We start from the raw sequence: 72,089 nt of genomic DNA, 5'->3' as shown, positions 1-72,089 counted from the left end.
GAATTATCAGACTGAATTTTAAAAAACTATGATTAATATGATAAGGACTCTCCTGGGTAAAGTAGACATCATGTAAGAACACATGGCCAGTGTAATCAGAGAGAGGGAAATCCTAAGGAAGAACCAAAAGAAACGCTAGAGACAAAAAATTGTAACAGAAATTTAAAATGGCTTTGATGGGCTTATTAGTAGACTAGACTGAAGAATCTCTGAGCTAGAGGATACGCCAACAGAATCCTTGAAAACTAAAAAGCAAAGAGAATGAAGACAAAAACACAGAACAGAATGTTCAAGGACTGTGAGACAACTAAAGAAGGTGAAACATATATGTAATGGGAAGATGGAGGGACAGAGAGAGGGAGGGAGGAAGAAAGGAAGGAAGGAAAGAAGGGAGGGAGGGAGGGAGGAAGGAAGGAAGAAAAGAGAAGAAATATTTAAAACAATGACGTCTGAGAAGTTCCCCAAATTAATGTCTCACACCAAACCACCAAACCATATGATAAATGCCAAAAAAACTACACCTCAGCATATCGTTTTCAAAATACAGAAAATCAAACATAAAGAAAAAAACCAGAGAGAAGTCAGAGGAAAAAAACACCTTACCTATAAAGGAACAAAGATAAGAATTACATCCAACTTCCAACTTCTCAGAAGCCATGCAAGTGAGAGTGGAGTAAAATATTTAAAGTGTTGAGATAAAAAAACCATCAACCGGGGCCGGCCCGGTGGCGCAAGCGGTTAAGTGCGCACGCTCCGCTGCGGCGGCCCGGGGTTCACTGGTTCGGATCCCGGGCGCGCACCGACGCACTGCTTGGCAAGCCATGCTGTGGCGGCGTCCCATATAAAATGGAGGAAGATGGGCACAGATGTTAGCCCAGGGCCGTCTTCCTCAGCAAAAAAAAAAAAAAAAAAAAAGAGGAGGATTGGCGGATGTTAGCACAGGGCTGATCTCCTCACAAAAAAAAAAAAAAAAAAACCATCAACCTAGAATTCTGTACTCTGTAAAATTATCCTATAAGAGTGAAGGAGAAATAAACACTTTCTCAGGCCCATAAAAATTGACAGAATTTGTTGCCAGTAGACGTGCCCTGCAAGAAATGCTAAAAGTCCTTTAGAGGGAAGGAAAATAATATAAGACAGAAACTCAGATCTACATAAAGAAATGAAGAGCACCAAAGAAGAAATAAGTGAAGGTAAAATAAAAAATTTATTTTTCTTATTTTTTTTTTGCTGGGAAAGATTTGCTCTGAACTAACATCTGTTGCCTATCTTCCTCTCTCTCTTTTTTATTTCTCCCTAAAGCCCTAGTACATAGCTGTATATTCTGGTTGTTAAGTCCTTCTAGTTCTACATGAGCCGCCATAATATGGCTACTGACAGACAGGTGGTGTGTTTCTGCACCTGGAACTGAACTCAGGTCGCCAAAGTAGAGCACACCAAACTTTAACTGTAGGTCATCAGGGCTGGCTCTATTTTTCTTATTCTTAGTGGATCTAATATATAACAGTTTGTTCAAAATAAGAACAGCAACAATGTAATTGATTATGTTTATGAATATACCCTATGTATGCTTATATATACCTGAAATGAATAACAGCAAAGATAAAAGGGAAGGAAAGAAGGAACTAGGGTTATTTTGTTATTATAAGGTATTGACACTATATGTGAAGCAGTATAGTGTTATTTGAAAGTGAACTAGGTTAGTTATAAATGTATATTGCAAACTCCAGGGCAACAAGTAAAAAAGCTAAAAAAAAAAAAAAGAAGTGTAACTGATATGCTAAGAAAAAAGGGAAAATGAAATCATATAAAATACTCAATTAAAAAGACAAAAGGCAGAAAAAGAATGGAAGACAAAAATAGACAAACAATAAGGGCAACAAATAGAAAACAGTAAAAAATATAGTAGATAGTAATCCACCTGTATCAATAATCACTTTGAATGTCAATGGTCTAAATGTACCAAGTAAAAGATAAAGATTATCAAAAAACATGGCCTAATTATATGTTGTCTATAAGAAACCCACTTTATATATAAAGATACATAGATCACAAGTAAATGAATGGAGAAAAACACACCATGCTGACACTAATCAAAAGAAAGCTGGAGTAGCTATTTAATTTCGGAGAGAGAAGAATTCAAAGTAAGGAAAAGTTATCCGGGGTAAAGAAGGGCATTACATAACGATAAAGGAGTTAATTCTCCAAGAAGACATAACAATCCTTAACGTGTATGAAACTAACAACAGAGCATCAAACTAAGTGAGGCAAAAACCAATAGAATTGGGAAGAGAAATAGATGAATATACTATCAGGATTGGAGACTTCAACTCCCCTCCATCAAAAATAAGCAGATCCAGCAGGCAGGAAATCAGTAAGAACATAGTTGAATTCAACAACACCATCCATCAACTGGATATTACTGACTTCTACAGATGATTTCACATAGCAACAGCAGAATACACATTATTCTCAAGCTTACATGAAACATTCACCAAGACAGATCACATTCTGGGCCATAAAACATACCTTAATGAATTTAAAAGAATAAAAATCATACAATGTCTGCTCTCAGACCACAATAGAATTAAAGTAGAAATCAATAAAAGAAAGATAACTGGAAAATCCCAAAATATGTGGAGATTAAACAACATGCTTTTAAATAACACATGGGTCAAACAAAAAAAACCTCAAGAGAAATTAGAACATATTTTGAGGGGCCGGCCAAGTAGCGCAAGCGGTTAAGTACGTGTGGTTTGCTGCAGCGGCCCAGGGTTCGCCAGTTTGGATCCCGGGTGCGCACCAACGCACCGCTTGTTAGGCCATGCTGTGGCAGCGTCCCATATAAAGTAGAGGAAGATGGGCACGCATGTTAGCCCAGGGCCAGTCTTCCTCAGCAAAAAAGAGGAGGACTGGCATCGGATGTTAGCTCAGGGCTGGTCTTCCTCACACACAAAAAAAACATATTTTGAGATAAATGAAAATACAACTATTCAAAATTTGTGAGATACAGCAAAAGCAGTGCATAGCAAGAAATTTATAGCACTGAATGCATATATTAAAAAAGAAGAGGGGTGGGCCCGGTGGTGCAAGCGGTTAAGTGCGCGCACTCCGCTGCGGTGGCCCGGGGTTCACCGGTTCGGATCCCGGGCACGCACCGACGCACCACTTGTCAAGCCATGCTGTGGTGGTGTCCCACATAAAGTGGAGGAAGATGGGCATGGATGTTAGCCCAGGGCCAGCCTTCCTGAGCAACAAAAAAAAAAAAGAGGAAGACCGGCAGATGTTAGCACAGGGCTGATCTCCTCACCAAAAAAAAAAAAAGAAGAAGAGAGATCTAAAATCAACAATCTAAGTTTCCACCCTGGGCAACTACAAAAAGAAGAGCAAATTAAATCCAAAATAAATAGAAGAAAAGAAATAAGAATTAGAGCAGAAATCAATGAAATTGAAAACAGAAAATCAATAGAGAAAAATCAACGCAACCAAAAGCTGGTTCTTTGAAAAGATCAATAAAATTTATAAGCCTCTAGCCAGGCTAAGGAAAAAAAAAAGAGGACACAAATTACTAATACCAGAAATAAAAGAGAGAACATCACTACAGATCCCATGGAAATTAAAAGTAAATAAAGAAATATAATGAACAACTCTATGCCCACAGATTTGATAGGCTAGATAAAATGGAGCAATTTCAAGGAACAATTCCTTGAAAGACACCATCTGCCAAAACTCACACAAGAACCAACAGACAATCTGAATAAACCTGTATCTATTAAAGAAATTGAATCGATAATTAATGAAATTCCAAAACAGAAAACACCAGGTCCAGATGGGTTCACTGGTGAATTCTAACAAACATTTAAGGAAGAAATTATATCAATTCCCTACAATCTCCTTCAGAGGACAGAAGCAGAAGGAATATTTCTTAACTCATTCTACGAGGCCAGCATTACCCTAATATCAAAACCAGACAAAGACATTGTAAGAAAAGAAAACTACAGACCAATATCTCTCATGAACATTGATGCAAAAATGCTCAACAGGGGCTGGCCCCGTGCCATAGTGGTTAATTTCGGCACCTTCTGCTTCAGCAGCCCAGGTTCACAGGTCTGGCTCCTGGGCGTGGACCTATACCACTCGTCAGCCATGCTGTGGCAGCAACTCACATACAAAATGGAAGAAGACTGGCACAGATGTTAGCTCAGGGTGAATCTTCCTCAGCAAAAAAAAAAAAAAAAAAAATCCTCAACAAAATATTAGCAGAATGAATCTGAAAAAGTATAAAAAGAATTACACACCACAACTAAGTGGAACTGATCCCAGGCATGCAAGGCTAGTTCAACATTAGAAAATCAATTAACGTAATCCATCAGATCAACAGAAAAAAAAGAAAAATCACATGATGATATTAACAGATGCAGAAAAGCATTTGGCAAAATCCAACACCTATTCATGATAAAAACTCTCAGTAAACTAAGAATAGAGGGGAACTTTCTCAACTTGAAAAAGACTATCTACATAAAACCTATAGCTAAAATCATACTTATGGTGAGAAATTCAATGCTTTCCCACTAAGTTGGTACAAGGCAAGCATGACCCCCTCACCACTCCTTTTCAACATGGTACTGGAAGTCCTTGCTAATCAAAAAAGGCAAGAAAAAGAAATAAAAGGTATACAGATTGGGAAGGAAGACATAAAACTATTTTTGTTCACAGATTACATGATCATCTCTATAGAAAATCCAAAAAAAATCTACAAAATAACTGGAACTAATAAGTGAATATAGCAAGTTGCACGATATATGTTTAATATACAAAAGTCATTCACTTTCCTATATACCCAAAATGAACAATTTGAAATTAAAAACAGCACCCCTCAAAATGAAATACTTAGGTATAAATCTAACAAAATATATATAAGATCTATATAAGGAAAACTACAAAACTCTGATGAATGAACTCTAAGAAGAACTAAATAAATGCAGAGATATTTCATGTTCATGGATAGGCAGACTCAATATTGTCAAGATGTCAATTCTTCCCAACTTTATCTGTAGATTCAATACAATCCCAATCAAAATACCAGTGAGTTATTTTATAGGTATCTACAAACTGATTTTAAAGTGTTTATGGAGAGGCAAAAGACTCGAATAGCCAACTCAATATTGAAGAAAAAGAACAAAGTTGGAGGACTCACACTACCCAACTTCAACAACTACTATAAAGCTATGCTAATCAAGACAGTGTGGTATTGGCAAAAGGACAGACAGACAAATCAATGGAAGAGAATAGAGAGCCCAGAAATAGACCCCCATAAATATAGTCAACGGATCTTTGACAAAAGAGCAAAGGCAATACAATGGAGTAAAGACAATCTCTGCAATAAACGGTGCTGGAACAACTGGACATCCACATACAAAAAAATGAATCTAGAGAAAGACCTTATACCCTTTAAAAATTAACTCAAAATGGATCATAGACCTAAATCTAAAAGCAAAACTATAAAACTCCTAAAAGATAACATAGGAGAAAACCTAGATGACCCTGGGTTTGACGATGCCTTTTTAGATACAACACCAAAGAGACAATTCATGAAAGAAATAATTGATAAGCTGGACTTCAATAAAATTAAAAACTTCTGCTCTGTAAAAGACAACGTCAAGAGAATGAGAAGACAAGTCACAGATTGGAAGAAAATATTTACACAAAAGATACATCTGATAAAGCACTGTTATCCAAAATATACAAAGAACTTTTAAAACTCAATAAGAAAACAATCAACCCAATTATAAAATGGGCCAAAGATCTTAACAGACACCTAACAAAAGAAGATACACAGATGACAAATAAGCACGTGCCAAAGGATGCTCCAAGTCATGGCATCAGAGAAATGCAAATTAAAACAACATTAAGATACCACTACACACCTATCAGGATGCCCAAAATGTGGAATATTGACCAAACGCTGGCAAGGATGTGGAGCTACAGGGAATCTCATATATTGCTGGTGGGTATGCAAAATGGTACAGACACTTTGGACTATAGTTTGGAGGTTTCTTACAAAACTAAACATACTCTTAACAAACGATCTGGCAATTGCACTCTTTGCTATGGACCCAAAAGAGTTGAAAACTTAGGTACACATAAAAACCTGCATTCAGATGTTTATATCAGCTTTATTCACAAATGCCAAAACATGGAAGCAACCAAGATGTCCTTCAGCAGGTAAGTGGATAAATAAACTTTGGTATATCCAGACGATCCTACTTGGAAAAAACACGATGTCATCTCCCTGAAGAACTTGTCTGGTATCCACCCTTCAGACAATATGAACTCACAATTCTATGGGAGTCCCTGATTATGTGATCACCACAGAATTACATAGGGTGAGGTTTTGGTTCAAAAATGTTTTGAACAGCAGTTTTTGACTCTATGTTTTATGTGCTTTTAAAAGAACCCACCAATTTCATTTCCCCATCAATTCTCATTTCTTGTCAGTTTTCTTTGAAAATTCATTTTGTACTGTGTGCCTGTGTCACTGACTAGGTTCCTCAGAAACTCCAAGGTGGGTTTGGAAACAATTAACTGTTTTTCCAAGCTGTTTCTTTTCCTTTTGTATGTTAAGGAGATGTAACCACCAGCCATCCTGAAACTGACCAAATGAGGCACTCAAGGGAGATGTAACCACCAGCCACCCTGAAACTGACCAAGCCTCACCACAGGAGCTGTGCCCACGACCTTTGCCTTATTTTTAAAGCAAAGATCTCTCCAGGAGGAGCTTAGGCCTCATTATGTGGAAGCATGTTCTCCAACTGAGCCTGTGCAAGTCAATACTCACCTCTCCCTTTTGAATATTCATTACCCAAGGAAATAAAAGTTGCTGCTTCCCCTTGTTCAGGGACGCCATGACTTCAGAAATGATTCCTCGTGGCCTCCTATTTGCTGCAAATACACTTTACTTTGTGAGACAACTTCTACTGGTGTCGAGTCTTATTTAACTCACCAGGAGGCGAGCTCACTTGGTTCAATAACACCTGTTCCTCAATTTATCTCATTTTTAATTCATCACCAGCAATGGTCTTCTCCATCAACTGGCAAAGTTATCACTTTGATGTAGTTTTTATAAAGATATATTATGCTTACATGTTCTAAACATTTCAAAAGTGTGAAGTCATCAAGTCTTTGCAGGCTGCATTCATTTCTACAGCACTTGCACAGCCACCACTGCTCTAAAACTGGGCTGAAGTCCAGGAACCTTGTCACGCATGAACAGGTTTGTTCTAACCCCCGTGTCTAATTCCAAGGACAAATGTTTGTTGTTCTGTTAATTGAGCTATACATACATGCAGCAAAGTACACACAAATCTCAAATTCACAGCTTGATAAATAAACACATGTCCTTGTCCAATGACCACCAGGCTTAGAGTACAAACCTCCCAAAACCCCACTAGTCTTCAGATGGCACCACGTCTCAGAATCAACTCCTGAGATCAGACCCTGCACACAGTGTGGGGCAGTCAACAGACAAGTGCTCAGAGCCTCAGGCTCAACCGCCAACAGGCTGTGTGGCCTCCAGCATATTATTAATCACTCTGAACTTTCATTCTCCTGGCTGTACAACAAAGATGATGTGACCAGTGTCAATGTCACTGTGTGAATTACATGAGACTGTGCACGAAAATCACTTTCTCTGCATCTGACATATCATTGCTAGTTCCCTTCTCCCACCACAATGAGGAAACTAGGTTGGGGGTAGTAGAAACAGACCTGTAGCAAGGTGGCCACAGGCTTGCTCTAGGCATTCAATAATTTTGCTACATTCTTCTGTGTTTGCAGTCACAGAAATCAAATGAATTGGCAGGGGTCACCTCCCACAGCAGGATTTCTCATGGTGCAGGCCTGCTAAGACTGCCCACTTGTGGATGCCTCGGGATGTTCATAAAAATGTAAATCTTTCCACTTTAAACCTAGGAAAACAAATTATAGATGTATGCATGTATATATCTGTGTGCGTACATTTGTATGTATTTGCATGTATGTGTATGTGTGTGAGTGTAAATTAATGTGTGTACACGTGTGCATGTATGTTAATTTGTGCATGTTTAGAACAATTCTTGAAAACATGCATTTTTAAAATGTTGTTTTGTATTCTTTTGGCACATTCACATTTGATAACCACTATTAAATCTTGGTTATTTCATTTGAGATTCTATGAATTACATTTGGTGAGTAATTTGGTGTTTTCTACTAAGTGGAAGTGATGGTAACTTTCCTAGCAACAGATACCTGAGATCTTCAAACTCACCATCTAGTTTGTAGTTTCCCCATGTTCGCTCCTACGCGGGCAGAATAATGTCAAACAATATGAATTTAGTAACTCTCTGGGTGAGAAAGACTGATCCCAAGATACACTTTTAAAGATAAGACTTGTTCATAGAAACTGAGCAGCCAGGACACCTGTAGATGCTGGCAGGTGACCTCAACTCAAGGGAAAAGCATCCTTGACCACTTTCCAAGTGCTGGTCATGGGGCGTAAGGTAAACTTCTTGCCCTCCAATTTTTCAGTTTAGTCTTAATATTTACCTGATTAAGATTCCTCATTTGGCTCCCCTAGCATCTTCTGGTGGTTGTTGGAAAACAGCCCTGCTCTCAGTCTCGCTATGGCCCACCAGATGATGCAGCTTTTAGAGAAGGTTCCTACTAAGTTATTCTAACTGTCTGTCTTATCAGACCCGAGCATGGGGGCCCAATCTCAGTATTCTTTCAAATGGGGAGGCCTTCTCGATTACCCTCAGCTGCCTGACCTAAATTCCTGTACTTGCAGAGGGGAAAAGGCTAAGACTTCCTCAGAGCAAAAGGCATTTTAATTATTAATCCTTGCAGTTTTTGTTCAATGCAGATTGAGTTTTTTAAGTATCCCATTTGGCTGTTTTTCTATTATTTTCTTCTAAGTTCATATTGAAAGACAGCTTTCTGTTAAATCACAAAATCTAGTTTACAATTTACTTTTCAAAGACAGTGTGGTTATTAGGAAAACATAACTTTCAACATGAGGCACCCAGATCTACAATCTTACTCCCATTGATTTACGTAGAAAACAGCTAAGATTGTCTCTTGACCTCTCCTGTTCCAGTTTGAATGGAGAACCCTCCACTGGCCATGTCTGCATCTGCTGTCACAGTTTAGATTTCTGCTGTCCCAACTAGATGAAATCTCTTCAAAGACAGACATTGTGTCTTATTTTTGCCCAATTAACAAATATAATTTGAGAGCCTGCTAGACACCAGACACTTTTCTTGGCACTGGGATAGCGGAGCAAACAGAGAAGAGAAACCCCCACCACGTGGCACTTGCCTTCTCGTGGAGCAGATGGACATTCAGTGTAATAAATAGTCAGTTGTATCGTGTATCTGACAGTGAAGAGTGCTATGGAGAAGAAGCAGAGAAGGGTGGCTGAGATTGCCCCCAGCATCCAATGAAGTGCACGATTCAAACACTATTGAACACAACTATATTTATCTAAAAGGAAATAGAATCTTTTGAAAATATGTTGAGAACGGAAGACAATGTTCAAACAATTCACTACTCTTGTATAAAAATGCCTGAAAGAAAAATAATGAAGGACGTATTAACAGTGTGTGTAGGACAACACAATTTAGTCAGAATGTCCAGGATGTAGAAGGCATTCCATTAGCCTCACTGCATAAGGAATCAACTCCATGTGTAATATTATTCACTATAAACCAGTTCCTGGACTCCTGCTGGCACCTACTGTGTGCTTAATAAATACTTTTAATCCATAAGTGAAGGAGAGCAGAGGATAGAGCAAGGAGGAGGAGATCTCATTTCTAACATATGAGAGCGAGGAGTGAAATCCAGTGCTCTCAGCACTCTAAGGGGAGAATCAAGGGTTAGCGTTGAGGACAAGAGCACTCCAGATTGACCTCTTTATTGGAGAAAATTCTGAGTAATCTATGCAGACTTAGGTTCTCTCTTGGCTCATTTACAGCTGTGAATAGACTGTCATCATCATTTGGGCAAGGATTTTTTATCCTAATTTCTTAAAATACTTTAATAATTTGAGAAACTTGTGTTCAACTGTTTTCATATTTTGATGTGTCTAGAAAGCCTATTTGAAGACCGGAATGGCTATCTGAATCATACACGCACAATGCTATTAATTGCAGCTTAGTATTTTTTACTACTTCTACAGTAAACAAAAATTATTTTGCCTGAAACTGTAACCCTTCTTCCCTTGGTAAATCTCCTGTCTGACCATCTGGTTCTTGAAAAAGAGGAGTGCTGCCCTCATAGTCTCCACACTCTCTGGCTCCAGGTGGGCCCTGACCCTGGGTGAGTCAGCATACTCCATCCCCCAGAACAATGGTTGGTCCAGGAAGACACACCTGACTCTCCAGGCCAGTCGGCACCCTCCAGGAGTTTCCTGTCCAACTCTCTGGGGAACAAATCTCCTTCACATTCTCCCAACTCTTTAAGGATGTGACTCCTGAGCTCCCAGCAGCTGTGTGCTCAGCTGTGTGAAGAAAGCCATCAGACATACAAGAGCATGAAGCTGAGACAGAAAGAAAAACAAAAAGCAAAGACAAAATACAAAGAGATCGAAAGAAAGAGAGATAGAGAGAGAGGAAGAGGGGTGGGTACTGGGAGAGAGATTGCTGACAGTGATGCTAGGAGATGCCTTACTTCCTTTACATTTTTCACTAATTTTGTCTTCTACTTTTGTACTCTTCCAATAAATCCTATTTTCATTACTTTAGTTCAAATTGGATTTCTGTTACAACCTAAAAAATATGCAGTGCCACAGAAATTAGACTCAAGCGTGGTGTCACAGGGAAATACTCCAAAATATAGCTGTGCTGAAGTGAGAGAAGTGGGTCTGGGGAGCAAAGACCCTTGAGTCCTGGCCACTCACAATGAGGAGTCCTCATTCTGGTCGCTCTTCTAAACTGGGCATGTAACACCTCCAATTGTCTCAATGAATTGGAAGAAGGCAACGTTATCCCCATTTTACTAATGAAACCTAAGCTTACATAAGTTTATGTAATAAGTTTATGCAATAGAGTGGAGTTTTGTTTAATTCAAAAAAGGTAATACGTGTTTTTTCATGGATGAAAGATTTTACTAATATTGAAGGCTACTAGTCTGGAGAGGAATAACAGAAAGGCTTGGAGACCAGGTGCAGGAGACAATCCTTCTGGAGCCAACCCCAAGACCACTTACCAAAGGGCTGGAACTCTGTCAGCTGCAAAGCCTCCATTTGTTGGTAACCAAAGCTGGTAGTGTTAGTTGTCTGGAACATCAAGAAACACTTTCCTGTGTGAGAACTCACATCTGGTTCTAGTGTCCCATCATTTTTGGGTTTGGCTCTCCTTTTTTCAACAACGGTATCTGCTGATAGAGATGGGAGAAACCAGCAGCCTTTCATTTTCAATAAAATACATCTTAACCTATTTTTGAAAGGTTCTGGCAAACACATTTTGCACAAAATTGTTTTTCTCCTCAATCACTGGATTTGCAAAGTAATGTTAAACCATGTGTATTTGATTAAGTTACCATTAACTCTTTGAAAAAGCTCTTTAGAAGAAACGTTTAATGAACAGAAATCCTTGGAAATCTTTGTTTTTGGACCAAATCTTACCATTTTGTTGAAATGAAATGAAACTTGAAATCAATGCATTCAATTTGAGTCTACAATTGGCACTCTATATTTGACTAAATGTAAAAAAGACTGAAAACACAATAAGCAACACAAATTATACATATTGAATGTGTTATGTTTTAGAATATTCTCATTATTTTCAAAACAGCATCCTACCATTACTAAATGGCATTTACTTTAAGTGAATAACTATGACTATATGTCTCACAAAAAGTAAATTAAATTTAGCAATAGGTTTACACAATTGTAATCTCATAACATGTTATAGTCTCTCAAGTGTAAAATCACCAGAACTGGTGATTTAAGGAGTCAATAAGACTTTCAAAGAGGTTTAACTTCATCTTGAGTATCAGGAGTAGAGCAGCAATTAAGTGATGCTCTGAGAACATATTGGTTACCGTCTACTGGCTCCACGCAGCCCCTCAGTATCGCTTATATCTGGATATCTCTTCTGAGGCCTCATCTCTCATTTCTGTCACCCAACTGCGCACCTCACACTTAATCTCCTCGCCATAACCTCAAAACCAATTTGTCTAATTAATGCAAAGTTTCCCCTGTTCTCAAACTGGTTTTTCTCTTTCTTCTTCTCTTTATTTTCCTGCTGATAACCGAATTGTAAATTTCTCTACCACTTATTTTTTTAACAGCTTTTTTGAGATATTAACTGCAAAGCACAAATTCACCCAATTTAAGTGTACCATTCGGCATACATTTCCTTTTTGTCTTTACACAAAGGTCATCTTCTCAGTGATTTCTCTCTAACCAGTTATTTAACTTTTCAATACCTTTTCATCAATAACTCCCAGATATTGTCTTTGCTTTACATTTGCCACTTACCGTTTGCTTTTTTATTTTTAACACATCTTAACAAGGTCAGGGTTTTTCATCTGTCTCATTTGTTACTACATCCCCAGTAAGTACAACAGTGGCTGGCACAGAGTAAGCACTCAATATTTAGTAATGAATGAAAACTCGTGAGAAATTATGATAAATAGAGACAGAGTAAGAACTATTGGATTTAGTGGTAGGGAAATAAGTAGCGATCCTGTCAAGAATAGTTTCAATTAAATAGCTGGTGTAAAACAAGATCATAGTGGCTAAAAAAGTGGAAGAAACCCTTGTGCACTGTTGGTGGGAATATAAAATGGTACAATCTCTGTGGAAAACAGTATGGTGGTTTCTCAAAAAATTTAAAAATATAACATATGATCCAGCAATTTCACTTCTGAGTATACATCCAAAGGAATTGAAAGTGGGGTCTTGAAGAGATATGTGTACACCCATTTCCATAGCAGCATTATTCACAATAGCTAAAATGTGGAAGCAAGTCAAGCGTCCATTGACAGATGAATGGATAAACAGAATGTGGCATATTCATACAATGGAATATTATTCAGCCTTAAAAAGGAAGGAAATTCTGACACATGCTACAACATGGATAAACCTTAAGAACATGATGCTGAGTGAAATAAGCCAGTGACAAAAGGACAAATACTGTATGATTCAGTTATATAAGGTCTCTAGAGTAGTCAAATTCACAGAGACAGAAAGTAGAACGGAGGCTGCCAGGGGCTGGGGGAGGGGGGTGGAGAGTTACTGTTTAATGGGTATAGAACTTCAGTTTTACAAGGTGAAAAGTATTCTGGAGATGGATGGTGGTGATGGCTGCACAACAATGTGAATGTACTTAATGCCACTGAACTGTACTCTTAAAAATAGTTAAGATGGTCAATCTTATATGTGTGTATTTTACTACAATGAAAAACAACAACAACAAAAACAAGCAAAAAAGTGGAAAGTGAGGAAAAAATTAACGCATTGAAACCCATTTAAAAGCTTAATATGTGGCATGCAGAAGAGTGATAATTAAAAAAGGATGTGGGATCAGGGGAGGTGTTTTAACATACAGATATGGATTTACATGTTAGGAAATATAAAGAAGTTGAGAGAGAGAAGCGAGAGAGAATAACTGAATAAATCAAATAGTCTGAGGAGGCAAGAGGAGATGAGATCCAGAGAACACACAGGGAAATTAGCCTACAGGAAGGAGGAAAGACAGAAAACACGATATATAAAGATGCAGATAAATGTGTAGCCTTGAAGGTAAATTTTAAGAGAAATTTGTCTCTTACTTCTGTGTTCTTTGTGATGTCTGAGAAATGGAAATCCCTGGAAGTTTGAGGATGCTAGGGCATACTTGAAAGAACTGTTACATAAAACGGCGGAGGAGGAGAAAGAGACGACTCACAAAGTGTAATGACACGGTAGGCAGAAGGGAGGGTCCAGATGAGGTTGCTGACTGTACTGATAGCGGTGTCAGTCTAGACTTGGTACGTAGATTTAAAGTTGCTGCAGTCTTCACGTTTCAATCTGTTATTTATGTTTTCTCAATTTTATGGGTGTGGGGTCATTGCTGTGCTATTCTTATCTCTACTAACTGTTCTTGGAGCCATGGAAAGATGAGCAATGTGAAAGCATTGGGTTTGAGGAAACCCGGCTCCGGGGGTCTGAGGTGGCTGCGTCAGCTCCCATGAATGATTCCACAGGCTGCAGTTGAAACTTAAGCAAATTAGGCTCCAAATAAACACTGTTCTTTCAGCTTTTGACTCAGAGATGAGCAGAATAAGTGGGGAAGGGGCCATATAGTGGGATTTTCTCTGGGTAACAAAATAAGGGAAGATACATTTCGATGAAATTTTTACTTATCTGTGGAGATAAGTAATTCCATAACGGAAAGAGATACCTACTAAATTTTATAAAGTGGCCATGAATTTGGGGTATTTAAGTAACTGATCTTTTTTTTAAGTTATCATTTGTATGTTTATACCACTGTCTTGATAGTTTTGTGGACAACGCACCCAGATATGATTTATAATGTTAGGTGGGATAGGGTGGAGTTCTTGACTGTGGACCTGTTGGAGCAGGAGCTATAATGCATGCCCATCACCATCTTCTCTTCTTGACCCCGAAATGTGAGAAGAACAACAAAAGAGACTGCACAAGACCATGCCCTATTGTCTTACCTTTCCTGGGAATCCAGAATTTTTACGTTTTTCTTGTATACATAAAACAGAAGATCTCCCCCCACCACTTTCCTTCAAAAATTGTAAAAATACACTCTGGACAGAACGGCCCTCTGAGACTCTGACTTGCTCTTTCTTTCTCTTCTTCCACATGATGACACAGTGGAAGTGGACAGAATGGAGAAGGCCAAGGCTGTGGCCCTAAGATTTGGTGCAAAGTGGTGACCCCAGGAAATCTGGCCAAGTTGAACTAAGACAGCTCTAGGCTTCTCTCTGTGTCTGTCCTGGCTTTTGGCAGCCCTGGATTCTTTTTAATCAGTCTTTCTTCTAGTTATATTGACGATGGCTGACACTAAGGCTTAGACGTTAAAGGGAAATATATAGGAGTGATATTTAGTGCTTTCTTTGAATTGAGAATATTCAGACTTTCCTGGAGTAGGAAAAAAAAAAGTAGTGCCCTCTACATGGTCCAGCACATTCGCTAAACATTGGGTTCTGAGGCCATTGGGATCTCTTGCCCAACCCCATTAAAAATAAAGGGATATTTTGATTCATTTTTCCCTCTTGGTTTGTTTTAACTCCCTCTAAGTCTCCTTAGAGGAGAAGAAGTGGCTCAGTTAAATCAGGATTCAGAAATTCAAAAGCCTACTCACAAATTCCATTGTAAGATAATCTTACTGCTACCCCAATCAACATTACTAGCATTTTCGTTGGGTTCAAGAGCATTCAGAGACATTATAAAGGTATTTCTAACAACCTAAGGCTGGAAATGTGGGTAAAGGTAGAGGAATAAAAGCATTAGAAAATAAATATCATAAACAGTTAGGTAGGATTTTATTGCTATTCCACCGAAAGCCACCCTCAAAGAGGAAGGGGGAACAGGAAGACCCTGGACGACCACCCTTCTGACTTGTAAGCACATTCGGTCAACAGGAGAAAGCACCACAGTGGAGCCACATGGATGGCAGAATACGGCTTCTGGGAGGACTCACGATGCCTTCTGCGAAGATGTTACTACAGCAGCTATGTGTGCAAAAACAAAATGTGATTAGGGTGAGAAGAACACAAGTAAAAGAGATAAAGTTAGTGAAATTTTGGTCAAAAAGGAGATTGGTTCCCAGGTCACTTAGAACCTCAGATGTAATGCAAATGAGATCTTTTTACACTAATAATTATAATAGCTAATATGTGTTGAGCACGTGTTATGTGCCAGACACTGCAAGCGTGATGTGTATATTAAACAAATGTACAATATGTAATGTTACAACAAGAGGAGAAACACAAAGAAACTCAAACCTGGGCACATCATGGTTAATTCCATCAAGTTAAAGATAAAAAGAAAACCCTAAAGGTTTCTTGGAGAGATGGCTGTTTCTAGGGATGGAGTAGGAAACATACAAGATGAGGCTGGTGCATCTTGTAATGACAGAAGTAAGGAAGCAATTATTAAAATGCACAAAGATGCAGTCTGTCAAAGGGACACAGGAGCCATCCTAAAGAGCTCCCAATGGCCAAAACTGGACCAACTGGAGGAACAAAATAGAGTTATTTGGTCATAACCCAAAGTATAAATAGATATCTTTGAGCCCGTACTTATATAAACAAATGATAGAATGAATTAAAAATGGGGGAGAATGGATGTCTCCCATGTTCAGAACTTCAAATAATTCACGCAGATATTCTGCCCTGCAAGTGGTGGAGCATAACTCTTCACTCCTTAGGTGTGGGCTGCACACAGTAAATTCCTCCCACAGAGCACAGCATGGAAAGGGGGTGAGAGTCACTTTACAGTGGAGACACTCGACAACCCCACCTCAGCCAGGTGATTGGGGTCAACATCAACAGTGATAATCCATGTTGAGATGTACCTTAGATACAGTGTGATGGAAAAGGCACCCTGCCTCTGTGTCTCTCCTCCCAAGAACACATAACCCCAGTCTCATCATTAGGAAAACAACAGACAAATCCAAACTGAGACACATTCTACAAGATTCCTGACCAATCTGTCAGGAATCCTCCAAACTGTCAAGGTCACCAAAACAGGGAAAGTCTGAGAAACTACCGTAGCCCAAAGGAGGCTGAGGAGACATGGCTACATGTAATGTTGTGTCCTGGATGGGATCCGTGAACTGAATTAGGATGTTAGGTAAAAAACAAGACAATCTGAATAACATACAGACTTCAGTTAATAATGATATATCAATATTGGTTCATTAGTTGTGACAAATGGAATATCCTATAGTAAAATGTTAGTAATAGGGTAACCTGGGGTGTGGGGGCTATGGGAACTCCCTGTATTATCCCTGTAATTTTACTGTAAATCTAAAACTGTTCTAAAATAAAACGTTTATTTAAAAAAGGAATTCTTCAAGCAGATTAAAAAACACATTTTATAGAGAGGAATAATGATAAGAATGAGTCTGTTCCATCAGAAACAATGTAGGCCTCAAGAAATGGTTACCTCTTTAAAGTGATAAAGATGAAAAGCATCAATCTAGACTTCTATGTCCAATTAAAATATCTCTCAGAAGCGAAAGCAGAATAAATATATTTTCAGATGATCAAAAGCTGAAAGAATGTATTGCCAGCAGGTTCACACCATAATTGCTAAAGAAAGTCTTTCAGGCTAAAGGAAAATGGAAACTTGTATTTATAAGAGTGTTAGAAATTGTAAAAATGTGAGTAGGTCTAAAGGATTTTTTTTAACTAATAATCTTTAAAAGTTAATTGATTCTTTAGAGTAATATAATAATGCACTGTAGAACCTACAATATACGTTGAATCGAAATACGTAACCTACAAAGCACAAAGGATAGGAGAATTTAAATGGAATTATACTGTTGTAAGGATTTTACATTATATACTAAGTGGTGTCATATTAATTCAAGGTAGATTGTATTAAATTAAGGATGTGTATTTATAAACCCTATAGTAACAATAAAATATAACATGAAGAGTTACAGCAAAAAAAACCAATAGAGAAGATAAAATGCAATGTAAAGAAATACTTAGTTAACCCAAAGTACAGCAGGAAAGGAGGAAGCAAGAATAAAAGAACAGAAAGGATGAACGGAAGGTAAATACCAAGATGACGGACAGAGACGGGGAGATGGAGTGCGATGGAACACAGCAGGCAGAGAAGGCGGTGTTGCTTCCTAGGGCAACAGTGATGTGTAAGAAATATGGACATAAAGAAAACATTTAAAGTTTTCTTTGTTAGCAGATTATCGACATGTCAGAGCCATCACTGATGTCCACTCTCCCTTTCTGGAGATCTCAAGTGGGTACAGCATCTTCAGTTATAAATCAGCCAGTTGTGTGAAAGGACAGCCCTTATTTCCATGGAAGATTTTCTAGTTAAGAAACTGGAAGCTATTTTTAGTAATTGCTTGTTTTCAGTTGGCTCCAGTTTACTAAGTTGATACAAGATGTAATCTTTTAGATCACATATTGAAATATTATTTGTGAGTAAGAGAAGTATACGACTTCAGGTCCCTAACCAAATATAAAAATTCTCAGGCAAGCCACTCAACATGGAAACAATGACCATTCCAAGAGGCTATTCCTGTATGCTGTAAGAAATCTGTGACTAAGCTATGTGTGAAAAGATTCAAACTGTATTGCAGAGTCACAGGAATGTGCTATTTCTATGAACATATTTTAAGCTGGAGTAACATTTAACTTAATTCTTTGAACATCTTTGGTGGCTTCCTGGGTACTCTACCAGTTCACTGGACTATCTTCTGCATTCACATGCTCAGGCTAAAAGTAATGGTGTATTTTTCTTCAAACAAGCAGAGTTAAAAACAAAATTTGTCGAAGATTTACAGATGATACACCGCCTTTTGGAGGTGATTGCTTTTCTGTGGCTTGAAGGTGCGTTGGGTCCAAGGAGTTCCTCCTGAACCCAGAGGAACCTGGTTCCTCTGTGGAACCCAGAGATTTATAGTGAGCTATTCAGCTTCTCTTCCACTACCTTTAACTGTAATTAGTACCACTCAGAAATTTGGGGACAAGGTTTGATCCCAGAAAGGGCAAGCGTAAGGAATCCCATGGCAGATGGTCTTGCTGTGTGTCCCCGATGACCATGTGATATCATGGATAAACCAAGATTTCTGGAATCAGAGGGATCTGAGTTTCAACCTATGTGGCCTCTGGGTAAAGTGGGATAACGGCCTTCTCAGCGGAACTCGAGGATTAAATCATGGCAGCAGAGCTCTCGCACAGCCCCTGCTACTGGCGGGTAGCAATGAATAGTGGTCCCACCTCACTCCCTCTCTTTCTTTCTTCACTGACCTTGGCCACACCTAGATTAACTGAAAATATTCAGTTATTAGTCTTTTAAATTTAAGACAATATGTTCTTATATGTCTGCAATGGTCATTGTGACTCTAATTTTCATTCATTGTTGACTGTTGATGTTAAACATCTTTTCACATGCTTATTGGCAATTTGTCCCATTTGAAAGTATTTATTCAAATATTTTGCTCACTTTTTAATTGTCTTGTTCATCTCTTTACTGAGTTGTGAGTGTTCTCTTTGTATCCTGGAGACAAGCTCTTCCTTTGTCATATATTTTCTCCCAAGATGTGGCTTGCCTTTTCTTCTTTTTCATTTTTTAAGAGCAGGATTTTTTATTTTGATAAAGTCAAATTTACAAAATTTTTCTTCTGCTATACATACCTTTTGTTTCCTGTGTAAGAAGTAACCACAAAGTCTCAAATATTTTCTCCTATAATTCCTTTAGGAAGTTTTATAGTTTTAGCTTTTATGCTTAGGTCTACGATCCATTTTTAATTCATTTTTGTCTATAGTATGAAGTAGTTGTCAGGGTGTTTTCCCTTATATTTCTATTGGTTGTCCCAGCACCATTGGTTGAATGACTGTCATGTCTCTCATTGATTTGCATTGCCAAACTGGTCAAAGATCAAATGACCATTTGGGTGTGGTTCTGGACTCTCTCTTTGTTCCTTTGATCAATGTGTCTATTCTCTCTCTCATACCCCCTCTCTTGATTATGGCATCTTTATAGTCTGTTGTAGGATCTGAAATCTTTGTAGTTTGATACATGATTCGAAACCAGATCGATTAAGATATACAGATTTTTTTCTTTTAGGTTTGCTTGACTCTTTAGATTCTTTTTATTCCCATCTAAATTTTAAAATCAACTTACTGTTTTCTAGATGAAATTTACACTTTTGGAATTTGACTAGGATTGCTTTGAGTCTATAGACCAAATTGGGTAAAGTGAACACTATAACAATATTGAGTCTTTTGATACTTAAAACAACATATATCTCCCCATTTTTTCAGGTCTTCCTTAATTTCTCTCGGAAGTCCTATTTACTTTTCATTGTACAGATCTTTTTCATATTTTGAGTTCATCCCTAAGTATGTCATATTTTTTTACATTGTTGTAGATAGTACTTCAATTTCAAATTCCCATTTTTCTTGTTTTTGACAAAGATTCATGCTGAGCTAACATCTGTTGCTAATTTTCCTCCTTTTTATTCCCCTTCTCAAAGCCCCAGTACATAGTTGTATATTCTAGTTGTATGTCTCAAATTCCCATTTTTTTTTTGATGAGGAAGATTGGCCCTGAGCTAATATCTGTTGCCAATCTTCCTCTTTTTGCTTGAGGAAGATTGTCGCTGAGCTAACATCTGTGCCAGTCTTCCTCTATTTTGTATGTGGGATGCTACTGCAGCACGGCTTGATGAGCAGCGAGTAGGTCCACGTCTGGGATCCAAACCCACGAACTCTGTGCCACCAAAGCAGAGTACACAAACTTAACCACTACGCCACTAGGCTGGCCTCTCAAATTCCAATTTTTGATAGTAGTATATAGAAATACAAAAATACAATTGATCTTTGCATTTCTATATTGTGTGCTGTGACCTTGTTCAACACATTTATAAGAGCTAGTTGCTGTTTTGTGGATTCTTTAGGATTTCCTATGTGCATGATCATATCATTTACACATAAAGATAGTTTTACTTCTTATTTTCCAATTTATATGTCCTTTATTTCTTAATTACCTTATTACCTGGGGTAGGATATGTCCTTTTTGGTGGAAAGTTTTCAATATGTTTTTTTTCTTTTTGCTGAGAAAGATTCACCTTGAGCTAATATGCATTGCCAATCCTCCACTTTTATTGCTTGAGGAAGATTAGCCCTGAGATAAGATCTGGGCCAATCTTCCTCTATTTTGTATGTGGGACACCACCACAGCATGGCTGATGAGTGGAGTAAGTCCTTGCCTGGGATCTGAACCTCTGAACCCAGGCCGCCAAAGTGGAGCGCAGAGAACTGTAACCAGTCGGCCATGGGGTCGGACCCTAAATATTTTTTTTTTAATGTATATAGGACTTTGCAGATTTTGTATTTCTGCTTAAGTCAGTTTTGGTAATTTGTGGCTTTCCAGGAATGTGTCCATTTCATCTCATTTTTCAAATTTATTGGTGTAAAGTTGTACATAAAATAACTTTATTATTCTTTTAATGTCTGTAGGATCTTAGAAATGTTCCATCTTTCACTCCTCGTATTAGTAAGTAATATCTTCTCTCATTGTTTTCTTATTCAGCCTGATTAGAGTTTCATAGATTTTATTGATCTTTTCAGAGATCCAGTTTTGGGTTACATTGATTTTCTCTATTCTTTGTCTATTGAATTGATTTTCCACTCTTCTTTTTATTTTTCCTTCATTCTACTTACTGTGAGTTTACTTTGATCTACTTTTTTTCATTTCTTGAGGAAAGCATTGATTTTATCATAATCATTTCAAATTCTACATTTCCCTCTAAGCATTTCTTTAGCAATACCTCAAAATTTTTGAAATTTTGTGTTTTATTTTATTTGTTTGAAAGTATATTCCAGCTGCTCTCATAATTTCTTTGACTCATGGATTATTTAAAAGCATGTTGGATTATTTCCAAATATTTAGATATTTTTCATATATCTTTCTGTGATTGATTTCTTATCAGTACTGTTATGGTGAGAGAATGTACTCTGTACAATTTTAAGCATTTTTAACATTCTGAGATTTGTTTTATGGTCTGGAATATGGCCATAATACCTGGTGAGTGTTTTATATATAACAGAAATGAATATATATTCTGTAGTTTTGGACTAGAATGTGCCATAAATGTCAATTATGTGATTAAGAGTATTATTTCAGTGTTGCATAATCTTCCAAAGACATGTGTCTAAGATTTAATTTAGTCTGATAATATTTGTATGTAAATCTCCTGGGGGAGAGGTCCTAGGGTAACACTGAGCTCTGTTTCCTTTGGTGATGGCCCTTGACTGTGTAACGGGAGGACACTAGAGAAGGAATTTGGTCTTTAGGCACAATCAGCAGCAGCAGGAGATTTTCATCATCATCAACTTAATCTTCAAGTATTTATTAAGAATCCATTAGGTTACATTCCCCCAAAGACCTAGTTTCCAGTCTGTCCTGTTGTAAGTCACTAAAAAAATATAAAGTCACAAAAACATTAAGGTTTTAGTATTTTTAAAATGGAAATATGTTGAGTTTTGCACGTAGCAATTTCTCCAGTGATTTCTGCTCAATCTACACCATTTTTTACTTTCCTCCAGTTTATGTATTTGTAGCTTAACTCAGCCTCAGCTAATCAGATCCCCATGATTCTCTGATATATGTCCCTGTTAGAATCCACTGAGGACTCCCCATGAGGCTGTTAAGAGAGAGGGGTTTGCTCTTTCCCTTTGGTCTTGAATCTGGGATGATCCAGGGGGAGCTGCCCACAGGTGAATTGCATCAAAGGGATCTGAAGAGACCAGAGACAAAGATAGGTGAGACCAGATCCCAGTGAACGTGAACTCCTGAGTCCAGCTCCCCCTGCAGCTGCAAATGTGTCCCGAGCGCTTTTTGATGGCACAAGCCAATGCAGTTAATCCTTTCTTCCCTAAGCACTGCGAGCTACTTATTCTTCCTGTTGCTTGAATCTGTAAGACTTCTAAATGATGTAGGTATTATCAAAGTTTTCAGTTGTATAAAAAATATGTTAATATGTGTTTTCTGGTCTGAGCTTCTATAAGACAGTGTGGATACTTTGCTCTGATCATCTCTGCATCTTCACTGGTGAAACAAGTATCTGTTCCTGAGACAGTGGTTAATAAATGGCTAATGAGTGACTGAAATATTGAAACGTGTTCAGTGTACAGTAATACAGAGGATGAAGTAGTTGCTTGAGTCTTGCAATTGTGAATGGTTTAGGAGGGCTCCCTAAATTTTCTTCGTAGAAATTTCTGGTTGAATGCAGCCAATCGTCAACCTCCAGTTTTTGTATCCTTGTCATGCACATTACCTGACGACCTTCTTCTCAAACACTTAGTGTTGGTGGCACCTTGCAGGACCAGTCTTAGACCATAGGGTCCATGAAGTAGGGACTCTTGGTGTTCCCCTTACGCCTGGCCTGTGATGGTGGAGCATCATGAAGAGGTGCTTCAGTGCCTCTATGTAGGCTCTCTCCTGCAAATCCTCCTCCCAGAACCCTCCTCTGCTTGAGTTCTGGCCAATGTCTTTCTCTCTGGAGGGTACGAATGGATAAACATCGTCTTCCATGGAACTCATCCCATTTTCACTGTGGGGTGAAGACAGGGAACAGGCAAATATGAACTCTCCTTCCTGCTCCTGCCTTGCTCCCCAGGGTTATAGCTCATCCTTTTCCTCACTAATATCCTGCACTTGGAAGACTATCCTACATTAAGATTCAAATAAGTCACACTTTGCAATGTGTTCCTGACCCCAGAATTTCTTGGCTAAATTCAACCCTTGTTCCACTGTCTACAAATCTTGCTCGAAAAAGGAGTCAAGCCAAGGGGTCTGTCTTCTGCTCACTCACCAGTTCAAGCCCACTTGTCACCCAGCAAAGAAGACCAGTGGCCCTGCCTGATTCTCTCTCAGCTCCAGAACAACCACAAAACCCTAAAGGTTATAGTTTGAATTATGCTCTTTCTTTTCTTTCTAAATTGAAATGAAAAGCAACTCACAGGAACCACAGACTGTGTCAGGAAAAGTAACAAAGTGGCAAATTGGAGGAGGAAGGAGGGCAGAATAATTTGCAGCAGTTTTAAGTGCACTTGTCATCTCATAGATAGAGATGGTTAGTTAGCATCTTAACGTTTTGCTGGCAGAGACTGTGTATGATCCAGAGCATTATGTAACACAATTTTTTGATAACAATGGAAGGCTTCCATATTTTTATGTATTTGTCTAAGTCAAAATGTGAAGAAAAGATATTGGAAAGGCTCTGGCCTCCAGCCATTAATCTCATATTATCACATTTTACAGCCTGTACTGATTATGATTAGAAAATTAATGTAGTAGGGGGAAAACAAAATTATAGCCATTGGAATGAAAAGCTACTTACAGTCGAGCCAATGGAGATAAAATCCAATAAGATGTCTGCACACGTTCTCCACTCTCACCCTCCACTAAATTGCTGACGTATTTGTTATGCTCGAACTCAACAATATCAAATACCAATATCAAAATGTAAAAAACATTTCTATCCCATACTAATTGCAAAGAGGGCAGTAGCTTTATTATTATTTCTTTACTTTTGTAAAAAAAAAAAAGAACAAATAAACAAAAACGTGATACAAATTTGGAGCATTGGTTGACACTCAGTAAATGGGCCAGAATCCACATGGATGCTGACACAGCAGCCACCACTCACTGGAAGAGTGAACCCACATTATGCATGATGAAGCGAGAACCTCAGAAGTCCCTCAGCTTCTTGGTGAGTGAAGTTATATGGTTCATGTTCTTGGAAGAGTTATTTTCCTTTTTATTTGTGTTTCCTCAAGATTTATGGCTTGGCCCCTTAGAAACCATTTTCATTTTTGCAAATAGAATTTATCTTCAGTTTATTTTATTTTACTTTTACTGGTTCCTCACTCACCATGCTTTTAGGTTTCATGCGAGGATTTGCAAGTCTCTAAGCTGTTGAGACTCTTGGCTGCTGCAAATGTCTCTGAATAACTAGAGACGGCCTGATTGTGGGGAAGTTGGAACATTGGCCAAATCACCCATGGCCATTTTCTGGGATTCCTTCTAACATTATGTTTTGTATCAATGGTGATAACCATTAGCACTAAAGTGTGGATGCTGACTTCAAACCACATCAGCAATAAAAAGTAGCCAGTGAGTAGGTGGAGTCGCTTTATTCAAAATATTTTAAACTAGGTCTTCAAATAGCATGACGAAAACTTATTCTTACTTGGCAGTTATATAGCAACCCACAACTCCTGCTTTCAATAATATTTGAATCCTTAGCTTGAGTAAATAAAGGAAAATGTCAGTGTGATAAAATGACATGCTAGGCTCACTGAAAGGAAAGTCTCAGAAATAATTATGTCCACAACATTGGTGAAAGATAAAAATCAGAAAATGCAGCTTGTTTCAAAATATTCCTCTTTCAACACATACTACTTTCATTGGATTGTGTCTTAGTTTTTACATTTTTAGATTGACTGAAAAAGCTAATTCTCATTCAAGATTAAAAGGTGACTGGTGGTGAGTGAAATTTGGTAAAGACCAGCAGATATAGCATTAGAAAGGTCCAGTATTCCATTGGATTTGCCAGAAAATCAGTCTGGGTGTGAGATCTGGCTCTTCAATACTGCTATTTTGCCCATATCTCTGCCAAAGAGTCGCCATCTCCCTGACGCCTAACCCACCGAGGCCGCGCCTATCTGGATGCAGGTGGAGGCGGCTCATAATTTCAGTTTAGAGGTCATTTTCCTTGAGTCTCATCCAAACGCATGAACCCAAACATGAGAAAAGCCGAGAGTTGAAAGCCGAGGTGGGAGGTGATCAGACACAGTTCTCCAAAGACCAGGGCAAAGCAGCTGCCAAGTGGATGGAGAGGGAGAAGTGGAAGGATGAGGGCATGTTTCTGTCTGTTGCAGGGCTGGGAGGGTAAGAGGAGGCGGGGGAAGCTGCGAAGAACTGGGAACATGAAAATCGAATCTTGATCATGTTTCAGACAACACACAATGAACTTTTTGTTCTTCATTTTATTTTTTCCTCAAACAACTTTCTGAAGTGGACATTATTCTCCCCACTTTATAGGCGCAGTGGCGTTCACTGTTCTGCCAAGTACACACAGGGAGTGAATCCTGATCTAGGATTGTTGGGCACAAGAGCCAATTAGTGTTTCTTAGGACCACTTTTGTCCACCAAGGAGACTGAAACGATAGAAATGACTCAGTCTTCAGTTTCAAGTGGGAGATAAACCATGAAAACAATGACTAAATACTATTAAGGTGAGTAATATGGAAATGCCTTTTTTTTTTTTTTTTTGCAAGTCAGGTCAAAGGCAGGTGAATATTTGCAAATTCATATGGTTCAGCCTAATTAAAATAGATACATTGTTTGATTCCTTTGGGGAAATATGGAGGTCAGCAAGGCCAGCCCTGGTTAGATGGTCCATGATGCCGAGTCTAGGTGACATCTCTGCTCTCCTTGGCTTCTCCTCAGGGTCCCAAGACCCATTTTCCATTGCTCCCAGGACTTTTGGTTCTTATACTGTCATATTCTTCAATTTCCTTTTCTGCAATATTCGATCTACTACACATTGGCATCAGTTTTTCTTTGTTTTTATGTTGGAGACATTCATTATCTGCAATAACTGTTTATTGTGAACAGATTGGGTCTTTTCATGACAGTTTGATGTAGAACAAATATCATTGAAAAGATTATTTGTGTGTGTGTGTGTAAATTATTTTTTCTTCCCTTCCTATTTCCTACAATAACTCTGTTCATTTTGAGACCATTTGTTCTAAGTACTCATATGTGCCTGCTACCTCTCAAGTCTAGTTTTTCTATTTTTAAGCTTCTGAGACGTTTTTTTCCCCTTCATTTTTTTTTTTTTGTGAGGAAGATCGGCCCTGAGCTAACATCCCCCAATCCTCCTCTTTTTGCTGAGGAAGACTGGCCCTGGGCTAACATTCATGCCCATCTTCCTCCACTTTATATGGGACGCCACCACAGCATGACTTAACAAGCGGTTCGTGGGTGGATGACGGGGATCCGACCCAGTGAACCCCAGGCCACCACAGCGGAGTGCACTCAACCACTTGCACCACTGGGCCGGCCCCAAGCTTCTGAGACTTTTTATGTAACTGTTAATTTTTCTATGCTTATTCATGCTTAGAGATGGATATCTCTTTGGTCAGAGCCAGTAGCCCATAAAGACTCCATCAGAGGTTGTACAGTTTTCTGCACTCCTTAAAACATCTTAAAATTTTGTATGTGCATCTAAACGTCCTCCCTAGATACCAGCCATTTCATAGAAGTTTACCAGTCGTATTGATGGTGTTGCAGAGATTTTGGGTGGCCCCACATTCCTGACACTGGAATCATTCTCATTAGCAATCCTACACTGATAACTCACAAAATAATGATCCATCTATGGTATTCATATGCTAGCTGTGATGCCATCTATGGTGTGACAACTCGAGATGTAACAGTTCCTGTCAGAAACAAGCAATATTAAAATGATGTACACAAATACCTCGACTTTGTTGGTTCCAGTTGAGGATCATAACTGCGCTGATGTTTTTTCATCTAAATAAAAAAAATTACTGAATTTTATATGTGAAGTAAAGATGGTGTTTCATAGAATTGTTGCTTTGTTGCCTTCTTTCTCTAACATGAATATTTCACCTTAACACTACATTAAAAATCTGTTATTCTTTGATATTCTCCATCTGAGCTACTGCTTGCTTGAAATTAAGCCTCATTGTTGTGCTCATTAACTCTCAAAGCTTCTAAAAATGCCAAACTTACTCTCGGAAAAAGTGTGGTTCAAATGTTGCACCTTGATGTTTTACTGGCCCTCATACATTTCAAACCCTCAACTGCCACAATAAAATTAAATGAATATAATTTATCGAAGATTTGTTGACATAATTATAGCTTTTTGAAAGAGAGGAATATTTTGTCTGGAAAGTAGCAGTCCAAAACAAAAGAAACCTAGAGCATTCACCTGACTGCAAAACCGTAACGAAATCTGCTAGAGAAACCTGCAAATAGCACAAATGCTATTTTTGTACTGAGTTCAAACAGACATTGGCTTTCCCCAACTTAAACATCTCTGGTGAAAAGCTGAGTTCAGAGTCCAAGGCCTGGCAGATGTCGAGATGTCTTCTCCATGCCCGCGTGGAGAACCAGCAGCCATGTTGAGGAAAATGGCTCTTCTGCAGGTAAGGAGGTTTATTTCTCCTTTAGCATCTCTTAGAAAATGGCTGGCCGAGTCTGGAGAGCACTGCGGGAGGGCAGGCCATGAACAGCACCTACTGTAGGTAAATGTAGTGGATTCAGAGGGCCCACATTCCTCCTACTCTTCCCACTTTCTCTCACCGTGGGCCGTGCTTCACCCAGGAAAGCCTCCCAGTTTCTGCTTGGGCCTCAGAGAATGACTGCACTGGGCAGAGCTGTACTCTATGGAGATGTCTGATTTTGAGAGGACAGCATGCTGGGAAAGGCCACATGGGGAGACGGCAGGGAGAAGCCCAGTCAGGGGGAGAGATGTCACTAACTCCCAGCCATGAGTCAGCTGAGACCCCAGCTGAGACCCTGATCAGCAGGATGAGCTGACGCCCCGGAGCCCTAAAAAACTGCTGATTTGAGAACAATGTGATTTAGTATTATTTTTTTAAGCCACTGAGTTTTGGAGGGGTTAATTACGTAGTGATAGTTGATCGCAAGAGTCAAGTCTACTGCTCACCCAGACTTGATGTGCTCATCCTCCAAGATTGGGTCTGGGGCCACTGCTCTGGTAGGCAACCTCAGCTAAAGCCAGAGGTTCAGGGTAACAGCATAAGCTAAAACCAGAGAATAAAACAAGGCATTTCAAAGCCAGGGAAGGGAACGCCCCCCAGAATAGGAGACATACAGACACCTCCAGGATAAAATAAGATTTATTGACATTCCCTGCGCCGCCCAGGGCTGGCCACTCATGTGTGTTCACAATAACTGATGATACCTCTGCAAATAAAAATGAGCCCATTTAATATGCTGTGGTCAATAACTAATTAAATTTGTTTTTAAGAAGCCATCCCACTGCTCCCAAATGGTTTGTAGTTGGAAACCAAGGATCACAGAGCAAAATAACCATAATGGTCAACTAACTACATGTTATTTAATTAAAGTAGCCGTGAAAATCCATCTTCTTGATAAGACACAAGCATTTTATGGTTACAAAATGCTTTAGTAATCCTTCCTAACACAATACTTGGGGGACCTCCTGCCATTAAGGTTTCCTTTCTGAAGGGTCACTAGCAATAAATGTTCTATATTCATTTTTATGTCAGTTTCAGCTGTAAGGCCATATAAAAGCCCAGAGCTGAACAGTGCAAAAGCATCAGTTGCTTGAATTTGTGAAGAATTCTGGGCAGTGGGACCAGATATCTGCCTTCTTCAGACAATGTCATAGTGTGGAAAAATTGGCTGTCCTCTGCTGCTGGAAGGGGTCATTAGCTGTTGCTGGATCTCCCTGCGTTGTGTGAACCCTTAACAGACACACAACAGCTGTCATGTGGAGGTCTACACATGTGCCCACAACTGGAGTGCAAAGACTCCGCTCTGTGGGAGACACAGAATCGCACATGGGCTGTCTGAGCAACGTTCTTGTGGCTGCCTCTGCTGGGCCTCCTTCACTGTGATCAGTGGCAGGTTTTTCTTTCGTGGATGATCTCCTGTCATACATAGCATGTTAAAGATGGAGACGATGACCGTAACCCAAGCGCATTTTTCCAGGGCAACTGTTTATTCCTGACTCAAGGACCAGAGACGCAGATGTCCCCACTGGGGTCCGTGCTATGTGTCTCCAAGGTCCCTGCAGATCCCTCACCCAAGGACAGGCAGCCTTCACCAGTGGTTTTATGATTCAATGGCAAACAGACAGAAAGGATCATGCTGAGAGGAGGAGCTCTGGGGACCTTGATTATCTCCCACCTTTGGGAGGAGAGAGACGAATTTGTAAGGCCCAGGTGGGCATCTGGATATGTGGAAGCAAGACAAGGGAGGAGGGCCTGGGAGGAAGAGTGGCTCTAAACAGAAAAGCAGAGCCCATCACGCCTTCCTCTGGCTGGGTCTGGGCAGTGGCCAAGCGGGGCAGGGCCAAGTGCCCAGAGCCGGGCCGAGTCTACACTCCTCTTGCCTAGCATAAGGAATGTGTGCACAGAGAAAGCCCATCCTTGCTTACAGAAGTGAATCTGGAGAGCATCCTCGTCTGCTGGTGAAAGTGTCCCATTTTCTCCAGCGTGGGTTCCTCCCTCAGGCTTAGCTACAATGGCAGATGGAATTGGCAGGAAAGCCCTCACCCTATAGGAGGATTTTCTTGATTTTGTGCCCATACCAATGGAATTACTGGATTCACGAGACAGGCTTTTATAAGTACCACAGGCATGTCTGGTTTTTCAAGCTTCAGCAAAGAAGTTTTTTCAGTGAAGAATACGAAACAGACAATAAAAATATAACAAAGCAGCATTCTCTTGATTCGTTGGTGAGGGGATTTTGCCTTTCCCCAAACTCGCATCAATTTTTAAGTATAGTTCATTTTTAAGCATTTAATGAGTAATTAATTGAACAGAAATGGAGTCTAATGTTTTTACTTACAATTGGGAGAAATTTTGCTTGTGTCACTTTTGTTAAAATGGGAGTTCAGAGTACTTTGACTTTTCATAGCCATACGAGAAAAAAAATATAAATAAAATGTAAGTAAAAAAACCCCACGGTGTCAGATGTCAGTCTCTAACTGCACTGGGTATAAAAATCTAAACACAATATAAAACAAACCAACAGAGGAACACATTCCCAAGTCTGTGCTAGCTTTCTTCTGATGAACTGCAAATAAGAGATAAACGAAAAGTTGAAATAAAAGCTATCATTTGTTACTATCATCCCATTAATGAAATCTGGCTCTGGCAGCCTGTGGACGTGGAGGCAGATAACGCTGTCAATGCGGGTGGACAGATCCACGCAGACAAGCCCATACCAGCACTCTGGAGAGCAAGTTCATATAATCCTATTCTATACTTCAGCTAGTATTTTTATTTTTTTTCAGATTATAAAATAAAACCTCCCCAAATTGGAAAACATAAATATTTTATGCATCTGTAGAGAGCAGACATATGTTTTCATTGGTTTACAGAGTGTTCTTCATATCTGAGGTTAAATTGTTACTCTTCCAAGATGAGGATTATTACTGATGACAACAGACACCTGGCTCTTGTGGATCTAAGAGTGCACAGCATGTCAAGGGCAACTAGTCCTGTGCAGCTGAATTGAAATGGTGTCAGTAAAAATGGAAAATGGGAACAGAGATATTCAAAACGAACGTTATTTTATGAAAAAAACTAATCCACTAAAAATGTAGCAAAAAGGATGTGCCAAAATGCAATGACATACTTGAATCTACGTTTTTAAGTAATGCAGACAGTAAATCTGTCTTTCCTGACACAAACATGCAGATAGATAGAAGTATCTGGAAACAAATATAGCAAAATGTGGTTGATTTTATTGTGCATGATTTTTTTTTATTTTAACATTTCTTTCTTTAAATTTGCATTTTCCAAATTTCCTGTAAAGGATATTTATTCCTTTATTTTTTTAAGATAACATTTTTTAGAGTGCATAGAATTAATAAGGCTAGATACAGGAAAAGACTTATGTAAATACTCCCATTGAAAAAGAACATTCCTACAGTTCAGAGCTTTTGAATACAAAAGAAATACTAATTTTAAAAATAGTATTCCTTAGTAAATTGTAACGTATTAATTCTTTGAGTTTGGAGAGAGACCAGTTTATTTGTAGTCCACACTATTTACAAAATGCTTCATCCTCATGCAAATGCTAACACTTACTCCAGAATACAGCAAAACAAATTAATAAACTAAGACTTTCTAGATGTTACTATGCATTAGGTTCTGTGCTGAGTGTTTTACAGACATGATTCTATTCACTGCTCACAATCACAATCCTGTGAAACAGCTACTCTCGTTTGCATTTTATAAATGGGACAGTTGAGACACGGAGAGGACAGTTACCACACGTGTAAGCACACAATGAGTGTGAAGCCTGCAATCCGACCCCACCGGCCTTCCCCAGAGCCCAGGGCTCAGTCGCTATTGTCTCAGCCACCCCGCTGTGCTGCACTGTTTTTGCTTCTAAATGAAATAATGTACAAGTCATACATGAACTTTGAATAAGTAAGAACTATAAAAATGAAATAAAACAGAATGATATTGTGTCTCTGCAAATGGAACCAGACGCAAGTGGACTAATGTGTGAAAATACGAATGCACCAGGCTGCTAGTTCAGACCCCAGTGAGGACAGCGGGTCCCCACGGCAGGCAGGGAGTGAACGCCCTGCGCTGACAGAGCCCCGAGTCACCAACACACACAAGGCAGCCTTGCTCCCCTCCCTGCTGACTCCTCTCTCCTTCCGCTGCTGGGGGCAACTTCTTCTGCATTTCACAGCAGATAATTGAAATCCTCCGGATTGTTAGAAGACGTCCACGGGTTCCGGAGAGGATTGTTCTGAGAAACTTCATGTCTCCAGAGTGTTCATCTATTTCTAATGTTCTCCTCTATTTCTCAACCTTGTGGAAGAAACCACAAACTGAGAGCGAGACAGAGAGAGGGGGAAAAGCACATCCCAGCCATGGTGCTCTTTAAACGCTTTACATCCTCATCTGGATTATCAAGTTCCCACACTGATCATGAGAACCAGCCGAGGCACTTGAGCTGAAGCAAAGAGGAAACAGTACAATTAAATCCATTGAATGAAAATCCTTAGGTGCTTGGTGTTGCCAATATGCCTATGGTCTTGGGCCACGTCATCATCCTGGTGCTTTATACCCGAGACGGAGAAGAGAGAAGATGGACGCAAAAAAGGAGCGGCCTGCACCAGCTCTTCCCACACCCCTCAGCGGGGGACGGGCCCGTGTTCTCACCGGAGCAGGGCTGGGTGAGGGGGAAGCCGCCCACTCTCCCCACGGTGCAATCGTATTCGTCCTTCTTCAGACTGTACTTTCAAATATGCCACTTCGCGCTGTAGGTCAGCATTGTCGACTAATCTTAGAGGCACAAGTGACAGGGGCCCCGAAAGGGCCTGCAACAATTAATATGAGGTGGAAGATCTCACCACCAACCGCTGTATACCACCCACAGGTGTCTATGAGGTCTCTAAACACCACCCCATGAAATTATAGGGGATTAAGGAATATATACAGGTACCCACATAAACAAGCAAATGAAAAGAGGCAGCAAAGGTTGAGGGACACCCGGGAAGAATGTGTAATGAGAGAGGCAGGGCCTACGTACATTCAGAGGTACGTGCCTTTTTGGGGGCCACAAGATACCCCACAGCACGAGTTTTATGAAACAGAAGTGAAGTGGACAGAGTATGTCTGTTATGACGGCAGCCAGTGCAGGCGGAAGACCCAGCCCAGTGAGAGGGAGCTCTTCTCCTGGAGGCAGAGTCGGCCACGGGGAGAAGAGAAGGGCAGGACTCAAGGCACCTGGAGATGAACTAGTGCAGGCAGGCCCGTTGCGTTCAAAGGACGGACGCTGCAGAGGACATGGGGAGGGGATGGGTCTCGGAATTCTCGTCTTGTTTTGTTTCCCAGGATTGACTCGATCCTTATTCTATGGCTCCATTGTCCATGGTTCCACTGGGTTGCTCTTTTATAAAAACAACGGTCATGGAAGCACAGAATTCTCCCCAACATTACTAGCTGAGTACCTTCTCACAAAAGTGCTTCTAAATCTCTCTGTGGTATAAGAAAATCTAATAGAAGGTTTTACTTGATAGAACTGAGTATTTCAATATATCCATTATTTTTTACAAAGAGAAAGAATCATGATTATAGAATGTTTGCTTTAGCCTGCTAAATATGCAACATTTTCCCAAGTCTAAGATATTGATTTGCTTTCTGTATATACATAAGCAGCTTATATTTAAGGTAGGATACTGGACTCAGTATTTTACTTCAAATTCCTGAATAGTCAACACATATAAAACCGTTTCCCTTGCTACACACAAGACTGAAGCTACACAGATTTGCTCCACCCACTGGCAGTGAAAAGAAGAAGGATCTGATTGAGATTGAGTGCAATATTAGAATTCAATTAACTCATCAGAACAATTAAATATTTATAAAATAGATATCCTTTTGTATGGCAGAAGAGAATTCAATTTGCCATATTCCACCTGTGAGATCTTCTAAAAAATGAAATGTGCTCCTGAAATGCGGTCTTTGAACAGTTGGGTAGTTTTTTTTTTTTTTTTTTCGGGTGAGGAAGATCAGCCCTGAGCTAACATCCATGCCAATACTCCTTTCTTTTTCCTGAGGAAGACCAGCCCTGAGTTAACATCTATTGCCAATCCTGCTCCTTTTTTTTTTTCCCCCTTTTTCTCCCCAAAGCCCCAGTAGATAGTTGTATGTCATAGTTGCACATCCTTCTAGTTGCTGTATGTGGGACGCGGCCTCAGCATGGCCGGACAAGCGGTGCGTCAGTGCGCACCCGAGATCTGAACCCGGGCCGCCAGTAGCCGCGTGCGCTCACTTAACAGCTAAGCCACGGAGCCGGCCCCCCAGTTGGCTATTTTAACCGAATGTTTGCTTAGCCACCTTGAACGTCCACAATGAGTGAAAGTCTCAGTTGTTTTTTGGGATGGTCATGGTGTTGAATCAGAGAAATGACCTGAATTAGACCAGAACATGCTAATTGGCTTGAGATGGAAGTTTTGACATAATAATAAGAAATTTGTATTAACTCCAAAAAAACTACAAAACTCTCACAGAAGGCGGGGACTCCTGGATTCGGACGAAGACCATGATCTACGCAGTGGACTGAAGCAGAAAGAGCCCAGGGCAGAAGATCTGGTATTTTTTGTGAGCTTAGGCAGGTTCCTTACCAGTCCTGAACTCAAGGTCTTCATCTCTAAAAAGATGGGGACACTGTGTGTTGCTGCCTGTGCCACGGTTGTCATAAAACCAAATAGAAACGTAATGTAATATGTATTGATTTTCTTTTTTATTCTCCCATAAGTGAGTGCTCCCTTGGGAATATTATCGATTGCCCCATTTTTCCTTCAGGCTGTTACATGTGGGACCAATGGCGGGTCAGGACTAGTTTGAACATGTGAGCCTTGCCAATTTGAGCTCACAGTGCATGGTTTTGGAGGGTCCTGCACTGGGAGTTGGGAGAGCTGGGTTTTCATGCTGGCTCTGCTTGAGGAGAACATGGGAGATTCATTCACTGCTTCCAACATCAGCTTTCTCATCAAGAAGTTGAAGCATTTTAATCCCTCTGTTTCCTCTGAGCTCTGAAATACCAGGAATCACTCTCTTTTTTAGAGTCGGACAAAGAAAAGGAAGCTCTGTTCTATTAAGCACCTCTTCTTTCAGGCTCAGTGATGTGCTCTGCTCTGACACTCTCTGGTTTCTCATCCACAGGGACCCTGGATCCAGCTGTCGTGGGGACCCTTGATGAGGACGGCGATGCTCATCCTGGTAAGACCAGGTCTGTATTATGAGAGGGCACCCGGCCTGGAACCGTGCATGAAGAGTATGCAGAGACCACGCACAAGACAGCATCCAGAGGCTTCTATATCACTAGAACATGATTCCTCAAAATGTTTCTTCCCCAAACTTAAGTTTTGCTAAAATTTTTCAAGAAAGTCATAGATTAAGAATGCCACCCCAATGATAAACAGCATTCTGAATGAAAGTTTAATACAGTGTGACTTTTTGATCAACTTTATTAGCCATTGCTCTGTTAAATTAAATGGGAAACTCTCGCAATTTTGAGGTGCATCTATAGTTTGAGCACAAGAAGACATTTAGACCTTCCTCGCCATGCTTTTGTTTTCCGTATGACAAACTGATTTATGATCGATCACTCAGCATTCATCATTAGAACTGTGCTTCTTGCTTTTTATCTGTTAAAAGCATCTAATCACAGAAATCCCCCCCGAGGATTTTTGTGAAGGATAAATTAGCTGATGCTGCAAAGCTTTTAAAACAGCGTTTGGTATAGAGTAAGATTTTGATTTTTATTTTTAAATATTATTGATGTGACTACTCACATATTTGTGAATTCCTCTTCCAACTGAGGAAGGTGCCTTTGAATCATTTTGTATATTCCATGGCTTTCTTTCCAAAGCAACGAAAAAGCATTCGGGAGAAACCAGGCTATCACTGCTTCTGGGCTGTTACACGCAAAGGTTCTTCCCGCCAGTTGGGAGAGGGGGACAAAGATGCATCAAGCAGCTTCTTAGACTCTCCTTGGCGATTGGGTTGTACAGCAAATGTGGAGAACACCCCCCTGTTTCTGATATTGAGTGCCACCTATCCCTAAGCTCATGATAATAATAAAAATAAAGAAATAATGTTATAGAGATGCTGTATTGGAAAAAAAAACATTTCCAAAATCTTCATACCTGTTGTGTCCAAAGCTAGAATACTACACACCTACTTCTTTGTCTATCTGTCCACCCACCCTGCAACCTACAGCAGTGGCTTAGTGCACTGGGGGCCCGAAAGGCTAGGCTTGCCCAGTTAGCAAAGTGGATCACAGAGCTTTCTGCAAACATTTTTGTCAAAGTGAGATAGAAAATGCCAAGGTTTCTAACTCAAGAATGCTGCTAAGATTTCAGGAGCTTCCTTCCTTTCACAAGAGATGGTTCAGGGAATTTCCCACGAAGAGAGAAATAGAAGACTGAAAAGTAAATAGTCAAGAAGCTCCAATTCGGAGAGGGACAGGTGGGAAATGGGTCTCCACGGTGTCTATGCCACATCCAGTCTAAGCTGACGGGGGGCTTCACAGGACACTGGGCACCCAGCCCCCAGGCCTGGGTCGTCAGCTCGTCGCGCTGCACTGGGCAAAGCTCTGACTTCTCTTTTTCTTGCGTCAGCCTCTTGTTTAGGGTGAAGGGAAAAGCCACATGGCTTCTGACAGCTCCACATGAAACTATCTGAGCGACACTTGAAAGGATCTTTGCTCACTTTGGTCAAACACTGGACCTAACTCTCAACAGTGGCCCCGCATTTTCACTCATCAAACTTGTTGCAGCCAGGACGTTAGTGCATGAACCCCAGGGGCCAGCTGGACAACTGGGAATGAAGCTTCTCATACAGGATGCCCACAGGCGTTCTTTCCAAAGAGGAATGGGGAATGACATCTGTGTATCACATCCTGTGTGGCTGGCTGTCTGTAATTTTTGGTCCCTTGTCCCAGATGAGGGCCACCATGAGGAGACACAGCAGAGAGACACTCAGCCCCACATAGGTGATCACAGTCAGCACAGGGGCCTCCTGGATCCAGCAAAAGAAAAGAGATATCAACTCATTTTGGACCTTCGTATTCTTTAATAAATTTACTATTATTGTAAATAGGATAAAATTGTTTAATTATTATATATTCTTGATCTGGACTACCATTCAGTCCTTAAAAAATTATGTTTTCAGACCACTTATGGATGTCAGAAAGTGTCCATGACAATGTTAAATTTACAAAGCAGTATATATACTACATGGATCAGGGTCTCTCAATCTCAGCACTATTGATGTTCTGGGCTGGATAATTCTCTGTCGTGGAGGGCTCTCCTCTGCATTGTAGGATATTTCGCAACACCCTTGGTCCCACTAGATGCCAGCAGCACTCTCCCCACCAAGTGGTGACAACAAAAAATGTTTTCTGCAATTGCCAAATGTCCTGGAGATGGTGAAGTTGTCCCCAGTTGAGAACCACTGATATGGAGTATGGTCACACAGTTGAAAAAGAATACACGCATAAAACAACACGATTTATTTTTTAAGTTAATTTCCATTATCTCTGGATGGTAGAGATATTTCTTGTTCTTTGTAATTTTCTATATTTCCCATTTTAAAACCAGGAAGCATACATTTTCTTAATTAAATAAAATCAGTATATATTTAAATCCTCCACTGAATATAAGTTTGGAATAAGATTCATTTTATTAAAAAATTAATTATCAGACTCTAATTGCTTAGTAATACACTTAAGACCTTACCTTCATCACACTGGATGCCATAAGCACTGCAAAACTGGAGAGGCGACTGCAGGAACATACCGTTTGCATCACAGTATATAAGATGACATGACAGCCTTCATTGAACCAAACCATTTTGTGCCAATAGATACATAGAGGCCTTTCAATTTCATTTTTCCCCTGAAAAGAGAATAATAGCCTTGTTATATTGTATTTTACAATCACTTCAGTCAGTATATGTAATATATGTATCACTATATGTAAATCTATCAGAGTTAACAATTTATGTATATTTGAGGGTAAAACACAGCTATAATTGCTGCTGCCTGTTGTTGATTGAATAATCCCTCCCACATTTGCTCCCTCCCTCACGTATCTAATTACTCCTTGACTATAACTGTGTCCTATGAATCCCAATCTTATCTTTTTACGAATAACTTCAACAGAACTTCTAGCCCAAGAGATGGAAAACTATGACCCTTGGCAGATGTGACCCACTGCCTGTTTTTATATGCCTGTGAGCTAAGAATTGTTTTTACTGTTTCAAATAGTTGAAAAAAATAAAAGAACAATATTTCATGACACTTGAAAATTGAACAAAATTCAAATTTCAGTGTCCATAAACAAAGTCTTGTTGGAACACGCCTATTTGTTATGTAGCTGATGTTGCACTACAGTGGCAGCATTGAGTCATTTTGACAGAGACCATATGGTTAGCAAAGCTGAAAGTAATTACTGTCTAGTCTTTTACTAAAAAAAATTAGCTGATCTTTGTTTGAGCCCACCAGCTGTGAGTGATCAGCTTTAGACCAACAGGAGAACTTTGCATCCAAAGTGGGGAAAAGAATTATTCTTTGTTGAAAACCTGCCAAGCGCATCAACTATGTTATATCATTAAGTTGCCACAACAGCCCTGATGAGGAAACTAAATCTCACAGAGCATCAAAAACTTGCCTGGGTGCCAGCCCTGTGGTGTAATGACGAAGTAGGGTGGGCTCCGCTTTGGCTTCCTGGGTTTGCAGGTTCAGATGCCTCAGTTTTCTGTTACCTCCAGTGTCTTCTCCAGCAGTGGTTGTGCAGTGAATGCTCACCACTTCCATTCCAGCCCTCAGGGTGAACGTCTTTTTGGACCCTTTACAGCCTCCTTTAATGGACAGGGTTTCAATAGCTGAAAGCCAGACATTTTGTTATGAAGATTGATATCTACTTATATTAAAAATTCACAGCACTGGGGCCGGCCCGGTGGCGCAAGCGGTTAAGTGCGCGCGCTCCGCTGCGGCGGCCCGGGGTTCGCTGGTTCGGATCCCGGGCGCGCACCGACGCACTGCTTGGTAAGCCATGCTGTGGCGGCGTCCCATATAAAGTGGAGGAAGATGGGCACCGATGTTAGCCCAGGGCCGTCTTCCTCAGCGAAAAAAGAGGAGGATTGGCGGATGTTAGCTCAGGGCTGATCTCCTCACAAAAAAAAAAAAAAAAAAAAAAAAAAAAAAAAAATTCACAGCACTTTACACATTACACAGAGTGAGTTTCATTGTATGTGACACCACCACCACCAACAGAGCAGAATCACTAGGTAAAGTGAAAAAATTACAAAGGAGCTTCAAACAGTTATCTTTGTAAGTGAGTTTGTTGGTCTCATGTGGGGAAACAATACACTTGAGGGAACAAAGTAGATGAAATGAGGAATGTGTGTGAGGGAGATAAGAAACAGGAAGTAGAATTCAAGTTTGAGCTGGATGCTCTGTCATTTTCACTATAATCATTTCAAGAGAAAGAATTGGAAGAGGCTCTGCTATACCCCACCACTCTATAATCAATGTGCAGATGGAAAATATAGGCCCTTGTCTTGCCATTTTACCTATTTTGGTGAAAGATAAAGACATTTTAAGCAACTTTACATGGAGATGCTGGTAATAACACACAGTGAGTTTAGGTCATTTTGGTCTTCGTCACAGTGTTGAATCCCTTCCTTCTGTATCTCTGAGACTAAGGACACTACATTCAGCTTCATTTGCAAGTTTCTCATATGTTCTGCACATTCCATTACCATTTGGTCATGCCTTTATTTCACGATTTAACCACAGTGTCCACCTACTGCTAGGCACAGGGAAATAAAGGAAACAGGACTTGAAGTGGGGCCCTACCCGTCTCAGCTTTGTCTGTGGCCTCAAAGGCCCAGAAGAACACAGTGGGACACATGTGTCTCCCACATCCAGAAATGAGGGGCCGAGCACCTGTTCTGGACATGGCTCTTGATACCCAACAGGAGGTTTCCCAGCACTGGCGATGGCTGCCTGCAATCCCCCTCTCTATTAGAGCTTGAGATTGGAGAAACCAGATAGGACTCTAGGGGGAAAAGTTGAAGGTGTAAATGAATGTACTTTCCCCTCCTGTCACATCAACTGAGCAATGTTTCATGGGGACTATGCAGAGAGCATCTATCTGTTACCTGGAGATTGGAGAATGTAGAGATTGGAGTCTGACTCTCACCAAGGGAAGCCTGAAGTGTTTCCTGGATGAGATCGAAGATGCCCTTGCCTAATAGCAGAATAATGAGTATTGCAGTGGAATCGGGATGCAAAGGTGCAGAGTCCTGGGGAAGGAGATTCAGATCTGCAAATAGGAGCTAGACTGGAGCCCATGTTAGAAGGAATCCTACTAAGGGAGCTCCCCGCAGGATGAGAGGATCCTGCTTGAGTAGCTCAGAGGCTGAGGGGAGGGGTCTAAGATGCCGACTGGGGGAGTGGCCTTGGGACATCTTGGGATGCCTGCAGGTCTCTTGCAAGAGGAGTGCCAAAGACGCCCCATGAGAGAAGCAGCCTTGTACAGTTTAAAAGTTGAAAATGTGATTACCAAAACTGACTCAAATAGAAAATAAAGAGAGAATATTATACAAATGTTGCCATGTGGTTTCAAGAGAACATCTGAGAAAAAAAATTCCAAATATCCACCAGGCCTGGAAGAATTTACATGGGGCATTGCCTGCACGCCAACTTGCCCAGGAACAAGGTCTCCTGAGCTGGTGTGAATGGAGAGCAGAGGGCGAAAAGAAAAGCATTTAGCCTCTCGTCCTGCAATGAGGAACAGGCTCTCCCTACAGCATCCATGTGCCTGAAGCTGCGGGGACGCATGAGCTGAGCTTGACTTCCGCCCCCAGGATATTCACCCCAGACCTTCCCTGACAACACACGTGTTATTATAAATAACATGTCAATACATTTGAAAATTAGATGAAATTCACAAATTGCCAGGAAATGAAAGTTACCAAAACTGTCTCAAGAAGAAATGAGAAATCTGAATAGTCCCATATCTAAAGAAGAAACTGAATCCACAGTTTAAAACATTCCCACATTTCATCGTGGCTAACACCTCTGCTGGCAAATTCCACCAAACATTCAGGAGAGAAATAATACACATTGACTCTAGCTCTTCCACAGAACAGGAAAAATGGGAAAAACTTTTTGATTCATTTTGTGAGAATAGCTTAACTTTGCTACAAAAATCTTACAAGGTCATTACAGGAAAGGAAATTTACAAGCCACTTTTTTTCTGGAACTAAACTCATGTATTCCTAAAAAAAATTAACCTTCCAAATCCAGCTATATTTTTGAAGGAGGCCACATCATGACCAAATTTGCTTTATGCATTGCCATTCAGTGTGCTACTTCCTGAAAAAGGAGAAATCATAATCTGGGTAACTGCGGTTATTATCTATTATATATATCATGTATAATCTACTAAAATAGAACTGGTCATGTTCTTTTTGTTGGCCTGGGTGGAGTTAAGACATGTGTACACTTTTTGATAACTTATCAATCTTTGCACTTGGATTTGTGCTCTATTCTGATTGTATGTCATATTTCAACAAATATGTTTATTAAAAAGAGAAAATGAAAGCACAACAATGAATGAAAACCATAACAGTTATTCAATTGAGGAGTGCCCAGAGGACTAACCAGAAAGTTTGGGGAAAACAAAGCGAAACAGACCTAACAAGTTAAAATGCAGAGTTATTTAGAGTCAATACAAACCGGAAATTTACCTTATTGAAGGTGAAATTGCAGAGATACACACATGTGCATGTGAGTATTCTATCATGTATACATACATGTATATGCTATACATAGGTACATGCATTATATATATGTATGAGTGTTTGTGGACACACATGCACATATGCATCTCTCTCTATATATAACTTATAGGGGGTATATATATGTGTGTGTGTGTGTGTATTTATATATATATATATATATATGGCTGCTCTGGAGAGGGAGGGAGGGACAGATGTTTACTGACCACCTACAAGGTTTCTCAAACTTAATTTTTCCAACATTTGAAATGTCATTTTTTTAAACTTCACATATGTTTCAATAATACATTTGTATTTTAATGTGTTATACCAGTATAATCTCAGCATTTTTAATTTGTTCATTAATGGCAGAATTCTCCAGCCCGTATGCATTCTCTTGATGCTGTGATGTAATAGGCTGGGCGCTGACAGCCTCCCTTTTGTATTCCAGAGGTTGTGTGAAACCTCGAGTTTGTGGTCTCTCTCTGGCCTGCGGATTTGGACCAAGTTTCTGCACATGCTCACTAGCTGTTCTCCAAAATTCACTCTAACCACCACTGTTGGGAGCATACACAGGGAAGAAGCCCTAGGGTGGAGGTGTGTGCATGTGAGGCACGCAGAACACTGGGGGTGCCTAAGGGCCAGCTGGGGAGATGCATGGGTGAGGCATACCCCACAAGTCGTGGGAGACTTCTTGATGGAGTGCTCAGTGCAGTTACAGGAGCCACATCCTTTAAAACTCTCTAAGAGTACCTAGCTGCCAATGCCCCCAAACTCTTCAACCCATCCACACTCATATTTTTGTGCTCCAACAGAGGGCTGGAACTTCTCTTCTTGAAACCTGGACTTCCACAAAGGCCCTCTCCTCTGTGTGTCATGATCTAAGACAGTGTTTTCAGGGGTTTCCATGCAGCAGCTGAAAGGAGCTTGAGCTGGTTCACGGGCCACTGCAGGGTCCAGAGCTGGGACCGAGGTCTGTCTGCCTATTACCAGAGGCATGGCTGGGGGAGACTCCCTCTGGGTCCCTTGGCATATGGTGCTGGATCCCACTTCTCCCACAAAGGCACTTTTGTCTATGGATGGATGCCAAAGCATTGTAAGTGCAGGAGTAGAAAAACAGGAGGTGTCTTATTCCACAATGATGCTGATGTCACTCTCCTTCTTTGAATTACAGAGATTCCAATTTGACTCAGTTTTTCAGGAGCCTGTTATTTGCCTACAATTCTCTGCAACCTCAGACCCTCCCAGACCCACTCTATGAAGGACATAGAAAGAATGTTCTCAGATCTACTTACAAGGGCCAGGCAAATAAAAGCCAACAAATTGGTTCTGGTCATTCTGCTGGGAACAGAGGGCAGTGGACGTCTCATACATTCTGGTTTGGAAGCAAGACTTCTTGTTCTCTGTGGATGAAGAAACAAGAAAAGAGAGCCTGTGGTAGGTAAATACATGCTTGATTCATCTGAAAAGCTCATCTCCTCCCCTTCAACTTGAAGGTTAGTGTAGGGCGAGAGCACGGGTAGTTTCCACTGTTCACCATCTCCCTTAATATTCAGAACAGAGAATCAGTTTTATTTTGGGTGGCAATTCAACAAATTAAAGATAAAATTCCTAACCCCTCTTGCAGATAAGAGTGACCAGACTAAATTCAGGCCAATGATGTGTGACAAGAAGTATGGAGTGGGGGTTTGTGGAGGCTGCACAGATGGAACTGACATAGATGGGAGGTTGAGCATTAGACACATGTGACACCAATCCACAGGTGTTGTAGGTATTATCTCATATACACCTGACGATGTTCCCAGAAAGCTGTTTTTAGCACCATCCCCATTGTGCAGGTGGGGAGACTGGGGAGATCTTGAGAGGCACAGTGGCTTTTCCAGGACACAGAACTGGTAGGATAAAATAGGTGTGACTTCAGCTCTGTCTCCTCAAAGCTGGCCACTGGTTCCACTCCCAAGGAGCTGTGGGGAGGGTGGTGATGGATATTTGTGTACAGTGATGGAGATGACATGGGCAAGGAGGGAGAGTAGCCAACAGCCTAGCGGGGGCTTTGGGTGGGTCTGATTGAAGGAAGGGGCCAAGTAATAGAACCTTGAAGAAGTGACCTCACTTCCTTGGTGACAGCCCCCAACAGAACTTAGAACTCTGGTTACCAGGCACCCACATTGTAACCACAGCCTCCTGTCCAGTTCATTTGAGTGGAGACACTCGACACAGCAGGATGTTCTCGTGTTGTCCCGTGACTTTCCGAGGCTCTGGCCCCCGGAAAGCCAAGAATGAGAGCATGTTAAGTCGCTTTAGACATTGGCTCAGCCCTCACCTCGAATGTCTGTGGCCTTTTGGCAGGAGGAACCATCAGGTAACAGCGTAGCCCAGGGCAGGCCACTCTAGATCAGGCCACAACTGTGATCCCAAATGGACAGCCCCACACCCCTTGACCCTCTTTGTGTGTGTGTGTGTGTATGTGGGAGGTGGAGTTAGAGAAGGTAGTATGAGGAGGAACCACCCTGAGCAGGAGCAGGTAGCTAAATGGTGGAGATCTGGTGGTGTGTCATGTTCATACTGAAGATCTTGGCTGCAGGAGAGGATGGTGAGTGCTGGGGACCAAGCTCTTCTACCCACATGTGAATCCCAGGCCGTCGAGGTGTCATCACATTCCTTCCCTGATGGAGACTATGCAGATGCCCCTCTGTGCCTGAACTGTGGTGGGGTTTCCCTCTGTGGTAAAGTCCAGGCAGGCCCCTGATGCCTCCTGGCCTGACTTCTGGGCACTGTCACTGCAGAGCTGCACCCAAGTGATGGTTGAGGAGCTGGTAGATGGTTTCCAGTTCACCATCTCCCTGGAGAGGACACAGGTACACCAGTCCATCAATGAAGAGGGCTGGTCTGAAGTGAGTGTTGGTGCAGAGGGGTCTTCATGCCCAGGACTCTGAGATGACCAAGGCACTACTAGAATGCAGACTCAAATCTGAGTCTCCTCTGGAACCCCCCAGGGTTTTTTCATTAGAGTGCTCCACAGTCCCACTCCCAAAGCACTCTGGACCTCCACTCCTTCCCACCAGCTACACAGGAGGGTAGAAAGTCACCTCATGCTCCCGCTGGTTCACCATGATGTCATTGAGTGTATGTACCTCCTCCTCTCCCTCAGTGTGAGGATGAGTCCACCGTGAATTTCAATGAGGCCTGCAGGATGCGGGCCCTCCAGACAGGCGTGATGGAGAAGATGACAGAGTCCATCGCACCAGCTTTCCTGAGGAGGAACATCTCTAGCTTCACCACCTTCATGGTCAACTACTCGGCCTTAGACACAACCCACCAGGTCCTGGACCAGCTGTTTCCTAGGTGAGTGGCCACTCCCTCCTCAGCACAGTGGTGACTCTACCCCCTGCCAGCTGTGTGTCCTCGGAGTGTCACCAAATCTGAGCCTCAGCTTGCTCCTCTGAAAAGTAGGGTGGGAGAGGATAAATTTCATGGGGATCTTGTAGGAACTAATGGGATCAGCCATGGCGGGTGCTTACCTGGTGCCTGGCTCTGCAGAGAGGGCTGTGGACGTGCTGTGGTTGTTCATGGTGTTTATTTCTCTCTTCCCCGTGAAAAGTAGTCTGCCTCACCCATCTCTGAGATGCGGCCTTTCTGAGTTTGGAAAAGCACATGGAAACCACCCTGTCAAGGAGTTGGAGATTCCATCCAGCTGGTCCTGGTCCTTTTCCTTGGGGTAGCCAGTCAAGGATCTCTGGGGCAGCAGAGAGGCCCTAGGTCCACTCAGGTGTCTGGGATGGTTCTGGGTGGACTACATTCATTCAAACATGTAGATTAAGCACCTATGCATGCAGGACATTTGGAGACAGTAAACCCAGTGAATGAAGGAGACACAATGCGTGGCCTCAATTTCCATCTGAGAGTCAGACATTGACATTAGACATCATTCGCAGGTCTTGTCATCCACCGTCCATCCCAAGGGATGCCCTCATAGCCTCCTTTACATCTGGAGGCATCTCCCCTTATTCCAGCCAGGAGGGCAGAGCGCAGGACCACCTAAAAAAGTGAGTGGTCTTTGGGTCCAGAAGGACGGCCTCCTGTCTCTAAAGAACAAGCTTGGGGGGGAGAGATGGAGGCTGTGGCTGAGGGGAGCCTGTCAGAAGCCGCATCTCACGCATCTGTTGATTCCCATGGGAAGGCAGAGGCCCGGTGGCTTCCACTCCAGGAGGACAGGAGTCAAAGAGCTATGGATGGGTGCCAGGACCCCTGGTAACGAGAGGGGTGGCTGTGCTGCATTCTCCCCTAGAAACCCATTCCCACCACAGACCCATTTTAATCTGCCTCCCCTTCTCCACATCTACCTCTTCTGACCACCGCCTCTAGGCCCAGAACAGGAGGTGTGTGACCAACCTGCTCACACATCTGTCTCAGTGCTCAGTACAGTTGCACAAGTGCATGGAGGCCTGGGGTGGGCTGTGTCCCAGACCTTCAGGAGAAGAGTGTCAGTGGGAAGAGAGTCACAATAGACTCTGTGTCAACTTGCTGGATAAGCAGGCCTGCCACTGCCAGGACAGCCTCACAGGGGTCAGGGCTGCCACGTGGCTCTCACCTGGATGGAGAGGGGCAGGCATAGGGCCCAGACACAAGCCAGGGTGCCTTGGGTGAGAAGTGTGGAGGGAAAGGCCAGGCCTCTGACTCTCTTGCCCAATTGCCGCCCCTAGTGCCATCTCTTCTCTGGTGGGAACCTGCCTGGACCCAGGGCAGGATTTCTGGGAGCTCCTGCACTATCCCTGCTTCAGGATGAAGCTGAGCTCTCTGCATCTCAGCTTGCCTGGCTCGGGGCTGCAGGGCCACGCCTACCTTCTCCAGGTCCAGCTGGAGCATCCACGGCCCATTGAGGCAGATCTGGAAGGTGAGGGGACTGCAGTCTGGGAAGATGATTTGCAGGGTCTTCACAGGCTAGGTTCCCTTAAAGGCAGTGGGGTCTTTCCTGGCTTTGACAGGCACAGGGGAAGTCAGCTACTTGAGTGACACTGTTTCTTTCTCCTGCTGCAGTACCATCTCCAGAGCTCCCTCCAGCTCCAGCGCCAGAGCAAGGCCCAGCTCCATGGCTAGATCCAGCTCCAGCTCTAGTTCCACCACCTGTGCTAGAGCTGGAGCCAGTGTCACCTCCATCAATCCCTCCAGGGCTAGAGCCACCACCAACATCAGCTCCAGCCCCAGTGCCAACTCCTGAGCAGGAGCCACCTGGACCATTGCCTCCAGGGAGAATCCTCCCTCCACCTGGAGAGATAACAGCAGAGCCAGATCCAGCCCCAGAGCCCGCCTGCCCCTGGGACGTGACCACCAAGAACCTGCTGAGGGAGGAGAAGCCCGACTTCTTGGAGTTCCCTCCCCGGCTGGTGGCAGAGCAGTTGACACTGATGGATGTGGTGAGCAGCGGGGCTCTCAGGGCAGGTGGGGCCGGCCTTCCCTGTGCCATCAGCTGCCCCACACCTGCCATTTCCTGATCCAGAATCCCATGATCTCGGTCCAACCTCTTGCTTCCCCACTCACCCTCATGGGACCTGAGCAGCCTTCTTAACTCCCAAGCCTTTGCTGTCCTCATGTGGACAGTAGGGATGGACTTTGAGAGCAGCTGCCATGCAGAGTGGCTGTGCAGGTGGATAAGGTGGAGCAGAGAGGAAGTTGGGCAGAGTCTGCGATTTGGTTGGGGAGGGGAGCACACTAAATTGCTGTCTCGTCCTTGGGTAGTTCACTCATTTGCCCAGGAGGCCTCAACGGCCTCAGCACTAATTAGGCACTTAATGTGTACATGACTACAAGGCAGACAAACAAAGCCCATGGTTGTTGCTGCCTTGGGGGAATGTGCATGTCAAAGAGGAGTCAGACCCCAGGATTGTCAGAATGGGTGGAAGATGCCCCTAGAGATGGTCAAGCAGGAGCCGAGTTCTGGTGCTTGGAGGAAGTGAGACTGGGCGGCGAGCAAATGCTACTTCCTTGCGCCACAGTATTGGGTCCTGGGCCATCCTGTGCTGGGTGCCCTCAGGGGACACAGGCAACACCCAGGGATTCCCACAAGTCTCAGGCCACATTCTCAGCTTCCTGAGCTCCAGCTCTCACCACTGACCCGGCCTGGGACTGGGGGCTGCAGATGCTGAGCTGGGCTGTGGCAGGGCTGGGTGACACTCCCTGTCCTCCCCAGGAGCTGTTCAAGACAGTGATGCCCCACAAATTCCTGGACTCCATCTGGTCCCAGTGTGACAGGGGCAATAAGCACCTGGAATCCACCATCCATGTCACCACGACCCACTTTAACAGAGTGGTCGAATGTATCATCAGCACCTGCATTGGGGACCCGAGCATGACTGCCCAGGACAGGGCCAGGGTGGTGGAGCTCTGGATCCAGGTGGCCAAGGTAAGATGTGGGAGGCCCTGGGAGCCCCTCTCTGGTGTCGGGGGAACTGTCCCTTCTCCTTTCTCAGCTCTCATATTTGAAGTCCGTGGTCTGAGCCTTTGCACAATCCTTAGGCCCCTCCTGCTAGGCCTCGTTGACCTGACTCCTGGTCCCAGTGGTGGGCAGCTCACCCCTTCCTGGGCTCCTTTCTTGGCTTCAGCTAAAATCCTCCTCCCTGGAAGTATTCCTCATCAGGTTCCACCTGTGCCCTTCCTGGGTTCCCTGAGCTGCTGTCTCATCCAGGACAGGAGACGTCAATGAGGCGAGAGAAGCCAGAGGAAGCAGGGCTCCAGCTCCCCCTCACAGCTCATTCTCTTCCCTTCCCCAGGAATGCCACGGCCTGAGGAACCTTTCCTCTCTCCACGCGATCTTCTGGGCTCTGGAGGGCCCCTCCATTTAACGTTTAAAAGAGACGTGGAGACAGGTGTCCAGGTGGGTAGGCCTCTCTCCATGCGAGCACCACCTGTGTGGACCAGACACCCCTCACAGGGCTAGCATTGCCCTTCAGTCAGTTGGGACCTCCTGGGAGACAGCAAACCCTGGGGATAGGGTCTGACCTGGTTGGCAGGCTTGAAGTCGTTCTGAAAACTTAGGCCAGTCGTTCTGCTTCAGGAATCAGTTTCCCTAAGTGACAGATCATGGCTTGAACCAAATTGAAGATTTTCAAGTGTTTGCAGCAACAGAACTCTCTGTCCACGTGAAATTAAGACTGTTTAAAACACATCTGCTGAGAAAATAAGAGAATGGAGGCCCAAGGTGACAATAGGAGAGTCCCCTCCCCAGTCCCAGACACCTCAGGGCTCAGAGGACACAGTGAAAATGCTCATCCAGGCTGTCTGGATCTTCTGGGTTTTCAAACAAAAGGGATTTACCCTCAAACCACTCCACAGTGTTTCTTTCCTTTTTTCCCTCCTCAGGAAGAACTGTGAAATCCTTAAAAATATCTTCCAAACATGCCAGCGGGAGAGCAGGAAGCTGCTCAAGGAGGTGAGTGGAGTCTGGAGATCTGGAAGGACGGGAGGTGAGGTGGGGAGGGACCAGGCAGGATGTGCTTTGGTAAGTTTTTCACTTAAGGTTCCCCGAGAAATAACGGTCTGTCTTGTCCAGCTGGACAGGAAGCGGGGGGTGTGAGCTGCAGGGGCAGGTGGGGACTGTTTGGGGCAGGAGGCCTTGGTCACGGGATACAGTGGTGTCGCCTGGACTGTTCCAAGAGGTGAGGAGCTGACAGAATGAGCAGGTGTCTGGCTTCCATGCGGACCCATCAGCTGGCCCTCATCATCCTCAAGGCTGGCGGGTGGATGGAGTGGTTGGGGGTTCCTTTCTTCCTAAAGCAGCCCAGTCTGTCCTCAGGAAGCCAGGCCCCTGCTGCTCCTTCTGTCTTCACTGCACCTCGCAGGGGAGGGCACTCTGCCTGTCCCAGGGATGAGCACTGTGAGGTTACACAGGCATTGTGGACACAGGAGCTGCACAGCCTTGGGCCAAATGGTGGATCTGGGACAGAACTGTGTGCTCTCTGGGACTGTGCACTCTAGCCCGATAGTGGTCACTGCTGACAAACCAGTGAGTCTCCCCCAATGCCTTGTCGACAAAGATACGCCCCAGATGGCAAAGAGAATTATCGGGGAAACTACAGATTCTTAATGGACCTTCCTGACAGATTCTTAATGGCCTCAATCGAGGCCCTGGCAGGAGGGGCCTAAGGATTGTGCAAAGGCTCAGACCAAAGACTTCAAACATGAGAGCTGAGAAAGGAGAAGGGACATTAGAAGTTTCCAAGTGGAAAAGGATGCAAATGTCACCATTACACAGTGCCATGGTCACACCCTACACTGTCACTCAGATGTGGCACACGGGGGTCCCCTTCCTGAGTGAATGAAGGAGGAGTTCTGTGCAGGGACCATCCTGAGGGGATTCTAGGGAGCTGAGGCCTTTGGCATGGCCTCAGGTCCAGCCTGGTGTCAGAGAATCCCAGGGGGCTGGAAAACACAGAAGCCACTTGCATGGGACCCCGAGACACTTTGTGCCTCTCCATCCATGGCTCATGTTGACTGAGGACCTCAACACACCCCGAGAGTCCAGAGGACAGGACATTGGTCCGAGGTGTGTCTGGAGGAGGAGTGAAGGCGGGGGCCAGGGCCTCTGGCTGGGAGGGGGAGCGGTCTCCTCTGTGGGCCCCTGAGCCAGTCACTGCCCCTCTGTGGGCCTCGGTCTCCTCATCTGGGTAATGGAGGGAGATGATCTGTGGTGCAGGCCTCACAGGGGTGATGAGGAACAAGGAGGAGAGGAATGTACAGGAGCTTTGTGCTCCTCCTCCTCGAGGGGGGAGGGGACAGCACTGGTGACAGTCAGATGATACTGAGTCCTCAGGGGACCCTGGGAGGCATGGGGAGTCCTCCTCACACTTTCCTGATGAGGAGAGAGGCTTAGGGGCCTTTGCAGGCCTGAGGGCACAGAGGAGGGGGTGTTGGAGCTGGGAGCGATCTAGAATCAGGGCAACCTGCAATGGGAGCAGCCATAGACACCAGATGTCCAGGGTCCAAGATCAGGGGCCTGGGAGACATGGGGAAGGGAACATGGCCTCCCTGAGCCTGTCCTTGACCCTGCAGGAGGTGATATCTGTGAGGGCCACCCTGCAGATGGACCCCCAGGGACCTCAGGAGAGGCAGCAGCAGCAGGTGAGGTGGCCTGAGGGGGAGGGTCCAGGTGTCAGAGGAGGGGTCACTCACCTCACGGCTGGAGGCCTCCCTAAGAGAGGGGTCCCTCCTCCTCCAGCCCAGTTCCAGGAGCCCAAGAGCATGAAAGGCCTGCCCTGGAAGTCACCAGGAGGAGGCCTGGAAGGGCTGGGCCCAGGATGTGTTAGGGAGGGGAGGGGCAGGGACCACATACCCTAGGATTTGCCAAAAGCCGCCCCTGGGAGGTGACTGGGGAAGTTGGGTTGTCCTGGAGGGAACAAATGGGGGCAGGCCGCTGAGGGTCCTAGGCTGTTCCCTGTGGGAGTCTGTGGTGGGCAGGAGGCTGGGGTGAAGGGATTTGGGGGAGGGTCCATGGGGGCACCTGAGAGGTGGGACTCATCTCACCACTCCCACCCTGATTTCACAGGGTGTCGTCCCCTTCCTGGGCATGTTCCTCTATCACCTGAAGCTGCTGGACATTGGGATGGCGGATGATCTGGAAGTGAGTGAGCCTGGAGGTGGGGACAGGGAGCAGGATCCTGAGGTTTGGGAGGCGAGAGCCCTGCACTGGGACCTGAGCTCTCAGTATCTGACAAACCTCCTCTCATGAGAGCCCCATGGCCATCCCTGGGAGCTGGGGAGTCAGGCCCATCTTAGCAATGCGTGAATAGACGCTCTGCATAAGCCCCCCACCAGTCTACCTGGGCTGGTGAAGCTCATAGCTGCCTGCCTGCAGAGCTGCAGGAGGCTGTGTCTGAGATGGATTCAGCCTCCCCCTCGGGCCCTGCCCCTGGGGGAGGGCCATCAGCCCCTGCAAGTGAGGAAGCACTTCTGTGTTCCAGCTGTCCCTTCCTCCCTGAGGCCTCAGTCTCCCTGTCTGTCATCAGAGAGGGTGTGCTACATAAGGTCTCTGGCCTCAGCTCCCCTGTCCCTCCTGCCCTGGAGCCCAGAGCCTGGCCCAGTGTCAAGTTCTCTTTGTGGAAGGTCTGCCCTCTGCTGGGCCCTGACATTCCTGCAGCCTGAGAAGGGGTGGGATGGGGGTTGGTTACGGGCTTAGGGGGCTGTTTCTGATGGACATTGGCTGTCTCCCTTCCAGGGAAATCGGGTCAACTTCCAGAAATGGTGTGAGGTGAGCAGCTATGGGGAGGGTGGGGATGTGGAAATCAGAGACCTCGCCTGGCACGACTTTCTCTGGCCTCATCCCTTGGGTCTTACATTTATTGGGAGAGTCAGATCCACAAAGCTGGGCATCCCATCACGTTGGCGGGTGCGGGAGGGGCTGGCATCAAGGACACCTTCCTGGATGAGGAACTAATTCAAGCCAACTGTGAGGACAGGCAAGTCCTGAATGGAGTGGGAAGGAAGGAGGGTTCCCGAGTGAGCACAGACCCCAGACCAGATCCTCACTCCACACAAGTCCCTGGCAGCGTCCCCCACCCAAGCCCTGTCTGCATCCTGTCCTTCCTCCCAGAAACTCAAACTCATCCGGAGGATCCAGCTGCTCCAGCAGGCTGCAAATGCATATGACCTGGAGCCCGACGAGCGATTTGGGGCCTGGTTCCAGGCCATGGAGCCCATCAGTGTCCATGAGAGGTGAGGGGGACAGGAGTTGGGTGAGGGCAGGCCAGACTCTCTCTGATGGCCAGCTCCAGAGCCTGTGGCCTAGCTCGCTGATCAGCCACAGAACTCGTAGCGTGGTGACCCATGGGGCACCAGGACTCAGCTGCTGGCAGGCTCTGGGAGGGGCACCTGAGGTACGGCTCCTGGTAGCTCACAGGTCCACTCTGTCCTGTAGCTACTGGGTCTCCTGCCAGCTGGAGCCCGCACACCAGAAGGCGAGCAAAATGCGGCTCTTCATGAGGAAGAGGAACCGGACATCCTCCAGTTCAGGGCTGAGTGAGTGTTGGGACCAGGAGCGACTGAATCCAGGGGCTCAGTACAGCTTCGGGCTAAACATGGGCCTCGATCCCAGCTCCACTGCTGAGCAGGCCTGGGACAGGCCGCTCCCCTCTCCTCTCTGGGATTCAGTTGCATCCTCTGAAATGGGTGATGCTAAATGATGCCTCCTGCATCAGGGACAAATGGGGTGCTGTTGATGGACTGAGCACTTGGTACAGGGTTTGGATCAGAGTGCAGGGGAACAGGGAGTTGTGCCATGAATCTCAGGAAGGATCCCCAAAATAGTCTGTTTCTTCTCTTCAGCCACCATGCCCTTGGCGATGAGCCATCACACTCTGGAGACCACAAGTGCAGCTCCTCCTGACCAGCAGGGACACTGGCACCCTCGGGATGCACCAGGCCAGCTCTTCCCACCCTGAGTGAACGAGGACATCCTAAGACTTTCCCTGGTTTCCCCTAAATCCCGAGAGGGAGGGCACCACCACCTCCCTCTCCCTGACATCACCACGCCAGCCACTGTTAACCCATTGGGGAGGAGTGATATTATTTCTTTAATAGTAAATGGTAGATTTGACTCTTACATTATATCCTGTTTCTTTCACAGCCTGGGTGTTGTGGTGTGGTTCTTTCACTTCTTATGCTCATGTAAATGAGACACAGAATCTCACTTTCCTCCTTGAATGAAGAACTTGTGTATGGTCACAGCTTATTGTATGTGGGAGAAGGGAGGAGGGCCACCCTCCTCCCTGGCTACTGAATGAAACCCTCAAGTCCCCCTTCCTCAGAGGACAGGTGGATTTCAGTGTGGTTCACCTGGGCCAGGAGCAGAGACAGCCCCTCAGATCTCCCTGGATGTAGAGGTTGGAGGGACTTTCCCAGGCAAAGCAATAACCACTGAAATGTGGGTGTCTTTCAAATAGCACTTACCAGGACCATGTCCTTCCCCAGGACAGCGGCTGTCTTTCTACAGCTTTCCAGGAAGAAGGAATGTTTTTTGCTTCTCTTGTTGAGGTTTCTTGGATCAGATATTGGAACTTGCCGTTTTCTAATCAGTGTCTGGATTCGCATCAACACTAAATGAGGAAAAAATGTAAAAAGATAAAAGTTTGCATGTGGAACGGACAAGGACAGAGGAAGACCATGTGCAGATGGACTAAGGGCCGACAGGACATCCCCATCAGGCCGCCTCTAGGGCTCCCTGTTCACCCTTCGCCTAGACTGGAATCCTCCTGGGATCCTGGCCCATGCTCGCGGAAGTCCTTTTCCCGCTTGTTTCATGTCACTTTATGATGAAGTGCTGCTGTTCACGCCCAACTCTAGAGTTTTATGGATCAGATAATACCCAGTTCATAACAGTCATCTCAGACTGTCCCATAATTAGGTATTTAGTCCCAACCAGCACCAAGTAGCAAGAAAGGTGCCATTTCTCAAAAGGAAAATGGATATGCATGGTTTTGCTTTAAAATCCTAGGTGCATGCATTGTCATTCTCTTGTGGAGGGCTCCCAGAAGATCCCGAAAACAGCCCTAAATGCCAAAGACCTGCTGATTCATATGGCCTAAATGGTAGAATAGCTTATACTGTACCCTGGACCAGCTTTAGAGACTTCTTTTGCTCTGAGCCCCATTTGAAACTCAGTAAATATGCAAAGTAAATCTCTCAAATGAGACACATATTGGCTCCAGAACCCAAAGAGGCCCACAAAGCACTGGATCTTTTTTAATGTTAATAGGTGGAAGATACATCAACTTAACTTTCACATTGAAGGAGGGATCTCAGTATGCCTCAGAACCCTAGAGCCCTACAAACCCACCAAGTCTTCATGGGGTTTATCTCCCACTTATATATCTTACTAAAGCTTCCAGGGTATTTGCTACTTCCTGCCCAACAAATCTATTAGCATGATTTCATGGATTATTTAGCCTCGATTATGACAGAGAGGGCTAGAGCTGAAAGCAACAGTGAATGTTTTGTTGACCCGATCATGTGGAAGCAAATTACTTCTTGGTTGATATAGAGAGAATAAAGCATTTGCCAGAACAATAGTTGCACACCAGTTTTTAGAGACTGTGCTGTTTTGCTCCAGTAAGGAGACTACATCTGTAAAAGCAGCAGCATTTAGGATCACCACCTGATTAAGTGTATGAAAATCTGCTACCACTCTCCAAAACCCCACTACCATGCATACAGGCCAAGTCAACACACTTGCATCTCTCAAGACTTGCATGGTGGCATTACTCTCCACAGACTTCCTCAGGGATGCAATATTGCTTTTGATTTATTATTTTGGTTGAACAGGGAAATTCCAGTGGTTTCCAGTTGGTCTTTCCTATTATATAAGCCATTGTTCTACAGGCAGGGAGCCAGTGTGAAGAGTCTGCTAGTTTGCAAATGTGTTCTTGAGAACTATAAATTCAGGTAAAATTTAGATACAAAGAGAATTCCTATTGGGTTGTATGTGTGGACCCACTGGGCCCACTGTGAGAAGGAATCAGACCAAAGAACTATTTATCATCTAAAATCTATCAATCTCCACTCTGACTATTTGACCAAAAAGCATTCGGGATCCCCAGGAATTAGCATCAACTCCAATTCTATCTTAGTCATTCCAAAAAAATCTGGCTGTTTCCCTCTTCCCATGCACAGATACCTTGGTAAAGGGTCCCAGGTCACTTTCAGAAGGGCAAAGAGGAAGATTTACAGTATACTAGGTTGGCAGGGTTATAGCATTCTTCCTCAAAGGGACCCCACTCATATCTCAATTTTGAATATCTATTCCTGCACCAGTACCAAACTGTTTCTATTAATACAGCCTTATAATGTGTCTTGAAAATTGATAAGGCAATTCCTAATATATTCAAAGATTGTTTTGGCATTCTTTTTTTTTTTTTTTGGAAGATTGGCCCTGAGCTAACATCTATTGCCAATCTTCCTCTTTTTTCTTGAGGAAGATTGTCCCTGAGCCAACATCTGTGCCAACGTTCCTCTATTTTGTGTATGGGATGCTGCCACGGCATGGCTCGATGAGCAGTGTGTAGGTCCGCGCCCAGGATCCGAATCCTCGAACCCCAGGTCGTTGAAGCAGAGTGCAAGAACTTAACCACTATGCCACTGGGCCGGCCCCATATTTTGGCATTCTTATATATTTGCTTTTCCTAACGAATTTTGGAATCCATTTGGCAAAATCTACACACACAAAAATTCTATTAGCATTTTTATTGAGATTGTTTGGATTTATAAATTAATTCAGGGAACACAGAAATTTTTCATAACATTAAGTTATCCCGTCAGTGAACATGATATATCTACTTATTTGGCCATTTTATATCTTTTATTAAATTCTATAATTTTCTCAGTAGAAGTCTTGTACATTTTTGTTAGTTTTAGTCCTAATCAGTCTCACATAAAAAATTTAAAACTTTTATGGACTCACATTCTCATCCAGCTATTTCCCTTTCCACTTTATAGCCAAACATCTTGAAAGAGTTGTCTACACTACATGTTTCCATTTACTCACCTCACTTCCTCTTAAACATAAAGCAATTTGGATTCAATGAGCTCCACTTCATCAAAACTGCTCAGTCACTGATGACACACACAACTTTAAAAATCCACAAGTTTTTTCCTGACCCTTATCTTGCTTGATTTTTAAAAAATTGATATGTTTTCACTTTCAGTTTCCAGTTCTGCTCGTAAGGAGCTTGGAAGTTACCGCTCCATCCTGATAACAAGTAAAAAGCTGAACAGACTGAAAAATCAACAAACAACTATTCTTGGATCCATAAGGCAGGGGAGGACACAGGGTAAACTGCTCCCCCAAGAGTGGAGAGATGGACAGGCAAACACAGAGAGCCGCAGCTCAGCAGAGCAGAGACTCGCGCAGAAACCACCTCCAGAACCAGCGCCAGGGTAGGAAAACCTGAACTGTAATGGACAGATTGGTGAAGGCTCAGTGTGGACAACTCTGAAAGTGAAGAACTCTGGGGTGATCCAGTCATAGAGGGGCCCCCAGAACATTGTGAGATTACCTCCAGGAACTTGACTAGGTTCCCACAGTAAGTATCTGAGAAAAATCCCCTTGTGCTCCTGGCAGGAGGAGGGGAAAAGGAACCATTCTGAAATACTCCAGAGCACTCTGTTCTTCTTAACAAGGCCCACCCTCAGGGAAAACTGCCTAACAAGAGCTTAACCTACTGGAGTATTATCAGAGCCTAACTGACCTAGGGGAGGGGAAATACCCAACTCCAGCCCACTCTAGCCATCCTGTCTCACCTAACGGGGCAAAAAAAAAACAACTGAGAAACAGTCATGAAGTTCACAGTGCAGAGGCATAGGCTCACTGAAAAACTGAGACCTAATCTTAGGACTATAGAATGCTTCCCCTCCCCAACACCTCACTGCCACATCACTAAAGGCCTATTTACAGCAGTTCCTTTTACCCAGTGCATCATATACAGCTATCAAGAAAATTTACCAGGCATATACCAAAACACAAAAAACATAATTTGAAGAGACAGAGTAAGTATCAAAATCAAACATGGCAAGGATGTTGGAATCATCAGACTGGGAATTTAAAACAACTGTGATTAATATGCTAAGAGCTCTAATGGATAAAGTAAACAGCATGCAAGAACAGATGGGTAATGTAAGCAGAGAGATGGAAACCCTAAGAAAGATTCAGAAAGAAATGCTAGCAATAAAAATCACTGTAACAGAAACGAAGAATGGCTTTGAGGAGCTTATTAGTAGGCCAGACATGGCTGAGGAAAGAATCTCTGAGCTAGAGGATATATCAATAGAATCCTTGAAAACTGTAGAGCAAAAAGAACAAAGACTGAAAAAAAAAAAAAAACAACAGACTATCCAAGGACTGTGGGACAACTACAAAAGATGTAACATAGGTGTAATGGGATTACCAGACGGAGAAAAAAGAGAGAAAGGAACAGAAGAAATATTTGGAAAAATAATGATCAAGAATTTTCCCAAATTAATGTCAGACACCAAACCACAGATCCAGGAATCTCAAAGACTACTGAGCAAGATAAATGCCCCCAAAAATTACACTTAGGTATATCTTCAAATTATAACCAAAAATAAAGAAAAAATCCTGAAAGTAGCCAGAGTATAAAAACATCTTACCTATAGAGGAACAAAGATGAGAATTACATCTAACTTCTCAGAAACCATGCAAGCAAGTAGAAAGTTGAGTAAAATATTTAAAGTGTTCAGAGAAAAAACCCCACCAACCTAGAATTCTATACTCTATGAAATTATTCTTCAAAAGTGAAGGAGAAATAAAGACTTTCTCAGGCAAACAAAAATTGAGGGACTATGTTGCCAATAGACCTGCTCTGCAAGAAATGTTAAAAGAGGTTCTTTAGAGAGAAGGAAAATAATATAGGTCAGAAATTCAGATCTACATAAAGAAAGGATGAGAGTTGAAGAAGGAATAACTGAAAGTAAACCAAAAACTCTTATTTTTCTTATTCTTAATCTATCTAACAGATAACAGTTTGTTTAAAATAACAATGTATTTGATTACGTACGCTTACGAATATGTATGCTTATGTGTGCTTACATATAAGTGAAATGAATAACAGCAATGATACAAGGGATGGGAGTAAGGAATTAGGATTATTTTGTTATTATAAAATACTTATGCTACCCAGGAAGTAGTATAGTGTTATTTGAAAATGGACTTGGATTAGTTGTAAATATATATTGCACTCTAGGGTAACCACTAAAAAAGTTTTAAAAAACTGTAACTGATATGCTAAGAAAGGAGAGAAAATGGAATCATCATACAAAATGCTCAATTAAAACCATAAAAGGCAGAAAAAGAGTGGAAGACAAAAACAGGAACAAAAAACAAAAGAAACAGGGGCCGGCCCAGTGGTGCAGCGGTTAATTGTGCGTGCTCTGCTGCGGCAGCTTGGGGTTCGCAGGTTCGGATCCCGGGCGCGCACCAACGCACCGCTTGCTAAGCCATGCTGTGGCGGCATCCCATATAAAGTAGAAGAGGATGGGCACGGGTGTTAGCCCAGGGCCAGTCTTCCTCAAGAAAAAAAGGAGGATTGGCATCGGATGTTAGCTCAGGGCTAGTCCTCCTCACAAACAAAAAAAAACAACACACAAGAGAAACAAATAGAAAACAGTAATGAATATAGCAAATATATGTCAGCTATATCAAAAAACACTTTAAATGTCAATGATCTAAATGTACCAATTAAAAAACAGAGAACGTCAGAAGGGATCAAAAAACATGACCTAACTATATGTTGTCTACCAGAAACCCACTTTCAATACAAAGACACATATAGATTCAAAGCAAATGGGCAGAGAGAAATATACCATGCTAACAATGATCAAAACAAAGCAACAGTAGCTATAGTAATCTCAGACAGAGCAGACTTTAAAGTAAGGAAAGTTATCAGAGATAAATAAAAGCATTATATAATGATAATGGGGTCAATTCTCAAAGAAAACATAACAATTCTGACCGTGCATGTGCCTAACAACAGAGTGTCAAACTATGTGAGGCAAAAACTGATAGAACTATAAGCAGAAATAGACAAATCCACTATAATAGTTGGCGACTTCAACACCCCTCTCTCAGAAATGGACAGATCTAGCAGGCAGAAAATCAGTAAGGACACAGTTGAACTCAACAGCATCATCAATCAACTAGATATAATTGACATCTATAGAGCACTTCATCCAATGATAGCAGATTACACTTTCTTCTCAAGCTTGCATGGAGCATTCACCAAGATAGACCACATCCTGAGACATAAAACACCTTAACAAATTTAAAAAAATAGAAATCATACAATGCCTACTTTCAGACCACAATGGAGTTAAACTAGAAATCAATAATAACACTTACATGTTTTAAATTTACATAATTCACTCTTTGTGATGTATATTTCTATGGATTTTGACAAATGCATAGAACTGTGTATACCATCACAGTCATGATCCAAAAAGTTTCATCACCCCAAAAATTCCTGCTTGCTGCCTCTTTGTGATCAACCCCTCCCCACACCCCACTCCTGGCAACCTCAGATTTGTCTTCTATCTCAATAGTTTCGCCTTTCCCAGAATGTCATATAAATGGAGTCATACAATATGATGCCTTTGGGTTCTAGCTTCTTTCACTTAACAAAATACCTTTGAGATTCACACATGTTGTTGCATGAATCCATCAGGGTTACTTTCTCCCTTGTGTTGCTAAGTAGTATTCCAGTGTATAGATATACCACAAACTGTTGATTCATTTATTCACATTTGAGTTGTTTCCAAGTTTTAACAATTAAAAATAAAGCTGAAATAAACATGCGTGTACAGATTTTTGTGTGCACATAAGTTTTTAGTTCTCTTGGGTAAATATTTGGGAGTAACACTGCTACTCCCATATAAGAATAAGTAAACATATAAGCACTGTATGTGTTTAAATTTGTTTGTTAAAAAAACTATTAAACAGTTTTTCAAAGTGGCCATACTGTTTTATAGTCTTATCAGCAAAGCATGAGGATTCCAGTTGTTCCACATCTTTGTCAACACTTGGTAGTGTCAGGATTTTTTTTTTTACCTTCTAATAGACGTATAGTGGTGTTTCATTGTGATTTTACTTTGTGTTTCCATCATGAGTATTGGCATCTTTTCATATGCTTATTTACCATCAATATGTCTTTTTGAGTAAAGTGTCAGTTCAAAACTTATGTTTCTGTCTTTTGAGTTATTTCTTGTTGAATTTTGTGAATTCTTTACATTCTGAATAAAAGTCTTATTTTATTGAGGTATAATTGATATATAACATTATATTAGTTTCAGGTGTATAAAATAATGATTTGCTATTTGTATATATTGGGAAATGATCACCACAATAAGTCTAGTTAACATCTGTCACCATGCATAGCTACAAAATTTTTTCTTGTGATGAGAACTTTGAAGATTTACTCTCTTAGCAACTTTCAACTATGCGGTACAGTATTAACTATAGTTATTATGCTGTACATTACATCCCCACTACTTATTGATTTTATAACTGGAAATTTGTACCTTTTGATCTCCTTCACTCACTTTGCCCACCCCCCCACCCCTCAACTTTGGCAACCAGCAATCTGTTCTCTGTAGGCATGAGCTTGTTTTTTTGTTTGTTTGTTTTAGATCCCACACGTAAGTGAAATCCTACAGTATTTGTCTTTCTCTGTCTGACTTATTTCACTTAGCATAATGCCCTCAAGGTCCGTCCATGTTGTCATAAATGGCAAGATTTCATTCCTTTTTATGGCTGAATAATATTTCAGTGTATATATACACCACATTTTCTTTATCCATTCATCCATCAGTGGACACTTAGGTTGTTTCCATGTCTTGGCCACTGCAAATAATGCTGCAATGAACATGCAATGAATATGAAGTCTTTTGTCAGAAATGAGACTTCTAAATATTTTCTCTCAGTCTGTAGGTTTATCTTTTCTTTCTCTTAACAGTGATTGTTTCAGAACAAAAAGTTTTAATGTTTATAATTGCTCACGTTTTGGCAGCATTTGACATTGGCTTTCTCATCCTTCAAGACTCAGTTTCAGGAGGCCTACCTGAATTAGGCTCCTCCAGCTCCTTTATGTTAGCAAATTTCTATCATATTACCCTATACATTTTCTTTATGGCACCTCTCACAAACTGTAATTATTTTATTCATTTATTATGTTTATTATCTGTATTCCCCACTACATTATAAGCTCCATGAGGAATGGGGGCTGCATCTGCTTTTTCACTAGTACTATCAATGACTAATACAGCGCCTGGCAAATAACTATGGAAAGGAAGGAAACAAGGAGAGAAAGAAGGCAGGTACAAAGGAAGAAAAGGAAAATCTTGAAGGAGAGGTCAAAGATTATTCTGAGAATTCAACTTCAAGAAACTAGCTAATTGTTATGATTTAAATGGAAATAGAAAATACAGGATTGAACAGCAACTCCCCACTTCCAGCCCACCCCCCATCAGCCCTTGGCAACCACCATTTTACTTTCTGTTTCTATGAGTTTGACTACTTTAGATACCTTATATAAGTGGAATCAGGCAGTATTTGTCCTTCTGTGACTGACTTATTTCACTTAGCATAATGTCCTCAAGGTTCATCCATATTGTAGCATATGATAGCATTCCCTTCTTTTTTAAGGCTGAATAACATTCCATTGTATGTATGTACCACATTCTCTTTATTCATTCATCTGTTAATGAACATGTAAGTTGTTTCCACCTCTTGCCTATTGTAAATAATGCTGCAATGAACATGGGAACGCAAAATATCTTTGAGATTCTGTTTTCAATTCTTTTAAATAAATATCCAAAAGTAGGATGGCTGGATCATATGGTAGTTCTATTTTCAATTTTTTGAGGAACCTCATACTGTTTTCCGTAGTGGCTGCACCATTTTAATTACCATCAACAGTGCACAAGTGTTCCAATTTTTCAACATCCTTACCAACACTTGTTATTTTCTGTTTTTTTGACAATGGACATCCTAACAGGTGTGAGGTCATATCTCATTGTGGTTTTGATTTGCATCTCCCTGATAATTAGTGATGTTGAGCATTTTTCGTATAGCTGTTGGCCATTTGTATGTCATTTTTTTTTGTGAGGAAGATCAGCCCTGATCGGATGGCACCCTAACATCGGATGCCAATCCTCCTCTTTTTGCCGAGGAAGATTGGCCCTGGGATAACATCTGTGTCCATCTTCCTCTACTTTGTATGGGATACCACCACAGCATGGCTTGACAAGCTGTGCATCGGTGCGCTACCAGGATCCAAACCTGCAAACCCTCGGGCTGCCGAAGCAGAGCACGCACACTTAACCGCTGCGCCACCGGGCAGACCCCTGTATGTCTTCTTTGAAGAAATGTCTATTCAAGTTTTTAGCCCACTTTTTAATTGGTTGTTAGTTTTTCGGCTATTGAGTTTTATGAGTTTCTTATATATTTTAGATATTAACCCTTTATTGGATAACTGGTTTGCAAATATTTTCTCCCATTCTGTAGGTTGCCTCTTCATTCTGTTGATGGTTTCCTTTGCTGCACAGAAACTTTTCAGTTTGATGCAGTCTCACTTATCTATTTTTGCTTTTGTTGCCTGTGCTTCTGGTGATATGTAAGAACAAACCTTTTAGCAAGGTATTCCCGGCTTTCAAATTCTGACCCCAGCCTGCCTTTCTTCTTTGAGCTTCACCACCACACCACTGCACACCACAGTCCAGGCCACTGGACCACTCCCAGTCCCTGAGAATGCCATGCACATGTATGTATCTCTGCATATTGTCCTTTCTTCTTGGAATAGTCACCCTCTGCTGTCTACCCAGCAGGTGCAGTATTACAAAAGTCTCTGGTGGCTTTCCTGATCCTCTTCCTCCCAAGGAAGGATTAGTTGCATTCAGCTTTGTTTGGTCCCCTAGTGAAGTACGTACTAGAGTTGTTTACAAAATTGTTTCCTGTTCTAGACTATATCCCAGAAATTAATATCTACCAGATAGTGTATGCTATTTTTTAAATAAATTTGGTCATTTTGTCTCGATTTCTTTATCTATAAAATGACAGTGCTTTTAAATTTGCTTGTCAATAATAACCAGCCGAAACTCATTTTTGAAATATAGATTTGAGGCTCCCTCCCATAGATTATGATTGCAGGGTTCCAGGAATTCATATTCGAAATGACCTCACTATGTGATTCTTATAATCAGGTATGTTTAAGAGAACTGAGTTAGATTACTCTAGGGCCCTACCCTGCTCTAAATTTTTTCCTTTTTTTGTCTATAATTTCTTACAGCATAGAAGAGAATAAAAGTGAAGGACAAAGGTGAAGGGCATGTTTTAAGATGACTAGCCAGAGTTTTGGTAACTGACACCCATCCCCTCTCCTTCAGTCCTTATTTTCAAGGGAAATTTTGAAATTTTAAGCCTGGTAAACATGTGGAAATATGATTAGAGTAAAGAGAAAGTAAGAGGAGAAACTGATTCGATGTATATCTAAATTACAAAAATACCTTAGACAATTTTCCATCAATAATCAAAATAACACCTTACACCGGTACAATGCTTACAACTTGCAAAATACTTTCCACTTCCTTTATCTTTTTTACACTTTATAACCACACTGTAAGTTCAGCAGGGAAAAGCAGGACAGCAATCATTATTTCCATTTTATACAAATATTTTTTGAGTGCCTATGTCATATGAGGAAAAAATAGAGTATTTCATATAGAAAAAGGCTATGATCTTCTATGCGTTTAAAAGAGGTAAAGTTCTCAAACTGTATATGCCCAGGTAAAGAGTTATTGGACTGAGTTGGAAAGATATATTATCCAGATATTTCAAGGCCATCGAAATCTTCTTTTCCCACCACCTATGCAGAGTTATTTAGGGAACTGCTATAAATGCCCTCTTGACTTTTCAAATTTGAAATAATTTCAGAATTACAGAAAAGTTGCAAAAATAGTAGTTTCCATATACCTTTCATCCAGCTTCCTCTAATGTTAACATTTTACATACCACAGTACAGTTATCAAAATTAATATTGGTACAATACTAGTGACTAAACTACAGACTTTAAACATTTTTCCACTAAGGTCCATTTTCTGATGCAGGATCTAATCCAGGATCCCACATTGCATTTAGTTGTCAAGTCTCCTTAGTCTCCTTCAATCTGAGATAGTTCCTTGGTCTTTCTCTCTCTTTCGTGACCTTGACACTTTGGCAGAGATACTGGTGGAGTTATTTTGTCGCATATCCCTCGATTTGGGTTTGTCTGATGCTTTCTCATGTTTAGATGAGGGTTATGCATTTTTGGCAAGAACACCACAGAAATGGCATTGTGCCCTTCTCAGAGCATAAAGTCAGGAGACGTGGTGGTCTCTGCCAAGTTTCTCCATGTAATTATTCCCCTTCCCTTGTCATTAATAAATATCTTAGGGGAAATACTGAGACTATGCAAATATCCTGCTTCTCCTCAAACTTTTACCCACTAATTTTAGCATCCTTCAATATATTTTGCCTCTGATAATTATCACTATGGTGTTTGTCTAATGAAGATTTTCTTTCTTCTTCTTTTTTTTTGTTTTTTTTTGGATATCTGATCTTATTTGTTACTCTTAGAAAATTTCATTTTTGACTGGACTCAGACTTAGAGGTAGAAGCTCTCAGGACAGCCCCCGTCTCTTGGCAATCTGTTCCTGGTGTTTTTCTTTGGCCTCCTTCACTCTCTTGGCCAAAAGTTCAGCATATTCTGCAGCCTCTTCCTTGTTTTTCTTAGTACACTGTTTCTTCAGAGCAATAGGCCGCCGTTTGTGTTGCAGGACACGTGGAGTAACAAGATGCTGAATCCTAGTGGATATTGACAGACAACGTGAAGGATCGTCACACTTTTGTGAGGCATGGAAGGGGATGGGCAGTGGAAAATTTTTTGGAGGGAGCTGAGGAATTAGAGTTCCTTAATATCATTTGCTCCTCCTTGTGAGTCCCATTCTTATGACTAAAATTTCACTTTCTGGCATTCAATGTAAAAACTCTGGTGTTAGACACAAGGTGGCAAAAAAAAATTATGTTGCAATGCAATGGGCTTCTTCAGTAACTTCCTGATCTGGTTATATATTCTCAGACCAAAGGCAAATTGGCTTCCAATAATTGTCAAATTTGCTCCAATCTACTTTCATCTGAGAACTTTGTTTAGAATTCCTCTCTTTTCTAATGTAGTTTCCAAAACTCCATGTACAGTAACTGCCACACTTGACATTTTTTATATTTGGCTACCAAGTTCTCTAAAGCCCTACCTCAGTGACTATATAGTTGGAGTTCTAAGACACTATTGGAGAAAGCCTGTGTAAATGATTTACTATTGCATAACACACACACAAACAAGTTCCCATTTTAGGGCAGGAAAGTCTTTGTTGCCTGCTACCCCACCTTGATTCAGCCAGTTGCACTTTCTCTGAGGTTTGTTATTTCCAACCCCATTCACAGTCAAACTGGAGCAGGACTCTTCCAGTTGTAATTGGCTGAAATTCACTTAAACCAGTTTAAGCAAAGACATGACATTGTATTATAAGGATAAATTATGATAAATAATTCAAAGATAGGGAGCAGACTCGACCTTCTCAAAGGACTGAGATCAGGAACGGTAAAACTATCAGGAACGAAGGCAGCTATCGGATCCGTGTCTGATATGTCAGCACTGCTCCATGAAAGCACAGACTCTGGAGTCACACTGCCTGAGTTTTATTTTAGCTTTAGCCCTTCCTTAATTTAGTCAAGCTTCTCAGTTTCCTTACCTATAAAGTAGGCATAACAGTACCAACCTCACAGAGTTACAACACTTAGAACACGGAGTGACGTGGTAAGTGATCTGAGAGTATTCTTGTTCTAAAACACACCTCTAAATCTCCACATGCTGCTACCAAACATGGCAGCCCTAGCCTAAATTTATAGGTTTCTTGGAACAGATCAGCTGTCTGATAAACTTTCTCAATCAAGTTTAAATTCTTAGGACAATCTGATTGGTCCAGATAGGGTTCCAGGTTTCATCCTTGCTAAAGCCAGAGGCGTTAAGTCACCTAACACTTACACACCTACTGAGGCCCACCCCTAAACGTCTGTGGATATTTCTCAGTGGTGGGGGATCACAAATCAAAGCTAAAATCCCCCCCTCCAAAAGAGAAAGAAAAGGATTTTTCAGTACTTCTCTCAACTCACTGCTATTCTGTTCTTCCATAGTCACAAAAAGTCCTGATATGAGTAACTTGCTCAGTATCATATAGCTAATAATGAAGCTGTGGTTCAAAACTAGGTCTGACTCCAAATCCCAAATTTATTTTCACTAAACAATGCATTAGAGTTGTTTATATTTATTGAGACCATACTAAGTAGCTGACCCTGTATTTAACCAAACTTTTGAGATGCAAGACTTCGAGTAATTCAAAATTAGGTTTCCTGGGTTTTTTTCCTAATTTTTAATTTTAAAAAATTGGGGTATAGCATATGCACAGTAAAGTTCACAAAATTAAAATGTTTGACTTGATGAGCTTTCTCATACATATACACTCATACCCACCCAGATCAAGATATGGAACATTCCCATCATTTTATAAGGCTTCCTTATGCCCCTTCCAAGTCAATACCCATGCCCAGAAAGGTAACTACTATCCTGACTTCTATCATTATAAATTAGTTTTGTTTGTTCTTGATTTCATATAAATGGAATTATATAATATGAATTCTTTTGTGTCTATTTCACTCAACATAAATTATTGTTTGTAGCAATTTATTCTTTTTTATTGCTGGGTAATATTCCATTGTATGAATATACTTCACTTTGTTCCAGTTTGAGGCCAAAATGAATCAAACTGCTAGGAAGATTCTTATACAATGCTTTTAGGAGACACCTGCATTCATTTCTCTTGGATATACACTCAGGAGTGAAACTGCTGAGTTATAGGATAGGCATAAGTTTAGCTACAATGTACACTGCCTGTGAATTTTCCAAAGTGGCTGTAACCAATTTACACCCCCACCAGCAATAATACTTTCAGTTGCACTATAATCTTTTTTTAACCAAGGAAAATAATATAATCAGTCTATTGTGCTAGTCACATTTCTTAGTTCTGCAAACGTATTTTATTTGAGGCTCTTTTGTTGCTGGTTACAAGCAAGGCTTAGTTTTAGGCTAAGTTGTTACGTAGAATAGATCCTCCTCGTTCATTAGCACCCTTACCAAACCACAACCCCCACCCACTGAGATTTCACTAAAAGATACTACCTAGTTTGCCATCCTTTATAGCGGGGTTTCTCAACAATGGCATTATTGTCATTTTGGGCCAGATAATTCTCTGTTGTGGGGGGCTGGCCAGTGCATTGTAGGATCTTTAGCAGTATCCCTGGCCTCTGCCCAATATATGTCAGTAGCAGCCCCCACCCGATTCATTGTGACAACCACAAATGTTTCCAGATTCTTGCCAAATATCCCCTGAGGTGCAAAATCTCCACCCACCACTGCCCTGTTAATAACCACTATTTTCTAAGTAAATATTCTGGCCTCTCCACACTTCATCTAAACCAAACGTCGTGAGTGAATGCAGTGTTAATACAATGATGTCCATAGTTTTTCAATACTAATGGCACATTAGAATCATCTTTTTAAAAGGGGAGCTTTGAAAGAACGCATATGCCAAGGCCCCACCTTAGAACAATGGAATGAAATCTCTTAAGGTAAGTCTTGAGCATTTTTCTTTTTCTTTTTTTTTGGTGAAGAAGATTAGCTCTGAGCTAACATCTGCTGCCAATCTTCCTCTTTTTGCTAAGGAAGATTAGCCCTGAGCTAACAGCTGCGCCCATCTTCCCCTATTTTTGTACATGGTTTGCCACCACAGCATGACTTGATGAGCAGTGCATAGGTCCGCAGCCAGGACCTGAACCTGCGTACCCCAGGCCGCCAAGGCAGACTGCGCGAACTTAACCATTATACCACCAGGCCGGCCCCTTGAGCATTTTTATTTTAAAGCTCCTTAGGTAATTCTAAACTTCGGCACAGCTGAGAACTACCTTCTTAACATATTACTCTTCCCAGGAATATATGCTTTCAAATAGATTTCTACCAAGGACTTCTCAAACATTAGCAGAGCATGAGGCATGTATCTGGGGAGTAAAAGACTCACAGAAATTCTCAAATTACACCAATTAAGTGTCTATAGCCCATAACTATAAACAGTGATATCTAGTGTTCTGTTCCCGATTGGGAAAAAAAAAAGGTATATGTGTTAATTCTTACAGCTAACTCTAATACATTCAACCTCTCTTTCAAAGGGATATTTCCCATTGTCTTTGAAACACCTTAAATCTTTCACCTAAACAAACAAAAATCCACAAGCCCCCCCAAAAAAAACAAACAGAAAAATTCATATTCACCCTCAAGTCAAAGTCCAACTGTCTGAGAGAGAAATTTAGACTCACTGATTCCATTTCTTCATTTATCACATCCCACTCCAATCTGGCTTCTGGTCCTATTATTCCAACAAAATAGTTCTTGCTAAGGTAAATGACCCTTATGTTACTAAATCTAACGGATATTATTCAGGCCTTATTTCACATGACTTCTCAACAGCATTGGACACTACTCACCACTCCTTCCTTGAATTATTTATGACTTTGTCTTCCATTGCACAACACCCATCTGATATCTGCAACTCCTTAGCCAGCTCATCTTCCTCTACCTAGCCAAAAATTAATTTAAATTCTTCATTGCACACTCCTAGGTTGTCTGCTAAGTTATTTCATGTATACTCAAGACTTTAATTTCTCCCTACATACTTAACAGTTAGTTTTCAGTCTAGATCTTACTTCTCAGCTCTAGACTTCTATCCAAAAGCCTCTTGGATGACTCAAAGGCATCAGAAACTCAGTAAGTCCTACACCAATGATCTCCACACCTACTCATCTCCAAACATATTACCTTTCAAATGGATGTCATCAATCAGCTCCATTCCATTCCATTGTATGTACAGCTTCCCTCCTCCTCCTAACCTTGAATCCAATTGCATCAACAAATCCTGTGGGCTTTTCCTTCCACAGCTACTCTCTCCTCCTCCATAACACTACCCTGGTTCATCAAGTTATTTCTAATCTTTTACCTGTTGTACCTGCCTAATTCATCTAAGAATATTGCATCTACTTTGACCTGCCTCTAATCCTTTTTTGGAATTTACAGCTAAGGTAAATTTTTCAATTTGCAAATCTCATCATTACCATCCAGTTCAAAATCCTTCAAAGGTTTCCCATTGCTCCAAGGGAAGAACCTGCTTCTTTTCCTGGCCTTTGGGCCCTGAATGGCCTGGCCCCTATGCAGCTTCATCTTCCTCAGTTCTGTCTGCTCCAGCAGCACTGAGCTTCTTGCAGTCCCTTATAGGTAGGATGGCAATGTAATTTATCACCCAAACCACTTCTTTTTGTGTGTGTGTGTGTGTGTGTGTGTGAGGAAGATCAGCCCTGTGCTAACATCTGCCAATCCTTCTCTTTTTCTGCTGAGGAAGACTGGCCCTGGGCTAATATCCGTGCCCATCTTCCTCCACTTTATATGAGATGCCGCCACAGCATGGCTTGCCAAGTGGTGCGCCAGTGCGCGCCCAGGATCCCAGCTGGTGAACCCCGGGCCGCCACAGCGGAGCATGTGCACTTCATTCACCGCCTGTGCCACCGGGCCGGCCCCCCAAACCACTTCTGAAAGTGCAAAAAGTCTATCCTTGGCAAACTGGGATGTTAAGTTGACACCATCTTTCTGGCCCTAGAATTTTTGCTCATGTTGTGTCTTTTACTGGGAAAGGAGCTCTCCATGTCCCTTTTGCCTATATAATTCTTCAGTTCTCTGACCAAGTCACTTCCTTCCAGGACTTTTCTGACTACGGTTCTCCATTGTGAATCCTCACAGCACTATATGCTTCTTCATACCATTTTTCTCAGTTATGATTTTGCAGTGTGATTGTTTTCTGCACTAGACTTGAACTCTTGAAAGTATGTTTTTGCTCTAATTCCCCTCCCCCACCCCAGCAGAGTGTCTGTATGCAATTTATTGAATGAATGTCAATATAATAAATAAGGAACACAGAGAGTCTGTATTCAAGGAGCTCACAATGTAGTATGGAAACAAATGGCTTATTACAATGACATGCTGCACTTACAGAATACACAATTTGATATCCAAAATGGGAGGTAAGAGAGCTGCCTGATGTATCTCACATGGTGTCAGTACAATTGTGTCAGTTCTTGATGACTGACTTAAACAAACCTACAAGGTTTGTTCATAGGAGAGATGGACTATATCCACTAACAGTGAGAAAGATACCTTTCCAATGACCTGAAGAAATACGTGGCTAGAGTGTCGAGTGTCTGCTAGGAATGATGGGAGGCGATGCTGGGGTCAGATTTTGAACAGACTAAGTAATTAAAATATTATGCATGTATGCAAATATATGTAGTATATTTAAATATACATATTTAGAGCAAGGGAGTGATTTCATTAGATTTCAGGTCTGAAAGGAGCCTACAGGGTGAGCTGGAGGGAAAGATATAGAGAAAATAGGGCCTAAGTAAACAAAGTAGTGAGGATTAAGAAGAAGGGCTGAAGACAACAGATATGAGGTAAAATGGACAGTAAATAAAGGACTTGGGGGAGAGGAAAGAGTGACATAGCATCAACACACCAATTTCTTTTTTTTCTTTTTTGAGGAAGACCAGCCCTGAGCTAACATCCTTGCTAATCCTCCTCTTTTTGCTGAGGAAGACCAGCTCTGAGCTAACATCTATTGCCAATCCTCCTCCTTTTGTTTTTTTTCCCCAAAGCCCCAGCAGATAGCCGTACATCATAGCCGCACATCCCTCTAGCCGCTGCATGTGGGATGCGGCCTCAGCATGGCTGGAGAAGCTGTGCGTCGGTGCCCGCCAGGGATCCGAACCCGGGCCACCAGTAGCGGAGCGCACGCACCCAACCGCCAAGCCACGGGCCCGGCCCCCAATTTCATATTTTGAGGTTAGCTACTTAACTTTTTTCTTACACTGTGTGCACACTTAATTTTGTCAGTAGAGGAAGTAAAATCTTTGTATCCACTTCAATGCCTATTAGATTTTATACATAGTTGCCTCTTAGCAAGATCTTTAAGAACTTTCCATTTAAAATTTATTATGATTCAAGCATTTATCAGTAAAAATCTCCAAATACAGTGGCCATAAACAAGCTGGATGAGCTATTGGTAGATATCAGAACAATCTAGGATATTTTTCCAAGCACTACCTAGAACGTAGAAATTCTGCATATCAGAAGAGGGGAGGAATGAGAATGTCAGGCATGTGTAATTAGGAAAAAATTTCCTAGGTGACTGACTCCTGCTCCCTGCCCAACACTGGGAACCACAGCTCCTCTCTTATTTTTATGATTAAGAAAACAGAAAATGTACAATAAATTTTCAGTGTAGGTTACTTAGGATTTCATGTGTTCTATTTATAGAGGACTTTGTAAATTTAAGTATATTTGGAAAGCTCTTCCTGTTTGGCAAGGACCTGGGGGATGACGTCATAGGTTGAGATTCTAGGGTATTTTAATACTGTCCTGATTGTTTTAGCAGCTTCTAATATGCAAATCCTCTAATTAACAAGAACATAATTATGAAATTAAAACCCCAACTTGGCATCCAAAACATTAACAGAAAGCAAG

The 72,089-nt window shown here is 42.1% G+C and overlaps 1 protein-coding gene and 1 long non-coding RNA gene across 2 annotated transcripts; one reads left to right on the top strand and one right to left on the bottom strand.

Annotated features, from left to right (window-relative positions):
- Positions 1 to 38,629: 38,629 nt before the first annotated feature.
- On the bottom strand, positions 38,630 to 45,441 carry LOC131402240 (uncharacterized). Its single transcript, XR_009218446.1, has 3 exons — positions 45,354 to 45,441; positions 43,128 to 43,235; positions 38,630 to 38,928 (listed from the first exon to the last, which is right to left on the bottom strand). It is a non-coding gene; the product is annotated as an uncharacterized LOC131402240 (long non-coding RNA).
- Positions 45,442 to 47,726: 2,285 nt separating this feature from the next.
- LOC131402238 (ral-GDS-related protein-like) lies at positions 47,727 to 48,698 on the top strand. Its single transcript, XM_058537115.1, has 2 exons — positions 47,727 to 48,232; positions 48,600 to 48,698. Exons 1-2 carry the CDS (start codon positions 47,969 to 47,971, stop codon positions 48,669 to 48,671), a joined length of 336 nt encoding a protein of 111 aa, XP_058393098.1. The 5' UTR covers positions 47,727 to 47,968; the 3' UTR covers positions 48,672 to 48,698.
- Positions 48,699 to 72,089: the final 23,391 nt, after the last annotated feature.

The sequence above is a fragment of the Diceros bicornis genome (assembly GCF_020826845.1).
Source record: "Diceros bicornis minor isolate mBicDic1 chromosome 35 unlocalized genomic scaffold, mDicBic1.mat.cur SUPER_35_unloc_1, whole genome shotgun sequence".
Lineage (NCBI taxonomy): Eukaryota > Metazoa > Chordata > Mammalia > Perissodactyla > Rhinocerotidae > Diceros > Diceros bicornis.
The sequence above is the reverse complement of the archived record's forward strand: the minus strand, read 5'-3'. Positions and strand labels throughout refer to the sequence as shown.

Coding starts and splice junctions, on each gene's coding strand:
- LOC131402238 (XM_058537115.1), top strand. CDS start 47,969: ATGCTGAGCTGGGCTGTGGCAGGGCTGGGTGACACTCCCTGTCCTCCC. Junction 48,233..48,599: donor TCTGGATCCAGGTGGCCAAG/GTAAGATGTGGG, acceptor TCCCTTCCCCAG/GAATGCCACGGCCTGAGGAA.